Source organism: Dipteris shenzhenensis, chromosome 28 (genome assembly GCF_047967505.1).
Source record: "Dipteris shenzhenensis isolate YYH24624 ecotype China chromosome 28, Dip_SZ_1.0, whole genome shotgun sequence".
Classification (NCBI taxonomy): domain Eukaryota; kingdom Viridiplantae; phylum Streptophyta; class Polypodiopsida; order Gleicheniales; family Dipteridaceae; genus Dipteris; species Dipteris shenzhenensis.
In genome coordinates, this window is record NC_141623.1 from 4,257,925 (window position 1) to 4,330,013 (window position 72,089).

At 38.5% G+C, this 72,089-nt stretch overlaps 1 protein-coding gene across 1 annotated transcript; it reads right to left on the reverse strand.

Moving 5' to 3' along the window:
- Positions 1-19,090: 19,090 nt before the first annotated feature.
- Positions 19,091-49,166, reverse strand: LOC147883063 (uncharacterized). The gene is made up of 11 exons (XM_087399238.1): positions 49,083-49,166; positions 48,917-48,982; positions 48,703-48,771; positions 48,533-48,595; positions 48,383-48,439; positions 48,198-48,284; positions 48,015-48,080; positions 47,819-47,896; positions 47,674-47,736; positions 47,505-47,578; positions 19,091-19,187 (listed from the first exon to the last, which is right to left on the reverse strand). Exons 3-11 carry the CDS (start codon positions 48,763-48,765, stop codon positions 19,091-19,093), a joined length of 648 nt encoding a protein of 215 aa, XP_087255364.1. The 5' UTR covers positions 48,766-48,771; positions 48,917-48,982; positions 49,083-49,166.
- Positions 49,167-72,089: the final 22,923 nt, after the last annotated feature.

Here is a 72,089-nt window from a genome sequence, read left to right on the forward strand (position 1 = left end):
ATGGGCATGCGAAATTCCACATGCATGGTGAATAGGTGCAAAAACATCTCATTAATTGGTCAAGTGACAAATGGGCATGCAACTTTGCATGGTTATTAATTTAACTAATTCTTGTGTCATTTAAATTTTCATTTCCATCAAAGTCATTTCCAATTTGTTCACATGCGTGGTTAGGTGTAAAAAAATCCCATTCATCATCGATAGTCATGGAATGGTTAAGTGGCAAATGGACATGCAACTTTGCAAGGGTCCTAATTTGACTAATATATTTATCCTTGCAATATTTCATGTTGATTGGAGAACCTTTTTGTGGATGGGCATGCAAAATTCCCAATTTGTTCACATGTGTGGTGCATAGGTGCAAAAAAATCATAATCATGGACCATCATGGAATGTGCTAGTGTTAAATGGGCATGGAACATTGCATGAATATTAAATGAACTATTTTTTTTTTTTCACAAAGTTTTATGTTGATTATAGAAAGGTTGGGTGGATGGGCATGCAAAATTTTGTATTTATGCACATGCGTGGTGCAAAAAAATCCCATTCATGGACCACCATGGAATGGTCAAGTGTCAGATGGGCATGAAACTTTTCATGGTTATCATTTTGATTGATTTTCATATCCTTGCAAAGCACCATGTTTTTCAATGACCATTTGGGTGGATGGGCAGGAGAAATTCTCAATTTGTGCACATTAGTGCACATGTGTGGTGCATAGGTGCAACAAAATCCCATTCAATGGAATGGTTACAACAAGTCAGATGGACATGAAACTTTACATGGGTCGTAATTTGACTAACGTTTATACTACACAATGTTTCATGTCTGTTGGAGACCATTTGGGTGGATGTCCATGCAAAATTACCAATTTGTGGACATGCATGGTACATAGGTGCAGAAGAATTGCACAACTATGGTCCATCATGAAATGGTCAAGTGTCCATGGGAATGCAAATTTGCATGGGTATTAATTTGAGTTTTTGTAATGTCCTTGTAGTGTTTCATATACATCAGAGACGGTTTGGGTGGATGTGCATGCAAAATGTTCAATTTCTGCCCCATGTGGCATAAGTGCAAAAAAATCCACATATGGGATGGTCAGTGTTAGATGGGAATACAATTTACACGTGTATTTAATTCACCAATTTTTGTCTCCTCACAACGTTTCATGTCTATCGGAGACTCTTTGGGTGGATGGGCATGCGAAATTCCCAATTTGTGTACATGCATGATCAAAATTATGGACCATTAAAAAAGGGTGGGGCCAACATTTTCCACCCTTTTGGTTGTCGAAAAAAGGATGAGCCTATTTTGCTACCCTTTTTTATGCCCTTTTTTTGCTATAAAAAAGGGCATTCTTGATTGGCCGCCTTTTTTTGGCATTTGTTAAAGTAAAAAAAGGGTGGCCAACATTTTTTGTCCTTTTTTTATTGAAAAGAAAAGGGCATAATTGTTTGGCCGCCCTTCTTTCTACCCTTTTTCAAGGAAAAAAGTTTGGATAAAATTTTGGCCGCCCTTTAAGCCACACAAAATGGTGGCCAATGATTGGCTGCCCTTTAGGACCACCCTCTTTAGGAATTTTTCTTGTAGGGAGGGTAGGGATCAAGTTAGTCTCTCACCTTAGTCTTTATCCATAGTGTTGACATAGAGTGGTTTCTTGAGAGATTTGGGAGTGACCTGTATTTCCTCTCCTTATGTTGTAATTTGGTTGTATGGGGAGGTTTTCTCTCCCCCTCTATTATAAGACCGGCTTTTGTTTAATGGATTGAGTTACATTTCAATGTAAATCCTCCTTCTTCTTACCATATTGTCAATATCTGGCCAAAAGAAGTGAAAAAGTACCTTACACTTTGAAGTTTGCATTGTATGTGTATGTGTATCAACAGGCTGGGACTACGAAAGTTCAGGAACAACCTCCAGCCAGAGGAGATGGGTGGCCATAGAGGATGAGGTAGTCCCGAGCGAAGACGTGCTTCTTCTGCCTAGGTGAAGGTCACTAGCGGAATGAGTGCCCTAAGGCTCAAGAATGGGATCGCCAAAAACAAGAATGTTAGAAGATGGTGGGCAATATGCCCAGCATATCTATGGTACAAATCGTGGAAGATGACCCAGCCATTGTGCCAGATGTTAATGTTGTAACTCGATCAAGCAGATTGATGCAGAACAAATTCGAGAAGAAACCAGCATTACTTTAGTGGCCTGTTGAAGAGGCGGTGCATTGACAAGTGCTCAATTGGGTCCAGGAAGCGGTCCCAACGAAAGATGAGCTGACATCTACCTCGAGAGTAGGGAAAGTCTGCAAAGTGTAGTTTGAGGAAGCACCACATCCCACGGTCATGCAAGAACTAGTCCAATCAGGAGGTCATACCAAGAGTTCCAAGACAATTTTAGAACTAAGCTCCAGAGGAACGACGATGGCGAATGCACAGCCAGAACAGATACTTTCCCAAATAAATGAAGATGGAGTGGAAGACCTTCTGGAGGCACCAATTTAGAGCTCGTTGGGATGATTGCTGTAGTTGGTGCTGCAATTTCATAAGACACTCTTACAAATGTTGATCAGAGTGCCATCGGTACTCGAGGTGGATGCCTTTCATTCCGCATCTGTACCAATTGTGGTAGTACCTCTCATTGACATGCAGATACCAGTCATCTCTATGAGCATAAATTGATAAAGTTTTTCATATGTGCTGGTCGATGGAGGATCGGGGGTTAGCGTCATCACTCTACAAATGTGCAAGGAATTGGACTGGACTCAATGGGATCCTGCACCATTTTTTATCCATATGGTTGATTAGCCAAGAGTACACCCTCTGGGCATGTTGCGAGAAGTATGCATGGAGGTTGTCGAAATTGATTTTATAGTGTCGTTCATCATTCTCAATATGGAGACGCCTCGCCCAAAGTACTTCTTCCTTTTGGGATGCCCCCGGTTGTAGCAGCACAAGTAAAGGTCAAGCAGAACTGGGCCCTTAAAACTCTGTCGGTGTGACAGAGTAGAAACAAGGTCCACATGCCAATGGGGTTGGTCAGTGTGCCCTAGGGGACGGTGTGACCAATCATGGAAGAGACAAGGAATATGGTGGATGGCCTAGAGGATGATGAAGAAGAGGAGTTTCTACGCAACAACCTAGACCTGGTGCCATTGTTTACAGTCGATGTCATGGAAATCTTTGCACATTACCGCTTGCCAGGACCATGGACCGGTCTCTAATATCACAGCCACCACAGATGCAACCAATGGAGGACTTATTGACTATGGATATGGATATGAAAGATGTCCTAGATCAGGAAAGGGAGTTTGAGGAGCGAATGGCATGAGTAACATGTGTGTAGGAAGTTTCTTTGGAGACGGTGTTTCTAGGCACAGATGGGAGTTCCAAGCCCATGAAGATTAACACACTCCTAGAAGAGGAATTCAAAAAGGAGTTGGTGGCATTGCTGACTGTGTTTGCAAATGTGTTTGCTTGGGACTATTCCAATATGCGAGGGTTGGACCCAAAATTTTACCAACACCGCGTTAATTTGAAGGACGCCATGCCCACCAAAATGCACCATTACCGCATGAATTCGCATGTGGTATGCAGGTCAAAACTGAACTGGAGCGGCTAATGCAGGTGGGATTCACTGCACTGATTGAGGACCCAGAGTGGATTTCCCCGATTGTGATTGTGCCTAAGAAAAACATGAAGCTACGGATTTGTGTCAATTACCACAAACTGAATGTCGCTACAGAAATGGCTGAAATGGAAAAGAATAAAAAGGAAAAGGAAGAAATGGAGAAGGCTAAAAAAGAAAAAGAAGAGGAAACAAGGAGAAGGGAAGATAGAAAAGGGCACAAAGGGAAAAATAAGAAAGAAAACACAAAAAGGGAAAGGGTAGAGAAGAGGAAGGCAAAACGAGAGAAGGGCAAATCAAACATTGCAAAGAGAAGAAAGGCAAAGAAGGAAATGCCTCCAAGGGGCAAGACAAGCAGGGCAAAGGAAGCAAAAGAAAATGCAAAAAAGAAAGGTCCAAATGGAAAGGCAGATCCACATCAAGTGCTTTGGTAGTGATCCGATTGCAAAGGTTTTGAAAGAAGTTAAGGCAAAAATCAAAAAGTCAAAGAGTGAAAAGGAAAATGTAGAGAAAACAAGGGCAGAGGTAAAGGCAGATAAGGCAGACATGGAAAGTCCAGAGACTAAAAAGGAGAATACAAAAAAGAAAAGGGCTAACCTAAAGGCAGATAAGGCAAAAATAGAAAAGATAGAAAGTGTTGGACCTTGAGGTAGATCAAACAAAAATTGATTGTGATGTTGTATGATATGGAATGTGCTATGGCCTTGCTTGTATTGGACATACAATTGACTCCCATGTGCCCATGTAGAATTTTGATCTATTTCTTGAATCAAAATTTTGAAATGAGAAAGCTTTTCTACTTATCTTACTCTTCTTCCTCGAATTTTGTGCTCTCAATATGGCTTTGACTGTCTTGATAATAGTATCATCGTCGAGATCATCGTCAGATGACTCATCATCAGATGAATGTCTCTTCCTTTTCTTACCATTGATTTTCTTTTCCAATCTCTCCCTATGCTCACGCTCATCGGCCAACTGTGCTTGAAGTGCGTCTAGCTACTCTTGGAGTGTGGGTGGTTGTGGTTGATGCGCCATGATAATGCGATAAGTACAAATAAAGTAGAATGGACGAAAAATAAAGATATTAAGTGTATGAGAATTAATAAGATAAAATAAAGATGTGATTCAAGTGTATGGTAAGACAACGGATGGCGGAAGATACTAAGTGTATGAAATATAAACCAAAAAGAAATCACTTATCTCGCTCTTTGATCGGAGGTAAAAAGGACTAGAGTGGGAGATATGTGACCGATGATGTCGCTCATAGTCGTCTTTGCACTCGACTGATCTCCAATTAATTGCTCGGTGATTCATGGTTCCAATCGCCTTCTTGATTCGAGCTTCTTCAAATTTTGCCTTGCTCTCTCTTTTTTTTAAAATAATAATGCGCCTTCGTTAGTCAGTGGAGTAAGCTTGCACTTTGTGTTGCAGAACACCAACGAAAGGAAAAACGTCTCTCTTTCTTTTCTTTTTTTTTAAATAAATCTTTTTTGAAGGGCTTTTTGAACCTTAGGGTACCTTTGTTTGAAGTCAAAGGATTTCCTTTGACTTAATACGTTGTCTCTTTTTTTTTTTTTACAAGCCTTCAAATCTTGCGCAATGTGCGATGGCAGAAGCAAAAGAAATGACCGTCTTGATGAGACTGCAGGGCTACAGTGGCTGCTATCTTTGATAGCAAAGTTCTTCTAAGCCTCTACAGAGGTCTCTTTCCCAAGGGCGGCATGAAAAATTTGCTCTTCGAAGCTTAAGGATATTAGTGCAGTCTGTCACGAGCGCGCGAGCCAAGGCTGAGTGTGCTGACGACAAGACCTGCAATAATGATTTGAGTCTGCTTTGATGAGCAGGATCAACAGGTGGTTGTAGGCAGGTGCACAAAGTTGCAGGCCCCAGATGTGAGAGGCTGCTTCAAAATTCGTGAGGCCGTGACAAGGCAAATTGCGGGCTACTTGCGGCATGATCTGAAGCTGTGAGTGGTCTGTGGAGGCATGACACCCAAGGGATCTTAATGGGCACACAAACTAAAAGCGCGATTATTGATGGAAAAGCCGTAGTGCATGCAAAACAATGGACACACAGTGCAAACTTCAGATGAGAGAGCAGAGAGCTAGTTGAGGTGCTGAAGCCTGCAGTGACTCCTAGAGTAAAATAGCACGGGTGACAGCGCGTGCGATAGTCAACTCTCCCTTGGAGACTTGGACACTATGCACTGCACAGCGTGTGCGATCGATGGAAGGCTGTGTAGACTACCTCACCTTCCACCTCTTGGCAAAACATGAGCCTATGGTCCCCTGTGGGCCTTTGAATAGCTTCTTCTCTCACGAGGGATTTTAACTCAATTTTCTTTTCTTCTTCCACAAGAGCATGTCCTGGCTCTAATACTACTAAAACCAACACACAAATTCACCACATAATCAATTAGAGAAGGAAAAGCACAATCACACCATGAGAGTGACAGTAGACTGGGTACAATCTCCCCCCCCTAGATGAGTGGCTCACGCTCCCTCATCTAGAGTATTTATGATATTTCATAAAAGCACCAAGGAGCCAAAATTATCCCTCTCATCCAAAAATGAGGGATTTGCTTTACATAGCCATCTTAGGTCCCAAAATGAATTATGTCCTTATGCTCAACTTGCAATAATAAAACAAATACAAAATTGGCCCATGACCACATAATGCGCTGTGCGACACCTCGATCGATATCCTCGCACTAACTCCAATCCTCGCTATGAGTTCCATCGCCTGTACTCAAGCCACTAATTACATTAGTTATTAACAATCGATTGAACGAATCACCAAATCAACTGATCCCAACATAACCGCGCTCAAAGCACAATAATCAAACACAACACCAATAACACTAGCGACATCAGTATTAACATGGAATCACCCACAATACTAACCATCTAGCATGGCAAAACACAAGCTAGTCAGGTGTCCCCAACTAACCACACAAAGTATCCACTAGGTTCCCCGCCGCATCTGGTGCGCTCCTATGGAGTACTTTGCCATAGTCACACTTGACTAGAGTAATAATATCTAAAGCAAGATATATCAAAAAATATAATTTTCATAACAAGTAAAATGGGTCATTTGGTTAAAGACTGCTATAAAAAGCAGAATGACATCATGACTAGAAAATTGTAGCAAGGCAATTATGCATCGTCTAGTAGACACGGTGATGATAGAAATGAGCATCTATTTATGTGACAAGTGCAGAAGAAAGTAATGATGTGTGGTATGTTGACTCAGGTGCATCAGACCACATGACAAGTCATGTAGAATGGATGCAGGATGCAAGGAAAATGGAAAAACTAGGATTTGTGGAGAGTGGTGATGATACTGCACATCCTATTGTGCACATTGGTAAAATTCCTTTGTCTATGCAGGATGGAAAAAAGAAATACCTGTCTGATGTATTTCATGTCTCGAATATCACCAAGAACTTGGTTTCTATTGGTCAAATGGTCGAGTAGGGCTTGCAGGTCAGATTTAATCCTCATGGATGCTTTGTTGAGAATATGAAAAATAAAGGTCGCTTGATAGCAAAAGGGAAGAAGAAGGGCAGGATGTTTACGTTGGATGTGGACATGCTTGAATTGAGTGCAGCAATGTTTGCACATGGGATCGGTGTAGTTGCAAATATTGATATCTGGCATAAATGCATTGGTCATGTTAATGTGTAGCGACTCAAATTAATGCAGGCCCAAAATATTGTTGTAGGATTGCCTAAATTCAAGGTTGCAAAAATGCATAAGGTATGTGAAGCCTGTCAATTTGGAAAATAGGCAAGGAAACCATTTCCTAGACATGTTCAAGAGAGTAAGAGGCCATTGGAATTAATCCACTTTGATGTGTGGACTACTAAAGTTGTATCTATTGGAGGCTGTCATTATTTTGTCACTTTTATTAATGACTACAATAGAAAAGTTTGGGTGTATTTTATGAAAAAGAAAAGTGGAGTGTTTGGGCATTTCAAAGCTTTTAAAGCTATGGTTGAAAAAGAAACAGGCCTGCAAATAAAATGCCTAAGGTCAGATGGAGGGGGAGAGTACCTCTCAAATGAGTTTGCAAGTTTCTTGCAGGAGCATGGCATAAAGCAGTAATATTCATGCAGTCATACCCCATAGCAAAATGGACTTGCAGAAAGGAAAAACAGGCATATTGGAGAGGTATCTCATGCCATGCTGAACAAAAAAGACTTGCCAGATTATTATTGGGCTGAAGCAATTGCTACAACAGTCTACATAATGAACAGGACTCCCACTGTAGCAATACATGGCATGATGCTAGAGGAGAGGTATACTGGTAGGAAACCAGATATTTCTCATTTGAAAGTTTTTGGTTGCATTGCCTATGTTCATGTGCCAGATGAGTTGAGATCCAAGTTGGATCCAAAAACTGAGAAGTGCATCTTTATTGGTTATTCTCTGCAGTAGAAAGGGTATAGATGCTATAACCCTTCTACTAGTAAGTCTACAATGAGCAGAGATGTTGTTTTTGATGAGGTGAGCAGCTAGTATAAACCAGTAAATGTGATTGATGATGTAGATGCACAAAATGGTAATGCCGCACAGAATTCACAACAGCAATCACAAAATATTAGTGGACCTGTAGTGTCCTCTAGCAGCGGTTCACATACTTTGCAATGGACAGGCAGATTGAGATCAGGAGGATCTCCTCAAAGCAATGTAGATAGTGGTATGCAAGTATCACGAAAAGGAAAAGAGAAAGTAGATCAGCCCATGGTTGATGTGAATGCAAGTCACTCTTACATGGATGGTGAATCCAGTGGCTCAGAACAGAGCCTTGATGATGAGTTGGGTATTCCTTCTATTGTTACACCTAGAGTAAGGAAGACAAGGGATGTTTTGAGAGCACCTGGTAGTGAGCCTATTTTGCGCAGGTCTACCAGAGCTAGGTATCTTGTGGATAAGCTAAAATATAGCCATTCACTATGCCTATATGGTCAAAGTGATACATGAACCAGAACCCACTTCTTTTGAGCAAGCCATGGGAAAAGAAAAATGGGAGAAAGCCATGGATGAAGAAATGAATGCCTGGGAAGCAAATGCTACATGGGAATCGGTGCCTTTGCCTAAAGACAAGAATGCAATTGGCTACAAGTGGGTTTATAAGGTGAAGCATAATGCAGATGGTTCTGTGAACAGATACAAGGCAAGATTATTTATCAAGGGGGTATGCACCACGGATGTTTTTATCAAAGCTATACTTATATATTAATATAAAATCTTGGCAAAAGTTTATTGAGTTACTTTTTTTAGTTTCACAGTATTTGTAGAGCATATTACAATTATATATTTTTTCTTTTGAAAATTAAAAAAAAACTTGTAAATCCTGGCGAAACTATACCTTTTTTCTCATAAAAGTTTCAAATCTTGGCAAAATTTTCAAACCTTTATTTTTATAAGGGCATATAAACTTTTGACACCAATATAAAAGTTTCGGGTCTTAACGAAACTAATAAAAAAAAATCATCCATGGTATGCACAGACATATGGCATTGATTATGAAGAAACATTCAGTCCAGTTGCAAGGATGGCAACCGTAAGAGCAGTCATTGCTATGGCTACATCAAAGGGATGGTCTTTACATTAGATGGATGTAAAGAATGCCTTCTTGCATGGTGATTTGCAAGAAGAGGTCTATATGGAGCAGCCACGAGGTTATGTTCATGCTGTTCATCTTGAATTTGTTTGCAGGTTGAAGAAAGCCTTGTATGGCTTGAAGCAAGCACCTAGAGCATGGTTTGATAAGATAGGACAGTATCTTGTCACTATTGGCTTTCATATTTCCAAGGTAGATTTCTCACTTTATGTGAGAAAAATAGAGAAAGGCATTATGCTGCTTGTCATTTATGTTGATGATTTGATCATCACAGGTGATAATGATAAAGATATCCTTCATGTGAAAATGCTATTGAAGCAAATGTTCGAGATGAAGGATTTGGGAGAGCTGCATTATTTCTTGGGCATTGAGTGATTAGATCCAAAAGTGGGATATGGCTCTTGCAGAGGCAGTATGGATTGGACATGCTGTCCAAATATGGGATGACAGGCTGTAAGCCTATTTCAGTTCCTTTGGAGCAGAATGTGAAGCTGAGCGCAGATGTAGGTGAGCTTTTGGAAGACCCTACTATGTACAGATGCATAGTAGGAGGTTTGATTTATATGACTATTGCCAGGCTAGATTTGAGCTGTGTTGTTGGGTTGGTAAGTCAGTTTATGCAGGCTCCAAGGAAATCGCATTTGGATGCGGCTAGATGCATACTGAGGTATGTGAAGTCCACATTGCAGTATGGACTATTTTATGAGACTGGGGTTCAGATACAATTGCATGGATACACTAATGCTAATTGGGCTGGTAGTATTTCTAACAAACAATCTACAAGTGGATATATGTTCTCTTTTGGGAGTGCTGCAGTCACTTGAAGCAACAAGAAACAGCCTAGACTTGCCTTGTCAAGCACAGAGGCTAAGTACAGGGGTGCATCAATGGCTGCATGTGAGGTAGCTTGGTTGCATAAGCTACTTTATGATATGCATCAGTCTACAAATGGGCCAATTGTCATTTATTGTGACAACATGAGCAATATACACTTGTCAAATAACCCAGTCTATCATGCTAGAACAAAGCACATTGAGGTGCATTATCACTATGTGCAGGAGAAGGTTCTAGTAGATTTTATTGATCAAGTTTATGTCAGCACAGAGGATCAGGTAGCTGACATATTTATGAAGGCATTGGGCATAGAGAAGTTGCGCAAGTTCAGAGACCTGCTTGATGTGCAGGAATTAGGATTGAGCTCAAGGGAGAGTGTTGAGATATTGAGCTCCACTTGTGATATGCCAAGGTGACCGTTATGCATTTATGTCATGGACTTGTTCGCTGTAGATGCGGTTGGTACACTGCCCATGAATAATAGCTGGATGACAGCTATCTTTATGTACTCTAGTTAGTGGCTCAGTTAGTATGCCATCTTAGTTAGCTGATTTTGGTTTGAGACACACATATAGGGTTCACCTATTCTTTTGTACTTAGAGTTCTTTTGGCTTTCACAACTAAGAAGAGGAAAACTATTTTCAGCCTCCACCTTTGTGTATATTCCCCCATTGTGTATGTGAGAAAGCTGCAAGTGAGATTCTTTCCTTCTCTCCCACTCTCTTCACACAAAGCCTTAGGAATAGTGTAGTATGCAGAGTGTTCCATGATTCAGTGAAAGTGCATGAAGTGCAAAGGAGAAGTCGGCACGATTGTAAGAAAATTAAAGGAGCTCATGGTTTGCACAGCATATGGGGCTTTTTAAAAAACCACCTGATCAAAACAAGAAAACTTTCTTGTTTCTGCAGTGTGTGCAGCATAAGGGATCATGATAATTGTGCGAACATTGCAACTGTGAAGACATGGGAGCGAGTTCAAGTTTTCCCTCTACGTTCAGGTGGAGTGACAAACAATGGAGAGACAAACAACGACTCACCACAATTTGGGGAGAGTTTCAATGACCTCACTGACTGTTTGGAAGAGGGGGATAACTTTGTAGTTATTGCTACCTCTGGGGAGAATGGAAGATGACCCATACTTTTTGTTGCAGTGCACAAAACCTAAGCACAAGGTTGAGGAAGCATTTAAGGATGATTGGGAAAAAACCTATGGGAAGTGGGATGTAGTAGTTGGAGCTTTTTGGTACAAAAGACATCCAAGAGAGGCCACAATTATGAACGGTTACATAAGACTTCTCAAACTTTTGTGTACTCTCATCTTGTAAGAGCTATTAAGTTCTAGATGCAACCCGTGCCACAATGAAAAAAGGGCAAGAGTGTCTTCAAATTGGATTTAGACATGCATGAGCACATCTTGGGGTGTCTTGGACTAGTGGACGAGGACAACTAAGATAGTACTAAGAAAATGTGGTCTCATTGCAAGGAAACAATATTCCACTCATCCTGGAAATTGGAAAATGTTTGAGATCGCTTCTTTTAGTAGATCCCAAACTAACCACCGCACTTGTTTTTGTAAATCCCAAATGACAAATCCCATGCTTATTTTTAGTATATCCCAAATAACCACCACGCTTGTTTTAATAAATCCCATTTAACTAATTCACAAATCCTAATGAATGAATTGTAGCCATGCATTTTTTATTTTGCTATTATGGAAAGTATAAAATATTTGTAATTCCACTACAAACACCTTTCTCTGTAATGCAATTTGCTCATGCATAGAAATTGAGGGTAGAAGAAGAATTCACATGATGCATTAAACAATGTGAGAAGATACTTTTAGACTCGGAGGACATGAAACTTAATGAGGCAACAGAATATTAATTTTAAATTTATGTTTCTAAAATGATGTTTCTTCATGTGTGTAGCATATTCTCTATGTGCATGGACCATTGTTGTAAAGAAATAGGGGAATATCTCCATTTGAAATAAGGAAGCATGGAGAAGTCACACTATTGACCCAAGGAAGCCTACATGATCCATTCCAATGTGTTGTACATGAGATTGCGAGATATTACAAGTTGGATGTGAGATTCAATATAGCAGAGCTTTAGCACTATTTCTAAGGACTTACTTGAGGATTCAAAGGCCCCTATTCTTGATGTATTACAGTTAGAAAGAAGAGAGACATGCTATGAAGCTTCTTTGTAATACAATTTGAAATACAAGTATTTGTAATAATGTTCTTCTATCGATAACCAATTTTCTCAATTATCTTTGATATGCCTAGTGCAAAAATTATGGCTATTTTAATTATTTGTTGTTTTTGATATTGCATGTATTTTTATATCATCTTCCACCATGATGTTACATCTACTATTTTAGGTTCAATTTAGGACATTTTGATGTGAATTATAGGTCAAGAAAATGTTTGCCAAGTTTGGCCATTCTAGTGACCATTTTTGACAACTGTTAGAAACACCATATTAGGGAATGTGGAAATTTTCATGTAGTTTGGGAATTCCCAATATGGTTAGGATTTGGCCACATGGTCAAATCTTAAGCCCTTACTTGAAAGTGGAATTTCTCATAAACACTATATTAGGGAGTCTTCCCATGTCCCAATTTCAAATGAAAGGTTAAGATGTAGCCACATGGTCAAATGTTAACAAATTATTCAAGACGTCATGAAAAAAAGGACCAAAATCCTTCACGACATGAAATTTTTATTTAATTTTGAGCTTCCCCTACATCACCTTGCAAAAGACTAATGCATTTCGCATGCTATGAAGGAAATTGACAATTTTGCCATTCCAATGATCATTTCTGGCAAATTTAGAAGGAATTTGACCACGGGGCTGAAGGCAAAGTTGAGCAAGACATTGAGGGATGTCCAAAAATGCCAAAATCTGCCATGGCACGAATTTGGCCATTTGGACACCCTCCAAATGGCCAAATTCGTGCCATGGTGGATTTTGGCATTTTTTAACACCCCATGATGTCCCGATCAACTTTGTCTTCAACACCATGGTCAAATTCCACAAATGGTCATTAAAATGACCAAAATTGTCAAATTCTTTCATCTATCCCTTTAAAACCCATATTTGTTGTAGGTTGTCTTTGTCAATGTAATTTTTTATTGAATCCAAAACATTTTGATCTTCCCCTACATCACCTTGACAAGTTTCATTTCCTTTGTTTATATTGGCTTTGGATGCACCTTGCAGGTTTTCTATGTTAATGTAATTTTGGATTTAATATCCCTATATCACCTTGTAATTTTTTGATGCATTTCATAATTTGCATGTGGAAATATATAATGTAAAGGGGAGCTCAACAATTTTGGTCTTCCACTACATCACCTTGTAAAAATCTTATTTTCTAAGTTTATTTTGCTCGTATAGGTTGGCTATGTTAATGTATTTCTTAAATTAAATTTTTAGCTTCCTCTACATCACCTTGTATGAAGACCTATAGATTTTACAAGAGTAGATGAAGGTAGTTGACAACTTTGGCCATTTTAATGACCATTTTTGGCAAATCTAGAGGGAATTTGGATGTAGCGTAGAAGGTAAAGTAGATTGGCATGTCATGGGGTGTCCATAAATGCCAAAACCCTCCATGGCGCAAATTTGGCCATTTTGACACCCTCCAAATGGCCAAATTCATACCATGGAGGGTTTTGGCATTTTTGGACACCTCATGACATGCCGTTGAACTTTGCCTTCTGCACCGCAGCTAAATTTCTTCTAAATTTGCTAGAAATGGTCATTAAAATGACAAAACTTAGTCCAAAGTATCTTATTGACTTGGAATATTCTTAATATTTTCCATAGAAGTAAATGCAAGGAATATTGAAGAGAATAGTAAAATAGCTATAACTTTTGCATCGTAACTTTGATTGTAGAGCTTTTTAGTTCAAAATCGAGAGCACGAGTTTAAAATCCCTGTATGTTAAAATTCAATATAGAAGACCCTTGAAAATCAGTCACAAGTTAAGGGGGTCATAATTTTGTAACTAATTTGAATACAAATGAAGGAATAGGGACAAGTTTGCATATAAAAGATTCACCTATCTATAGAATAAACTTGGAGGTGGTGTTTTTAATACTCTACAATTCAAAGTGACATTACCTTATATTGTATCAACAACACATTCAAAAGTTTACCATAGGTGAATCAAAAAAATTACTTATAACATGGTATCTTGCAAGAATGTGATAAAAAATATATGTTTGTATATAATCTCTCCATTTAAATATTACAAAGACTCTTCATAGCCTGTACCTGGGAGAATGTTCAAGTGACAGGGTGACAGGGTTATAGGGTAGGAGATAGGTGACGCTCGGGTGTGCATTGTGTACTTTATTTAAGATTTACCAGCGGAGAAGTAAATTTATTGAAAACTCTGAATGTTGTAGCAAGAGTTGTAAAATTTTGGAAAAGACCGACGACCATGTTTTCTAGCTTCTAATTGTACATTTTAATTGTACACGGCATTTAATTTAACATGTGTCCCCTAAACAAGTGCAAAGAGGCCCAAAATGGCTGAAAAAACAAAAGGCAAAATGACTTGCTAGCGGTTTGATGCTATGGATTAAGAAATGGAACCACCTTTGACATGCTTAAGCATAGGCATCATTGCAAGGTAGTGACTCTAAAAGGAATCAATGCAAAATAATAAATAATGTGGGATTTATTCAAAGAGCGTACATGTGTGAATTCAATTTTTTTTAGTGCATTCATTTATGGGTGAACTAAGCTATAAATTTCAACCAATATCAAAGCTTTAAGACCATCTAGAGTACATTTTTCCAAAGAAGTTTGCCTTTCCAACCAAATGAGAAAAACTTAAAGAGCTTGCCCCTACTTGCCTTCAAATGTATGCACATAATTGTACCACAGTATTGGATACCCCCTAAACCATAACAAAGGTTTCCAATCGATTGCCTCCTTTGGTTTGTGGGAAGCTCAAGTAATGCACTTTCAAACACACAATTGCTTCAAGATACATGTGTAGAACAATTATTTGACCTTTTCAAAATTTTTGGGATATCTTACAGAGTCCAAGTTGTATGCTTCATAGGCATTTATAGCATTTGCAATAGTTTATTGATCTTATTCAAGATGCCAATTGTGTAATTTTTTTATCTCAGATTCAAGTTCAGAATGTGTAGATTAGTTTATACACCAAGTTGTCAAATTCCATTGAGAAATGCTTAAGGTATGAATCGAGCAAGTTAGCCATATGCAATATATTCCTTAAGATAGCTTTGTATATGGCCTTCTTAGTAGTGTTAGCAATGTTCCCATAACATTTGTCACTAAAGCTTTACATGTCAAAGGATAAACTTGTCAATTGGGCTTTGGGCTTAGGTTCCTTAGAGCTCATTCCCTCAATACCAAATCCACCATTTCCAATTTCTCTATTAGCTATAAATTGAACTTTCAAACTTTTACACCATAGTTTCAAGAGCTCTTATTAACATCACAAGAATGAAGAGAAACCAGGTATCCTCCATTTTCGGGACATTTCAACAATAAGAGCATAGCTGCAATTATTTGAGAGTAGAGGGCAGTTCACACGTGTCACATATCATAAAATTAAAATGTAACGCAAAGAAAGTGCGCCGAAACGGAACCCTAGAATCGTGGGCACGCACGATGGGGGGGCGTGTGAAACGCCATGCAAAATTTGTCGATCTGCGGTGCCCGATTTCCCCTTTTCTTTTCTTTTCTTCTTCTTCTTCTTCTTGGCAAACCACCACCTCTTCTCTCATCTTCTTCTTGCTCACGTCCGCCATATCTCAAGTTATTTTACGCTGCTTCTACAGCTTTGCCTCTCCAACTTTTCATCCGTTGCTTCGTTCCATACCTCCAGCTTCTGTTCTTCCGACTTGCACCTCAGTAATCTTCAGGCAACATCCCTCTCTCTCTCTCTCTCTCTCTCTCTCTTTGCATTCAGCAAGATAGTTTCTTCAGCTATCTTTCTTCAGGCCTAGTTCCTCTGGACACAAATATGCATGCACTGTCAACTTTCAGTTGATCAATCATCTAGAAACGTTCTCTCTCTCTCTCTCTCTCTCTCATCTCTCTCTCTCTCTCAACACTTCGCACCTTCTTTACAACTTCAGAACTACTCGGTTGCCCTGAAAACCATTCCGCATGCACATCCTCGTTGCCTTCCTTTCGGCCCATCAATCATCAACAAACAGGCGCCTTCTTAGCGCAAGTTTTGACGCAATCTGCCCTGAGTCTCTCTCCCTATCTTTGAATGCCAATCTCGAGCAGGCTCATGGCAGTGCTCGTTAAATTCACATCCTTCCCCACTAAGCTCGATCGAATCAAACCTTCCGCCCAGCAGCATCGCTTCCCCTGTACTTGCCACTTCCTCTGGGCTTTCCTGGTCACTCTCAGCATGCTCGCATACGCCGTGTCCTTGGTCATGTTCTCCAGCGGGTGCTTGCTGCCAAAGAGCACTGCAGTAGCCAGCGCCCTACATTTCGTGTCCATGGCCACGGGGAGAGATCCCATTACGCGAAGGGTAGTGCAGAATGAGCCAGCTGTAGAGCAAACTAGTGCATGGGAGGGAGATGTCCGCGAGCTGGAGGGGCCTTGGAACAGGCTGTGCTTCGGGCGTCCCGCAGATAAACTGAGGATTGCGCTGTTCGTGAAGAAGTGGCCTGTGGGGGGATTGCCAGGGGGCTTAGAGAGGCATGCTCTCACGCTACACAGAGTGCTGGCCGACAGGGGGCACGTCGTGCACGTCTATACCATTTCGGGAGATGGCACTACACCAGAAGATATATCCAAGGATGGAATGACTGTGCATTTCTTCGAAGCCACGCCTCATGGTGGATTCGACTACAGCAAAGCTTGGAATGCCTTCGTCCTCCACAACTCCTCGACGCCCTTTGACATCGTGCATACCGAGAGCGTTGCTCTTCCTCATTGGAAGGCTCGGCATGTCTCCAATCTGGCTGCCTCCTGGCATGGCATCGGTTACGAGACAGTGCACTCTGATATTGTGCAAGAACTCGTGAGGAAACCCGGCGAACCTCGCAGCAGCGAGCTGCAGAGGGCCTTCTCCGAACGCCTCATTCGCGTAACGGAAGAGATCAGGTTCTTCCCCAGCTATCGCCACCATGTGGGAACCAGTGATTACGTCAGCGATGTGCTGCGAACCATCTACGAGCTCTCGGCAGAGAATGTCCACACCATCCTTAACGGCGTGGACGAGCTCAAATTCTTCCCCGATCCCGCCAAGGGGGAGGCCTTTCGAGTTAAGTTTGGCGTGCCTGCCAACGCGAGCCTGGTTCTGGGAGCTGCGGGGAGGCTCGTGAGAGACAAAGGCCACCCCCTCCTCTTTGAAGCTTTCTCTGAGATCGTGAAGAAGCACAGGGACGTGTATCTCCTGGTCGCTGGGCAAGGCCCTTGGGGAGAGCGATACAAGGAGCTAGCTCCCAATGTGTTGATGCTTGGCACCATGACTCCGCAGCAACTTGCAGAGTTCTACAACGCGGTAGACATCTTCGTGAATCCCACTCTGCGAGCACAGGGCCTGGATATCACCCTGCTTGAGGCCATGCAGTGCGGGAAGCCCCTCCTGGCGACGCATTTCTCCAGCATCACCTGGAGTGTCATTGTAAGCGACGATCTTGGTTACACCTTCGCTCCCAACGTTCCCGCTCTCGCCAGAGCTCTTAGAACAGTGATCGCGGATGGTAAAGAAGCGCTTCAGAGGAAGGGCAGAGCTTGCCAGACCTATGCCTCGCTCATGTTCACGGCGACGAAGATGGGCACGTCATACGAGCGCCTCTTCCTGTGCATCAAGAACGAAACGTATTGCCGTTATCCTCTTCCGTCGGACTGTCCCATTCAGCACAACCCATACGTGAGATTGACCGCCTAAGTAAACTGCATTCCGTTGACCAAATCGTCTGCGCAGCTACAACTAATTTCTTCGTACCGCCGGCTACCGGCAACGTCTAGACGCTAGTCTCTAACGCACCCTTGTTAAACGCATCCAAGTTCACCACCCAGTACTGCAGAACAAGCTCTGTACGCATGCTTCCACCTCCTCATACGCGATCGCACAAACGCTTTATCGCTTAACCCCCTCCTCCGTTATATTCATTGGAAAACATAGTATCTTAAGGAGATATGTATAGATGGAAGTTGGTTTATCCTATTCGCTCCTCGACTCTTTCCTATTCATTAATTAAACGATCTGCCCTTCCTTTTCGAATTAACCTAAGCTAATCAACCTCGTTAACCCATGTCTCTCCTAGAGTGCCCTCTCCCCTCCCCTACGAGTGCCCTCTCCCCTGCCCTACGAATACCTCTAGCTCCCCTCCGCCTCCACTCTTCCTCCCTCTCCCAGTGCTTTCTCTCACAACTCACCCTCCCCTCTCTGTCTCTTCCTTGTCACTCTCTCCACCCTCTACTCTCCCTCCTCCCCTTACCCCTCCACCGCCCTCCCCTCTCTCACTCCTCCCACTCCTCTCCCTTCCCCCTACCTTCCATCTCTCCCCCTTCCTCCCCTTCTCTTCCTTGTTCTTCTTGGGAGGCTTTCACAGCCCCCCTTCTTGCCTACAATCTATCGACACCTTCCTCCTTTTATATCTATGTTGAAGCTTCTAGATGCCTGAAGCTTCTAGAAGAGTCTGGACCAGTCTACCCCCCTCACGCAACATTAATCGGCTTACCTTATTAATTGCCTCAAGTTTACCTTAATCACGGATTGCATCCTCCCCCCAATCGAAACAAATTAATTAATAGGGCCCCAAATTCAATTTGGGGGCCCCTATTCGCATCTCCTATGTTTTCAATTAATTTATTAATTGAACTCGGCACCCCCTTTCAAAATTAACCTACGAATTTATGTCACTCCCTCCCCTCTCGTTATCGCCTCTCCCTCATCTCTCCCACCCTCCCGTCTCGTTATTCTTGGGAGGCTTTGAGAGCCCCCCTTCACTCCCTGCTCCCCTCCTCCTTTTATGTATTGTCTAAAGCTTCTGGATGCGGAGGCTTTTGGAACAAGCTTGCGCCACCTCCATTTGCAAGGAGGATTCTAGAAGAAGCCTGCGACCACCAGTCTGCCTCCTTAGCACAACATTCAATCAGCTTACCTTAATTAATCGCCTCTGGCTTACCTTAATCAAACATTGTGCCCTCCCCATGTCGAAACAAATTAATTAATACCTACATATTCGAATTGGGGGGCCCTATTAGATGACATAAATCACATTTCTAATGCATGTTATCCCATACCATTATGAATTACAAAATATTTATAGGCCAAGGATTGAGGATCTGGAGTAGCCTTTGGAACTGTTTCGTCGAGAGCCTTCTCAAGCCTTCACATGTCCAACTCTCTTGATTATTTTATACCACATTTAAATTGCTACTTGAGTATATGTGACACAAAAATATATTCTTTTTCAAAAGCTATGGTTTAGCACTCTTTGTTGCATCTTCACAAAGTAAACTCACTCAAATAGGCATAGTATGACACACCAGTGCTATAGGGCATAAGCATACATCTGAAACCACAACATAGGGCCTGCCATCATATTAGTGGTAAAATGTCAGCAACCAAGAGGGAAATCTAAAATGAGCGACACATGATGTCAAGACTATTGGAACTGTGAGTACATTGCATGAACAACATGGTAGACATAGACATAAGTAGATGCATAAGCATTGATTAAATTCAAATCTATTCAAAGTTAAAATTTGTAGCAAAATTGAGAGTGTCTAGATAGCCCCTTAGATATAAGCCTAAGGGGCTTATGTCATGGAGGGGGAAAGGGTGGAAATAAGGATGGTTATTTTGGATGTTTTTCCTGACATTTTTCCCACAGTGCATGACATAATGATCCAAAAGGAAATCAATAGTAGAGAAATGTCACATAAATAGGTAGGGAAATAGCACCATGAGGTCTAGAGCATGGGGTGCTATTTCCATTGGTCCCACTCTATTTCCCTTGGTGCATTTTTGCATAGCATAACAAAAATGGCTATTCCCCCTCTTTGTCTCCTCCATGATGTAAGGTCCTAAGTGTAGATTACACATAGAATCTCGTAACAATGCTCCAAGGGAGGATTGCAAAGGAGGAGAGCAAGATCCATCTTATTTACAAGGGAAATGCTTAATGTGAGCCAATAGCTTATTAACAAGGGAAATCCATCTTATTCACAATGAGTCACTCTGTATAGAATTCTCATCCAATAGCTTTCCACCATGTAAAGGCATGCCTAGGTAACTACACATTTATACATATGGGAGAGTAAGTCTATAAGAGAATGTGCAAAAAAACTCAATGCACCCATTATATAGTAGATCTATACTACTATCTTTTCTATTCCAATGTTGTAAGATCTCTTGTAAATGAAGTTCTTTATCATATTTGCATAGTAGCAACCCATTCAAGTCTAGCACAATGGCTCGTTTGTGAGAATATTAAAGTTTTTTGCTGCCTACAATAAATACAAACCCACATGGGAATGGCACCAATGCCTTTCTCTACTATGTGGATTCTTAAATTTTATAATTTTCTTCTAATAAGCATTTTATAGTTTCACTTGAATCTTCTATGGACACATCTACCTGAAGTTCCTCTTGAACCACAATATCTGCATTTCGACATCATAGTTTAATGACTCATGTGACTAGTCTCCATATATAAATATATGTCCACTTTCTTCTTCTTAAATATGAAATCATTCACCTACTGTCTAATCTCCTTTTTTCTATGGGGGTCTTCTATATCTACTTTAAATGAGCATATACACTTCTATGAGGGTCTAGTAGATCTATATTTACATGTTCATTAGCATATTGCTCGTCAGGTGATAGGGTAATAGTTATTTGCTGAAAGGGTGTAAGCATGCTAAAGTGGTATATTTTTAACCAATCACTACCAATTTCTACCACTTGAAAAAGATTAAAGTATATAAAAACATCTTATGCATCAAGGCCAAAGATCATGTCATTAGTGGTATTAACATGTCTAATAGATGTATAATTTTCATCTTGTATATGTTTGATGGTGGAAAGTTGTATAATAGCCTATTGTGCTACCAATGTCTCACACCTTTTGAGTCCACCTTAACATCATGCAGATACCAAAAGCTTCTATTTAGCATCCATATGAATAAAAATCTAATCAATGTAATTGAAAGCAAAACGCACAATGATTGCTTAACATCTATATGTTGTTTAACATATATTATTAATCATGTCCTTTATAGGGCTATAGGTAGCCATAGCTATCTACCACATGTATGTTGGGACATTTGTGATCAAGGGATTGTTCTAAGGTGCATGTGTGCATCTAGCAATCACATGTTTGTGTGTGTGTGTGAGTGTGTGTGTGTGTGTGTGTGTGTGTGTGTGTGTGTGTGTGTGTGTGTGTGTGTGTGTGTGTGTGTGTGTGTGTGTGTGTGTGTGTGTGTGTGTGTGTGTGTGTGTGTGTGCGCACGCGCATGCGTGTAGTATAGGGCAGCTGGTACAAGGCAACCTCTTGAGGAGGTTCTTTCCCACTCTGTAGATGAGAGGCTTCTCTCTAACAATCAATAGAACACACATTTTGGTTTTCTCTTATGTTCTCAACTCTTGTCATGATGCATCTCTTCTTTCCCATGACTCCCCAACAATGTACACATTGAGTATAGAGCCCTAATACCAACCCCCTACCTCATAGCCACATATTCCTCCAAAGCCTCTAAACCTCAGAAGGGATACTTTGAAGGTGTTTCCAATCTACCCATACATGTAAATATTAACAAATTGCACATTTGATTATGCGACTAGGACTATTTCAAGCCCCTAATGCCACATGTCATTCAATAGTCAAGGGCATATATTCTCCCTCCATTATTTTCATCAATTACACACATGACACAAGGGGGTTGCCCCATACTGCAATAGTCCCCATGGGTCAAGCACCAAGAACAAACACTAATCACATCAAAGGCCAGCTCACAACATAAGGGTCAGATGAGACACACTGCATGGGGCATGTCAAACCAAAGAGGCCCCAAAGTGGAACCGAGATCAACAAAGTTTGTGCCATGCCAAACAATAGGCAGAGCTAGCCGACAGTGCAGGCAATTGCTTGCCACAAATCTGTAGATAGCTACTAGTGAGAAATCGCCACCGAATAGATCATAAGTAAGAAAAGACAAGCTAGGTCACAAGTTGCAACACCCCACGATAAGCATCCAAGTGTAAAATAGACAACCACCATGCATCATTTGTGTGACAGTTGCCAAAATGCCATAGTCAGGTTCTAGTCCCTTAACTCCTTGGCATGTAATTCTCCAAAGCCTCCAAAAAGATCCTAGGAGGGATACTCTGGAGGTGTTTCCAATCTGTCCACATATTCAAGTATGAGCTAATTGCATAGTTAATTTTGGCATGATTTCAATCCCCGAGTGCCACACCCATTCAAAACTCAAGGGTCTCTTTTATCCCTCCATTATTTCTATCAATTACACCAACACAACGGGGTTGGCCCATACTTCACCATCTTTATCTCGATATCCTTCTTCCTTTGGATTGCCCAATTAGGAAAAAAGGGAGCTCATTTTGGAGCCTTTGGCCAAAATGAAAATAGCTCTCAACCAATGGCAAGAGGGCTAACATTACTTTTAGACAATTTTTATAAAATGTGTGCACAAGAAATAATATTTCATGCATAAATAACTATCGATTACAAAATTCAAAAAATCTTTTTGAGATACTAAACAAGATTCTAAGTCTGACAACGTCTTATTGAAAAAAGATCATGAACTGAAATGTGGTTTCCCTCCCAAACTAGTCTTCCCCTCCCCTCCCCCTCTCTCTCTCTCTTTGTGTATGTGTGTATGCGTGCGTGCGCACGTGTGTGTGTGTGTGTGTGTTCCTCGCTCTCATCTCAAACTAGTCATTCCATCTCTCTCTCTCTCTCTCTCTCTCTCTCTCTCTCTCTCTCTCTCTCTCTCTCCATTGCTTGCTCTTGCATCAATTGGCATGTTGAGGCGTGCTTTCTAAAATGTGCATTCCTTCCTAAACTCACTCCCTCTCTTGTATTTCTTCACTTTCATCCATTGTTGTTCTTAAAGATTTAAGATGTTTTAGCTCTTAATTGGATTGTCTTTTGGCATTTTCTAGTGGCAACACAAGATCACAACTATACATCCTTATACAAAATGCATATTTCGAGCTATCAAGGACCAAGGTTTGTTTTCAACTTGTTTCAACGTGAGCGCTTTCCTTTGCAACTTGTTTTTTAAGTTTACAATTGCTCTAAATAGGTTGCCTTCTTTTGATTTTTAAGATGCTTCGTTTTGGGTTGGATTGTCTTTGACAGACGAAGAAGAAGCTAGTGATGAGGACAACTTGAAACTACTTTGTCTCTCTTGTCATAAATGAGAATAGAACTTTTATTTTAGCTACAGGACTATGAAATGGAGTGTTGATCATAGTGCCGTAGATTAGGATATAGTTTTTGCTCTTTGTATTGTCCATTTGTTTCTTTGAATTTTTTCTTTGAGACTTAGATTGCACTATATTGATATGTTGCTTTAAATTGTCAAGTATTAGATTCCTTAGGATTAGATAAACTTCTTTGAGTATTCAATGGCTCATTACAAAACTTGTAAAAAATGTTGTGTTGATCAAACTGGCAAAGACAAAGATCTAAATGTGAGCCCCTTGCCTTGTTGACCCATGTCTTCTATTTTTTCTATAGAAATTGTCAACCAAATCATTGTTGAAGGTCTCTACTGAGTATATCAAAAGGAAGCTGGGTACTAATGCAACTAGATAGGAGAAGGAAAAGACAGTCTAGCAATAAATTTTTGACATCTTGGAAGGCGAGAGTGAAAGATTTTAGAACCATGGACGGGAAAATTTTGAAATGGGAAATATTCATTCAACATATATACTTGCATAAAGAGCTTGTCTTGTTGGATAATCCAAAGTATCTTCCATAGCATAGACTAAATTGTAAGCGAATTCTTTGAGAGTTTGTATAACATAATTGGATATTTTTTCCCTTTTATTTGTGTCACTCATTTTTTCTTTTTGTTTAGACATATATATGCTTCATATTATCAACAATGGCAACCCTCAGAATGCATTTCAGGATTCATGGATGTGATTCATGGATCTATAGGGGAATTGCAATATGCAGGTAGATCTATAACATAGCTTGCCAATCAAGTATCTATTTTTGTGATCATTATTACCAATTACTGGACAAGGCCAACACACGCGGTGTGTTTCAAAAACTAGGCCTCCCAACATGGCACACCATTGATTGGCCAACTCTTGACGGTAATAGTGACAGCAAGCTATAGAACCAAATTGCTTACAAAAATACAATGTTCCTTATGACTAGGAATTGCAACTAGAATATGCAAAATAAACATTTGCATGCCAATCACAATCTTTGTAGAGCTATTCAACCGCCATTTAATAATGCTCAATTATAAGGCCAATGGCACATAAGATATTTCAAATTCTTGGATGATGGTTGGGATAGGATAACATCCAACTCAATAAACTATGAGGTTGTCTGTAGCTCAATACAAATCAAATACATGATTGCGACTCAATTTTATATTTTCTTTTTATTATAAACACAGTAGGTCCATTGGAAATCAACTTGTTCCCTTAGATCAAGATCTGAACATGTTTGGTACTGACAACAAATTAATTGACATTATGGTTAATGAGAATGGAAACTTCTCAAGTGTTATATCACTCAAACAAAAATGTACACTTGCACAATTGCACCACGACATTCCAAATGGACACTGGAGGAAGTGTTTTAGCAAGATTTGCATTCTTGCCCAACAACAAGAAGGCAATCTTTGGTGAGTTTATTTAATTTAAAATTTATATTTTATTAATTAATTCTAGTGATTTGTTAATGCTTCTTGTTAATAGGTTCTTTGAAGTAGAGAAAGCACAATTCAATCCAGAGATATCCATAACAGGATGGTTCAAATAAATCAAAATTGACAATTACAGGTACTCAAGACTAATTATTATTTTTACATTTAAAAAGATAGGGAAGTACTAAGTTTCAACTTTACTCTGAAAGTTAAATAGAATGTTGTTTCTCTATCCTAATAAGCTATTGCTTTTCAAGCATCCCTTTATGCAACAATTGATTCTATGGAGGTCCTAAGATGGAAGTGATTTTGGGAGCATCTACTAAATAGACACTATCACTAGACTTGGATGCAAGGTGACAGCCAGACATAATGGACTAGTCATTCTTTGTGCACTCTAATGAAGAGCAAGAGCAGTAGAGATCCTATGGGCACATGTATAATCACTTTGTTAATATATTGATAAGTTGTAACTACACTCTTTGGTTGTAATCTTAGCATTTGTAAATGCTTTTGAAATATACATCCATATTCATGAGTCATCTCTCTCTCTCTCTCTCTCTCTCTCTCTCTCACACACACACACACACACACACACACTTACTATCCCTTCCTCCATTGGTTTGGTCACTTGCTCATTAGTTCCCCCCCCCCCAAACCCCTCTTTTGATTTCTCTCCCCAGTATTTTCCTCTTTTCACCCACTCTCCACTCATTTCCCTCGCATTTCCCTTCTTAAATTTACCCCCTTCCCTCTTCTCCCCCCTTTTTCCCTAATTTTTTCCATATTTTTCCTACCATTTTTTCCAATTTTCTTCCTAAAATTGTCTCTTAATTTTAATATATTTTTTGCCTACTTTCCTAATTATTTCGTATTTCTACCTAATTTTCTTTAATTTCTTCTAAACTCTTCCTAATTATTTCCCTATTTATTTTCCTAATTACTTCCTATGTATCCTAGACTTTTTCTAAAATTGCAAACTTTCCGAGATACTCCTAATTTTCCCTTTTCCCTCATTTTGTTCTCTATTCCTAAAATTTTCTTATTTTTTTTCTTTTCTAAACCTTTGTACAACAATTTAATCTACTAAAACCCAACCCCCTTTCCTCCTCATCTCTCCCAACTCCCTACATCCCTCTATTCTCTAGTTAAACTCATCCTAATTTCTAGTTCCCTAACATCATCAAGCTCAAGTAACTAATTTCCCCTAGATTGGTTACTCCTAATTTTCCCCCTAGTTTTTTTACTGCAACAAGTGGCTTTAGGATTCGTACTCCCACCTTCTTCTCGGGCTTCTAAACCAAGAAAAAACACAACTAAGTCCCTAGCCACCCGACTCCTCTCCAACCAACTCCCGTGCCCCTATATATATAGCCTACCTCACTTGCTCTAATTTACCACACAATCTACCTCCCTCGCGGTGCTCCTGCTCTCTAGTTTGTGCGTTGTACCATCGGCACTCGCCCTGCTATAGTTCTTTAAGGGATAGCAGCTCCCACTCGATTGCGCTCTATAGTCTCCTTAACTTTGACTCTCCAAGCCTCCTTATAAATCCTCGACTGCACTACCCGGTCACCTCAGTGATCATTGTGACTCCTTAGATCACAAGTCCCTAGCTCACAACTCCCTACCACAAGGTTGTCTACCCCTACTCTCGAGATCTAGTATGTTGACTGTTCGTTGCTTTAGTCCCTAATTATCGGTGTTTGTGCTACTTAACTACTTTCTTGAGTCGCCTCTACACCCGCGTCCTTTAAATCCTTTTGGCACACCCCACTGATCGGGTATTGCTCTGTACAGCAGACATGAACTCCTCTAAAAGGCTAATTTTATTCATATTTCTAAGGTTCTGTTTCCCTTTTAATCCTTCCCCCCCTCTCTAAAAACCTTATAACACCCCTTCTACTCATTCTAATTCCCCCCAACCCCTCTTTTAATCTTCTCTCCTTACCCCCTATCCTAAATATTTTCCTAATTCAATTTCTCTCCTTAAACCCCCCCTTTTTTATGACTCTTTAATTTGTAGTTAACCCCTTTATTCTTTCTTTACTTATTATCTCCCCTTAACTTTTTTATATATCTTTTTCTTTCTTCTCATCTCTCCTTTATGTCCTTATCCCCTTGTACCCCTTTTCCTTTTTATCTCTTCTTTAAACCTTTCTTAAATCTCTCCTTGTAAAACTTTCTTTTTTCTCCTTAAAACTTTTTATTCCTCTCTTTAAATGCATCTCTCCTTACCCCCCTTTAACTATCTTTAATTTAATCTTTTTATACATAATTTTCTTTATTCCTTCTTTTTCAAAAAACTTTTTACACCACTTTCGAAAAAAATATTTTCACTTCTCCTTAAAGCTTTCATTCCCCCCTTTTTCCCCATTCATTACCTTTGTCCCCATTTTTAATATATTCCCTTTTTTAATTTGTCTTCCTTAAACCAACCCCCCTCTTTTAAATTCCCTCAATCCTTAATCACAACCCTTTTTATCTTTATGTAATTATTATCTCTCCTATTAAATCTTAGTGTAATTAACTGCTCACATCGATTTCCATTTGCTTTATTTCTTATTACTATCCTCATGGTAACTTCAAATAAACTCATAATTTTTAACTAAGCTTGATTAGTTTGTGGTTAAGAGTTTACTTTTAATGTGACCCCGATAACAAGGAGGGGTGTTTATGACACCTGTCTTCCCAACTAAGGTCTAAGCTAGTTCTTACCATGTTTTTCTTGTTGGATGGTGGCAAGTAAGCAGACTCCCCTCTTCAATAAAAGTGATGTTTGTGAGGATTTATCCAAGCTCAACTTCTATACAGTTTCCACAAAGACATGTCTACAAAAGGGCCCACTGCTCGTCTCCTTTACAAACAGGGATTTGCCAACTTGTACAAACTTTTTCGTTAATTTGTCCTATTTCATTGTCTAGCTTCGCTCTTTTGTCTTTTCACTATGCAAAGGGGTGCTGTAAAATCTTCCACACACAGGTCGTTTCCCCTGTAACTCTGGATGGTTGCACATAGTGCATTTAAGTCATTAAGGCCATTTTGGCTTCTTGACTCCCTTCTCTAACTTGTTCTTTATCTGTTTTATTTTTTCTAAAAAACATCCTTCTAATCCCTCTCTTGTGCTTGCAGAATTATTCATCGGATGTCACACTCTGAATCCAAAACTCTCTACAGCCTCCCTTGATTTCGGGTCCGACCTCCCAAACAATACATTTAAGTCATCGTGGCTTTTTTGGCCTTTTGACTCCTTTCATGTCTCTCATGAGCAACACTATTTTATCACACTTACTTTGTTGGTTTTTTTTTCCCTCTTTTAAAAAACTCTTCTAAGTTACTAGATTATTGTCAAAATTGTTCACTTCCTTTACTTGCCTAATATTACTATAACCACAACTCACTCATATATCTGTTAAACCATTTTGCTTCCATAATGTTTAACTACCTCACTCAAGTACTTTTCTTCCATTCCTTTTCCATTACTTTAAATTGCACCTCTCAATACTTCTTATTCTCTTCAGGTAGACAGTAGGTCATCATACTAGGTGATGACCACTGTCTCACCTAGTGTGGTGTATCCTACTGGGGCAAAGGTGGGTACACATAAACTCTCTTCTCAGTAAAGCTATCCATCTTCTTTCATCTAAACAGTTGACCAAAAGAAGAGTCAGCCTCTCCTTAACAGCATCTTCCAGTCCCAACTTCTACTATATGGTGACTCATAAAGACTCTAATTCCAACTCTATAGGCAATAGCACCTATTGGCCAATACTAATAAGATAGAGTCATGTAATGGGTAAATTTGTAAGCTATGCCATAGTCCCACACATTAATGTAACTTCTTACCCTCGTTTGTCATATAAATTACAAGCCTTAGCTAGCACATCATAAGTATGTAAGCATACATTTTGGTTCAAAATAAGGGGTCTTTTCAATACTTTTTTGCCACAATTCTTACATACAAAGTGTACCATGTAAAGGGGGTATTCATACAAAAGGGTGTGCTTTATTCATGAAAAATTCACTGACAAGAGACTTTTAAATTAGGCCTTGAATGCACATGATATAGAGAATTTATATATAATGAACCCCCAAGCTTTTTTATTCTACCTAACCATAGTATTTAGGACATGTTTTGCAACACATGGTAGTAATCATTCATTTAAAAAATGAGTACCACGTTCTAAATTAATTTGATAGGAAAATCAAATCATATAATAATATTCTCATATAAAAGGATAGCTGCTATTCTTTGTATTATCTTCACAAAATGCTTGAGCCTCTCCCACATTAGGGGAGAATTGGGGTCTCAAAAGGGCCTTATAAGGAATTCATTAAGAAATGGATTAAGTTAATTACAAGCGAATCACTATGGTAATCCATGGGCTAAGGGCCCCTTAGCATTTACTCAACTGACATGGTTTGAAATTGATCAACCTTGGCCTTTGGATGGAGATGGGTACTAGGTAGTGGATGAATCAAAGGTCTAGGATGGCTTTAGTGGGCTCCAAGTGGCAAGATATGACAAGGGGAGGGCAAGGCTTGACTTTGTGGAGGCCTCATTAAGAGGAAAAAGGCACATTTTCATGTGCACCCTTGATCTATATCCAAGATCAATGGCCAAGATTGAGGTGCTTGTTTGGAGGGCTAGGATGAAGGTGCATTTTGGATGGTGGAGATGAAGATTAAAGATCAAATGCCCAGATTGAAGCACCTGTTTGGATGGCTCGGATCAAGTGCCATTTGCTCTCACCACCTCCCTTGGATCTAACCTAGATCTATGGACTAGATTGAAGCACCTTTTGCACTCATACCCTCCCTTGGATCCACACCTTAATCTATGGCCCAGATTGTGGAGCGCATTTTACTCTCATCTCCTCCCTTGGATCCACCCCTTGATCCATGGACCAGATTGAAGCACACTTTCCCCTCATCCCCTCCCTTGGATCTACTACCCATTGATCTAATGGATGGGAGTGCTCTACCATAAATTTTAATGTGACCCTTGGATTGGAGATCAGATCAATGGCTAAGAGTGAGAACCATGGGTCCAAACCATGGGTGAGAGGTCTCCCCAACCATAAATGCTCAAAATTTCCTTTTGTATCACACAACATACTAGTGTCCCACACAAAGAAGAACTCTCATTGGTATACCTCAAATCCCTCTCTAGCCCCTTGAAATTAGGAAACACTAATTGGAGGCCCTTTTGAGACCCCATTTCTCCCCTAATGCTTAGTAACATAGTCCATAGCCACTGGTTTAGTGAGTGGACTAATCAGGCCTACAAAGTGAATGCCCCATTTCTTTAATGATTTGAGTGGAATTATGGGGATTGAAGCTTCAAGACATGCTATCAAGAGGCACACACACACACACATCATCATCATGGGGGCAACCATGAATGATATTCAAAGCTTCATGAGACAATACACATCAAGGTGAAATTAAGTCGAGAAAAATAATTTATAAAGCACACCTCCAATGAAAGTGTACAACATAGCCTCCTTTACCAATTTCCTATGTTGAGTTGAAATTAATCCTTCACACTATTATCATTAACTAAAATATTCTACAATGCCAAAGTACCACTCAGTGAACATCATCAACTACAAATAAAGGAGCATCCAAATAATCATTAGGCATGCTTCTTTCTTTGTCTTTAACATCCTTAATGCTTGGTAGGCAGGGATCAACTATATCTAAATGCTTTTTGGGGTTTCAACACCAACCTAAATTGAAGCTCTTGCAATGATAAAAGAAAATGTGTAATCCTTCTTGTAATCCAAGTCAATGAATCACATAGTGTGCCCAAGAGATTGTGCTGCCCCAACAGTGCGATCTCTTCCCCTTCTCCTCGTCACCCACCTCTCCCCTCTTATCTAATTAAATTTGTTTTTAAAAAATTATTTCTCCCCTCCCTCTCCCTCTGCCTTTCTCCCCTCCCTTTCTCTCTCCCATCCCCCTTCCTCCTTTTTTATGTTAAAATTCTTGCTTTCGTGGTAGCACAAGAGATCTCTCCTCCGTTCTTTCCTCTCCCATTTTCCCTTCCCTCTCCTCTCTGTTCCCCTTCCCCTCCCCCCCCCTCTCTCTCTCTCTTTCTCTCTCTCTCTCTCTCTCTCTCTCTCTCCCCCCTCCCGGGCTTTATATATACAACTAAATAGGAAGGGGTTTCTTATAATTTATTCATAAATATATAAATATGCAAAGTGTCATTAAATTTTATATTATATATATATATATAGGAGTCGGGTTTTAAATAAAATTTAATGAAAATAATAATGGGACAAATATAATGTTAATTAAATTTTCAAGGGTAAAAAATAAAATATAAGGGGGGTTATTTTGATAAATTGGGGGGTGTATTATGCATGTGTGAGCAAAATTTATTGAGAAACATTTGTGTGTGTGTGTGTGTCACAAATCAAGGATTAATATAAGTGTGTGTGTGGGGGGGGGGGCATAGGGAGTATGTGCATACATAAATGTGTGTAAGAGTGTAGAAAATGTGTGTGTGTGTGTGTGTGTGTGTGTGTGTGTTCGTGCGTGCATGGCCCAACCCCAACCCAAAGGATAAGACCACATGGTGAGGGGTAAGCCCACCATGTGGAACTGACCCCTCACCTACAAAGCAATTAATATATCAAACCATAAACCAGGAAAGATGTTATTTTTCAAGAAAAGCAAGACATTTTTTGTTATCAAGTATGGATTAAATCCATTTTTCTTAAACAAACCAATTAGTCACATTAAATCAATATACGCCCATGACACCTATGAAGCATTGTAAATAAGGGGTAGCACCTGTGAGACACAAAACTTGTATGCAATATTCTTGGGTGTATTGCCAACTTCATGAATAAATGACACATTAGTGCAAGGAAGTCTATCTTTCTTCCAAAAGGTATGGGTTTCATACCCCCCAATAAAAGGTCTAGAGAGTATAATAGAAGTGTTTAGATAAGTGGTGGAATAAGTATCATAAGTGGGCTTAATAGTGATAATCTCTAAAGCGTAAATACATAGTGGATCAAAGGGTTTTTTGTGAGAGAAACAATCCAAGATAAACTTGTTGTTAACAAATATAAGATCATCCATAAAACGTGCTGAGAGATAGAAGGCTTTAAGTTTCTCCATGTCTTTAAGCCTTGACAATTTGAGAATAAACCATATTTCAATCCAAGCAAGATATAGGTTACACCAAAGTGGAGAACATGAGTATCCCATAGGAATACTTTTAGTTTGAATGTATACAGATATCTCCACCTAGTTTAGTAAAACAATTGTCTAGGGTGAATGCATGCTACGGTGTATGTACTATTGGCAAGAATGTGGTAGTACTAAGTAGTGTGCGATATGGAGAGATTTCTCGAATCAATGTGCAGTAATATATTTATTGATTACAAATTCTCATGCACAAGATATTCTCACATACACATTCTCATGCTCACACATACATTTTCATGCACTGTGTCTTCTCTCAGGTGTTTCACTCTCAAACCTACACTCTATCACTTCCACTTTTTCCTGAACTTCTGATTTCTAGCTTCCACTCTCGAACTTCTAAACTTTTGATTTCCACCTCGATTTTTTTGGTAGGACGTTGACGTGGGTCACTCTCTCGTGAGTACTCTCTCTCTCTCTCTCTCTCTCTCTCTCTCTCTCTCTCTCTCTATTCGTTCTTCTCTTTTTCCCCATTCTCTATTCGTTCTTTGCTTTTCCTCCATTCTCTAAATGATTTCCCCCCATAATTCAATATTCAGACCTACATGCAATTGTCTTTTGCCATTCCTTCTATCGACATGCAAACTTTTTGCTATTATTGTTACTCTCTCTCTCTCTCTCTCTCTCTCTCTCTCTCTCTCTTTGTTATTTTACTCCGTTTCATCTTAGTGTGAGTCCTAGTACTAAAATGTTACTCTCTTTGCAGTAGCTGAAGACCGCCATGTCTCCAAGGAAGCCCAAAGGCATCACATCTTTCGCCTCCAAGAAGCCCGATGTCCTTTCTTCAAGAAGAAACACTCCATCTAGGAAGTCTGCAACTAAAGAGAAGGCAAAGGCTACTGACAGCAAAGTAGCTTCTATTGCGACTCCAACCAAAGAAGCTAAAGACTAAGGACAGTAAACCAATAGTAATTCCGAATGGAGTCAATCTTGGATGGAAATTTTTCCTGAGAGCGAAGCCAGACTCATATTTGGAGTTGGACACCTAGATTCGAGAAATATGGGGAAACAACGACAAAGAGAGCCGGCGTGGCTTTCATATAGGTCGGCTAAAGAAATCATTGCTGAACAATTTTATAAAGATTCACTATAGGATTTACAATTCGAAAACAGACTTGAACAATGAAGTTGGTACAGTGTTGGCACGGGCATTCGCTGCAGATACTCATGGAGTAAATGTGGATTGGGATGACTTTTCCCAACATAGAGATGTGAATTTGTGCTCGGCTAGCTTAGATAACACGTGTATCAAGCACAAATGTGATGTAAGCATGTCTATAGCAAAACGGGAGCTTGTAAGTTTATAGGATCAACGAAAGTTCAACGTGGAGCAAGAAGGTGTATTGCATGAGTGGAAGGGTACAGTGTCAAAGGAGAATGCAAGATTGCATGCAAATTTTGAGGCTACTACTGCAAGTGAGAGCGAAGCTCTCATAAAAGTTGAATCAATTGTACATACACTTAGCTGGGTGCATAGGAAAGTAGACAATTTATTACATGGTAGTATACTGCAGGATGAGTTCTTGAAGAATATAGCAAAACTTGAGGTAGAATTGGATGCAGCAAAAATGCAGCGAATCAGCATTGGAGAGAACTACAAAGCAAGCTCAAGTTTTTTGAGCAATGTACAGCATCTGATTGAGAAGCTCCCAAGTCAGTGTTTTGGAGTTTTGAATCCAGCACCAACTCACCATCCCATAGGCTCTGTAGTAGCGACTATGAACGTGAATATTGAATGGTGAGATTCTTAACTTCCATGTACAAATTGATGTTTTAGCTTTTAGAGTTGGACACTATCTAGACTTTAGTACTATTTAGCATTTAGTAGTATTCATCACTATTTAGCATTCAATAGTACTATTTAGCACTATCTAGCATTGCTAGTACTGTGTGTTTTAGCACTATTTAGCATTTAACACTATTTGACATTTAGTAGTACTTGTCATTTAGTCCTATTCCGCACTATTTAGCATCAAGTACCATTTAGCATTTAGGACTGTTCAACATTTAGTAATATTAGCACTACCTAGAATTTAGTACTATTTAGTATTTAATACTAAAAGCATAAGCATTTAGTACTATTTGGTACTATCTAGCATTGCTAGTACTATGTATTTACTACTAAAAGGATAGCTAAAAAGGCTAAATACTACTAAACATTTAGTACTAGTTAGCATTTAGTACTATTTAGCAATATATAGCATGGCTAATACTGTGTGTTTCAATACTATTTAACATTTAACACTATTTGGCATTTAGTAGTATTTGGCATGTAGTACTATTCAACACTATTTAGCATTTAGTACTAATTAATATTTAGGACTCTTTAACATTTAGTAATAATAGCACCACCTAGCATGTAGTACTATATATCATTTAGTACTAAAAGGATAGCCTAAAAGGCTAAATACTACTAAGCATTTAGTACCATTTAGCACTATCTAGCATTTAGTACGATTTAGTACTATTTAGTATTTAGTACTATTTAGTTTTTAGAACTATAATTTAGTATTTAGTACTATTCATGATTTAGTACTATTCAGCATTCAGTACTATTTAGCATTTAGTACTATTTAGTAGTATCAATAGTATTTAGTAGTATTTAGCACTTAATACTGTTTAGTATCTGTAGTATTTAGTAGTATTTAGTACTATTTAGTATCAGTAGTATTTAGTAGTATTTAGCACTAGTTAGCACTTAGTACTATTTAGTATTAGTAGTATTTAGTAGTATGTAGCGATACTTGGTGGTATTAGTAGTATTCAGCACTATTAGTAGCACTTAGCACTTAGTACTATTTAGTACCAATCACATCTAAACTCTAACACAACCAATGGAAATATGGCCCTTGAAGGGTTCCCTTTAGGGGCAAGGGCTATGTTGGAATATGTCCCTTGGCCCTAAAGGGGACCCCTCAAGGGCCATATTTCCTTCAAGTTTAAATACTACTATTTTTTTAATTATTGTCTACCTTTAAATAATCTATTTGCCTTTTGAAATTGGTTTCAAATAATTGTTCTTTTCCTTACACAAATAGGTAAAGACACCGAAATGCCATGTCCAAAAAAGTTGAAGACTGGTACAAAGCAAGCTGAAGCTATTGAAAATGAGAAATGCGAAAGTCCTAACATTTCAAATGTGTTCATAGACACCAAGAAAGAACAACAGGCAGAGGGCCATGCCTCGTGTGGAAAACAAGACAATGAACAACTATTTGATGGAAGTCGGTTGGAAGATGACAGCTCCTTGGAGGATGTTGGGGATCCAGAATATGACGAGGATGAAATGTTGGACAAAGTAAAAAAGCAGCAGGCAGTGCATAGGGGGACTTGAAAGTTGCAAAGGAGAGAGGTAGGACTGTTTTTTTCTCCTATGTGTTCAAAAGAGGTATTTGTTTTTATAAGTTCTTGTTTTATCTATTTTATTTATTCCTGTTTTATATATTGCATCTATTCATGTATTATATATTGTTCAGCAGATAAAATTTTTCCAATTAAGGAAGCTCAATTGAAGATATCTTACATACTAGAACACTTTAAAAATTTATAATAGATTATATACTACATGCATTGGAATAAAACTAAGCATGTTTAATAATTAAATCATGCTTATTACAAAACCATGGAATATGAAAAGCACAATCATTAAGGCTAATGGAAAACGCAAAACTACAGGATATGAAGAGCACAACCAAGACTAATGGAAGACATGATACAATCAATCATACACTAGAACACCTCCGAAGAGGATAATCAATCATACAATCCATGTCATGGAATAAAATTGAGCATAGTTGATAAAAATTCAATTGCCACAAACATTCAACACCAAACATTGAAAGACATCTTATGCACATTAAATCATGCTTATTACAAAACCACTGGATACAAAAAGCACAACCAAGGCTACTGGAAGACATGATGCAATAGAGAGATTCAAGACATCTTATGTACTAGAACACTTTCGAAGATGATAATCAATCATACAATCCATGTAGTGGAATAAAATTGAGCATAGTTGATAAAATTTAATTGCCACAAACATTCAACACCAAACATTGAAGACATTGTATGCACATTAAATCATTGCTTATTACAAAATCATAGGATATGAAGAGCACAACCAAGGCTAATGGAAGACATGATCCAATGGAGAGATTGAAGACATCTTATACACTAGAACAATTCTAAAGATGGTAATCAATCATACAATCCATGTAGTGGAATAAAACTAAGCATATTGGATTAAAAAATAATTTCCACAAACATTCAACACCAAACATTTAAGACATCGTATGCACATTAAATCATGCTTATTACAAAACCATAGGATATAAAAGCACAATCAAGGCTAATGGAAGACATGATGCAATGGAGACATTGAAGATATCTTATACACTAGAACACTTCCAAAGATGATAATTAATTGTACAATCCATGTAATGGAAAAAAACTGAGCATATTTATCAAAAAGTTAATTTCCACAAACATTCAATGCCAAACATTGAAGACATCGTATGCACTAAAACATTTCTCAAAATGATAGTCAATTGTAGAATATACATGTAATGAAATGAAACTGAGTATTATTGATAAAAAATTAATCAGCACAAAAGCTTCAAGCTGTGTCACAAATTAATTTCTATGCGGCTTTTGTATTCACAACATAATTGCTAGATAGTACCTTCTCCATGTGAGAAGAGTCGACAACTATGTTGTCATGATCTTGCATGTGCATAGATTCACAAAGCATCTCCTTCAAATAGATCAATACAAATATCATCTTAAATAAATTTGAGTAAACACAATATTATCTTAAATAATTTTGAGTATATTTGTTGATACATGCAATATATGTCTCAGGGGGTTCACTTAGTGTAATATATGTAGTTCACGTGCATTCAAGGCTTCTTTTATAAACCCCTATGTAACCTATTTTTTGTATTTACTTATACCCCCTTTGTAAAATTTTGCAAATTTTATAAATCCCATAATGTAAATATATTTTTTTCCTAGAGGAATTTAAATAGTCCTCATGTGAGATACATTATGACTTTTGATGTCACTTTGGAGGAAATATGAGGGACCTAGGATATGAGATATCTAGATCATGTGTACTATTTAAATCTGCATACATTAAGGAGAGGAGCTCACCGCTACAAAAAATAGTGCCCAACAAGCCTGTGTTCAACTCCTAGTGATGCCAAAAGACTGAGGGAAAAAATTTTAAAAACAAATTATGAATCACAATCTAGGTGTTGGCTGATAGATAGGCTCCCAAACAAGCAGCTTGACTATAGTGAGTAGCAACCATTACTATATTAAATATTCAAGATGTCCCAATTCGAGCAAGCCAACCATTGATATTAGATAAATATAATCATTTATGCCCAGTTTGAATAGGCTAACATAACCCTTCTCGAGTCGACTTGCAATCTAGCAACCTATATATGCACACCTCAACCTCAATCATTCCTCATCCATCAGGTTAGTGGATCATCAATTCAAATAGGTAGAAAAGAAGATTGTCAAGTGTCTTAGAGCTTTTGCAAGTGGACCACATATCCATCAAAGAATTGGTAAGTATAATACCTACCAACGGCTTTCAAGGTGAAAAAATGTTTACTGCATTCAAAGAGACTTGTGTTGAACCATTCAAAAGAGCATATTACTCTAATACATAAAAAATAATGCATGAACATTACTAATATCTCTGACATCATGTAAGCACACATTTTCCTCCTAACATAGGGTCAATACCAAACCATCGCATACAAGTATGCTACATCCAAGGTATGAGATCTTAAATTTGGACGATCTAGATCTATAGAGTGCTCCTTGATGGCCTTTTAATTTGCACACAAGCAATCTCAACAACTCTATAAGATAGCAAACACATCAATCAAGCTAGGAGAGCACATTTTCAGCTCGATGTTCATCAAACACTTGGCATATATATATCCATATCCACCAACATTGTGGGCAAGCAAACTCCTCTCTGACAATCTTGGGTCATTCTTAGCTCCTCCTCTGCTACCATGTAAGCTCTTTTTTTTTGTTTTGAAAACCATGGAAAATTTCCTAAAAGGTCATTTTTCATGCCCATGAGCCTTCTAGATCCTAATTTATGATTCAATATCTTGAATTAACATTATAAAAGACATCCTACACTTGAGATAATAGAATAAGTTGATTATTACGTCAATAATTTGAGATCTAAGAAGATTTCTTGTAATTAGCTTGTTAATGAGGTATACTAAATATTCACATCGAATAAAGAAAATTACTTTTTTCTTCTTGTCACACCTCAATCCAACTAGCCTTGGCCCTACATGGTCCCAATAAACACCTTTTCTAGCTCCATTACTAGCAATAATCACATGAAAATAAGTTGTTTCTTTGCTCTAGGTATTTTTCCTCTATTCTAAATTTGTTCTAGCACCTCAATCCAATCACTAGCCTAGGCCCTATATGGTGTTAGTCAAAGTCTTTTCTAGCTCTATTACTGGCCAAAATCCCATGCAAAACAAACTTTGTTTCTTTGCTCCAGGTATTCTACCTCTATTTTGAATCTATTCTAGCTTCTATAACCTCTACCTCCAAGTCCTTGTAGCCTCTTGCAAACCTCCATACCTGCCTGTACACTTGCACTAGCATTCCGTACACTCCTATACAACATCTTGGGATGCTAACGCCATGTTCCAAGCCTCCAATCCACTCCAGAATATGGTGAACTATTGCTAATAGACATGTGGATATTTTGTACATTTTTGTCCACCAAGGAGACCCAACCTTGCCATGTCATTTCCTAGATGTGCTGCCTACATGATACTGTATATGCTGCCCATGTGGCAACCCCTTTTCTTGTCTTTTCAATATTTGTTTTCTGCCCACATGACAACCAATGTGCTTCCCATGTGGCAACCCAATCCTACCCTCATCCACCTCCCCCATGCTCTCCTCATATGGGGGATTACAGGGTGACCATATAATCTCCAATGTCTTTTCAATGGTCTCTAGAACCTATTTGTCAATGGTGTCAACTAGACCACAAGAAAGACAAAGCCTATTGGTTAGCCTAGTTTCACATTAACCTACCTACAATTCTGCATTAGTTGGTAACCAATAGTGGATGCTTGCAAATGTAGCCCATACATTCTCACAATTTTTAGGTACATCATGATTGGTAGCAGGATTCACAAGAGAGTAAACATTTGTTCCCACAATTTCCAAAAACCATAAGAGACATAAAACATGTTTCAATAGCCCACAAATTGGAGGTATTTATACAAAATATAGATCTTTTTCTACAGACCATCTATCAAATGCCTTAAGTGCCTTCACTTTGAAGCTTTGAGACAGCTTATGCAACAATCCATACATAGATACCATATTGTATACATAGCAATCGATCCTATTTCTCATTTTGCACGAATATATCATCAAAATCTGAGTCCATTCTTGGTTTGAATGACCACATTGCTAGTTACCAAGTCCCGTTCTTTAAAAAAATGTAGGAGACACAATTTACATCAAGCACAAAAAATGTTGGAAAGGTAACCTTAAAATCATTCATGTTGCTTTACGAAATAGTGGCGATAGAAACTTTAAACATGCTCCACCCATTAAAATCAGCCCACAAGCTTCACTTCTTCGATTTCATATAGAAACAATAATTATAAGATTAGTTGATCCCAAAAAAACTCAACACCTATGACCTATTGAATCTACATAACATAAGATAACAATATTGAATGATTTAATATGGGGGCTCATGAGTTAGGAGTTGACCCATTACCGCAACATCTGTTGCTACAACTTACTTGGGGCCAAGTATATAAATGGATTAGGCTCCCCACTCTCTCATGTTCCTTGTGCTGATCATTGATCAACCATTGGGCAATAAGTATGGCCCCATGGTAGGCCTCTTTGTAGCACCATAGTCAACATTAACTGTGGCTTGACAGTCAGCCCATGATGTTGACAAGGGTGGCCCATCTATTAGAGGTCAACATCTCATGATGTCAAGGGTCTTAAAACAAGTTATTTTCATGTCCTTGCAAAGTGTAAGGTGCATCGAATGCCAGATGTGACACCGGGGGACACCAAACTTTGTAAGGGTCTTAGAAAAATTGGTTTTAATGTCCTTCCAAAGTATTAGTTGGACCGGATGTCATATGTGCCACCAAGAGCAAGAATGCACATATTTGCACGTGGATGCTACGCGAGATACGAAGGAAAAATGTGCAACGAACACCGACATCCATATATCCCACTGTTAGATCAGCACCAAACTTTGCAAGGGTATTAAAACAAGTTGTTTTAATTTCCTTGCAAAGTGTAAGGTACATCGAATGCTGGATGTGCCAGTGGGAAACAAGAATGCTCATATTCGCATGTGGATGCTATGAATATGAAAGAAACAAGTGCAACGGACACCGAGATCCATATACCACAACATTGGATCAGCAACAAATTTTGCGAGGGTCTTAAAACAAGTTGTCTTAATGTCCTTGCAAAGTGTAAGGTGCATTCGATGCCGGATGTGAGACCGAGGAACAAGAATGCCCATATTTGCATGTAGATGCTATGTATGTGAAGGAAAAATGCACAATGGACATCCGCATCTGTATATTCCTCCGTCGGATCAGCACAAAAATTTTCAAGGGTCTTCAAAAAATTTGTTTTAATGTCCTTCCCAAGTATCAAGTGGATCAAATGCCGTATAGGGAGCAAGAATGCGAATATTCACACGTGGATGCTATGTCATATGAAGTAAAAATATGCAATGGACATTGACATTCATATATTCCATCGCCGGATCAGAACTAAACTTTGCAAGGGTCTTAAAATAATTTTTTAAAATGTCTTTTCAAAGTGTAAGGTGTATTAGATGCCGGATGTGCCACCGGGGAACAAGAATGCTCATATTCGCATGTGGATGCTATGTATTTGAAGGAAACAAGTGCAACGGACACTGAGATCCGTATACCACACCATCGGATCAAAAACAAACTTTGCAAGGGTCTTAAAATTTTTTTTTTTAATCTCCTTGAAAAGTGTAAGGTGAATTGGATGCCGGATGTGACATCGGGGAATTAAAATGCCCATATTTGCATGTGGATGCTATGTATGTGGAGGGAAAATGCACAATGGACATCCGCATCCATATATCCCACTGTCAGATCAGCTCCAAACTTTGCAAGGTCTTTTTTTTTTAAATTTAATGTCCTTGCAAAGTGTAAGGTGCATCGGATGCCGGATGTGCCATCGGGGAACAAGAATTCTCATATTTGCATGTGGATGCTATGTATATGAAGGAAACAAGCACAACGGATACCGAGATTTGTATACCACACCATCAAATCAGCACCAAACTTTGTAAGGGTCTTAAAACAAGTTTTTTTCATGTCCTTGCAAAGTATAAGGTGCATTGGATGCCAAATGTGACACCAGGGAACAAGAATGCCCATAGTTGCATGTGGATGCTATGTATGTGAAGGAAAAATGCACAATGGACATCCGCATCCGTATATCCCACCGTCACATCTACTCGAAACTTTGTAAGGGTCTTAATTTTGTTTTAAAAAATATATTCCAAAGTATAACATGGAATGGATGCCGTATGTGGCACCGGGTAGCAAGAATGCACATATTTGCACGTGGATGCTACACGATATGAAGGAAAAATGTGCAACGGACACCAAGATCTCTAAACCACAACATCGGATCAGCACCAAGCTTTGCAAGGGTCTTAAAAAATGTTGTTTTAATGTCCTTGCAATGTGTGAGGTTCATTAGATGCTAGATGTGACACCAGGGAACAAGAATGCCCATATTTGCATATGGATGCTATGTACCAAGAAGGAAAATTGCGCAATGGACATCCGCATCCATATATCCCACCATCACATCAGCACCAAACTTTGCAAGGGTCTTGAAAAAATTTGTTTTAATGTCTTTTCCAAAGTATCAGGTGGATTGGATGCCGTATGTGACACTGGGGAACAAGAATGCACGTATTCGCATGTGGATGCTACGCGATATGAAGGAAAAATGTGCAACGAACACCGACATCTATATATTCCACCGTCAAACTTTTCAAGGGTCTTAAAACAAGTTGTTTCAATGTCCTTTCAAAGTGTAAGGTGCATCGGATGTTGGATGTGGCACCGGGGAACAAGAATGCTCATATTCACATGTGGATGCTATGTATATGAAGGAAACAAGTGCAACGGACGCCAAGATCCGTATCCCACACCATCAGATCAGCAACAAACTTTGCAAGGGTTTTAAAACAAGTTGTTTTAATGTCCTTCCAAAGTGTAAGGTGTATTGGATGTTGGATGTGACATCGTGGAATTAGAATGCCCATATTTGCATGTGGATGCTATGTATGTGAAGGAAAAATATACAATGGACATCCGCATCCGTATATCCCACCGTCGAATTAGATCCAAACTTTGCAAGGGTCTTTAAAAAATTATTTTTAATGTTTTTCCAAAGTATCACTTGCATCGAATGCCGTTTGTTCCACCCATGAGCAAGAATATACATATTCACACGTGGATGTTGTGCAATATGAATAAAAAGTGTGCAACGAACACTGACATCTGTATATCCCACCCTTGTATTAGAATAAAGCTTTTCAAGTGTCTTGAAATAGGTTGTTTTAATGTCCTTTCAAAGTATAAGGTGCATCGAATGCCGGATGTTACACCGGGGAACAAAAATGCCCATATTTGCATGTGGATGCTATGTCTGTGAAGGAAAAATGCACAACACACATCTGCATCTGTATTTCCCATCTTCGGATCAAAACCAAACTTTGCAAGGGTCTTGGAAATTTTGGTTTTAATGTCCTTGCAAAGTATCAAGTTGATCAAATGCTGTATGTGCCTCCAGGGAATAAGAAGGCAGATATTCACACGATATGAAGGAAAAATGTGCAATAGACACCAATATCCGTGTATCCCATCGTTGAATCAGAACTAGGATCAGAACCAAACTTTGTAAGGGACTTTAAACAAGTTGCTTTAATGTCCTTGCAAAGTGTAAGGTGCATCAGATGCTGGATGTGACACCGAGGAGCAAGAATGCCCATATTTGCATATGGATGCTATGTATGTGAAGGAAGAATGTGCACTGGAAATGTGCCTCCGAATATCCCATTGTTGGATAAGCACCAAACTTTGCAAGGGTCTTAAAACAAGTGTTTTTAATGTCCTTGCCAAGGATTAGGTGCATGTGGTACTATATGTGCTACTAAGAAGGCAGTTTGTCCACATCCACATGCAAATCTTATGTATGTCAAGGAAAATTACACAACAGACAAGGACATCCATATGTCCCACCATCGGATCAACACTAACATTTACACAATTCTCAAACTAAATTTTGTTTATGTCCTTGCAAACTCTCAAGTTCATCGAATGTCGGATATGCCACCGAGGAACAAGAATGCCCATATTCACATGTGGATGCTACATGATAAGAAGGAAAAATGCACAAGGGACATCGACATCCGTATATCCCACCATCGGATCAGCACCAAACTTTGCAAGGGTCTTAAAAAAAGTTTTTTTAATGTCCTTGCAAAGTGTAAGGTGCATTAGATGTTGGATGTGACATCGGGGAACAAGAATGCTCATATTCACATGTGGATGCTATGTATATGAAGGAAAAATAAGCAACAGACACCGACATCCGTATACCGCACTGTTGAATCAGCACCAAAATTTGCACAGGACTTAAAACAAGTGGTTTTAATGTCCTTGCAAAGAGTTAGTTGCATCTGGTACTGTTTGTGCTCTAGGGAAGGCAATTTGCCCCATTCCACACGTATATCCCACCATCAAATCAGCACCAAACTTTGCAAGGGTCTTAAAAAAAGTTTTTTTAATGTCCTTGCAAAGTGTAAGGTGCATTAGATGTTGGATGTGACATCGGGGAACAAGAATGCTCATATTCGCATGTGGATGCTATGTATATGAAGGAAAAATAAGCAACAGACACCGACATCCGTATACCGCACTGTTGAATTAGCACCAAAATTTGCACGGGACTTAAAACAAGTGGTTTTAATGTCCTTGCAAAGAGTCAGTTGCATCTGGTACTGTTTGTGCTCTAGGGAAGGCAATTTGCCCCATTCCACATGTGGATTTGAATACGTATGTGAAGGAAAAATACACATTGGACAAGGACATCGATCCATATGTCCCACCATCGGATTGGCCCTACATTCTGCACAAGTCTTAAACTAATTGGTTTTAATGTTTTGCAAAGTCTTAGGTGCATCGAATACCGAATGTGCCACCGAGGAACAAGAATGCCCATTTTAGCATGTGGATGCTATGTTTTAATGCCCTTGCAAAGGATTAGCTGCATGAGAGTTTAGGGTTTTAGGGTTTAGGGTTTAGGGTTTAGTTTTTAGGATTTAGGATTTAGGGTTTAGGGTTAAGCGTTTAGGGTTTACTTGCAAAGGATGTAATTGCATGAGGGTTTAGTTTTTAGGATCTAGGGTTTAGGGTTTAAAAATTAGGGTTTAGGGTTTGGGGTTTAGGGTTTAGGATTTAGGGTTAAGGGTTTAACATTTAGGGTTTAGGGATAAGGTTTTGGGTTTTGGAATTATGGTTTAGGGTTTAAGGTTTGGGATTTAGGGTTTAGGGTTTAGGAATTATGGTTTTAGGGTTTGAGATCTAGGGTTTAGGGTTTAGGGTTCAAGGTTCAGGTTTAGGGTTGAAGGTTTAGGGTTTGAATGTTAATTGCATTGTATTGTTAATTGACATTTTCATTTAAATATTAAATTACATTGCACACTGTATTTTTATCATTGCACATTATATTCTATTTTCATCATTATACATTTGGCAATTCGAGTATTGTCCTTAGAATTAAATCGATCTGATTTTAAATTCTCTAAATGTTTGTTAGATGTATATAATAAATAAAGTAGTATTTAAAAGATAGAATGAAGATAATTATCATGTAATTTAATTAATATAAGATTCTTATGTATATTGTAAAATATTCTAGTTCAAAAACATTTCATGATCATTTTGAAAATTATAAAAGCTCTTTAACATTTAGAATGTAATGTTTTTGCTTATTTCATAGATAATAAACAATTCATTTCCTCTAGTAGACTGCAACAACTATAATATTAATGACTTATTATACCATGCATAGGAGAAGATACATTCTCAGATGCTAATTTCCTAGATAAAGACTAATATATATAGAATCCAATTCACATTTGCTTTTTTATGTGCCATGTTGTCTAATTAATCTCTTACATAAAAGAACTTTTCCTTATATATATATATAGGAATAATATAACACACTCTTCTAACTTCCTAGGTGACCATGCCTTTTCCTAGATAGAGGTATATATCTTAACTAGAGAATGAGATTTCCTATATAGGAATGCAACACATACGTCTTATTTCTTAGGTGAAAACCTCTTTTTCCTAGATGGAGGTATTGATTTGCTATATAGAAATATCGATTTTCTATATAGAAATGTAACACACTCATCTAATTTCCTAGATGACAACCTCTTTTCCTAGATAGAGGTATGCATTTTATATTTTTCCTAGATAGAGGTATCAATTTCTTATATAGAAATGTAACACACTCATCTAATTTCCTAGATGACAACCTCTTATCCTAGATAAAGGTATGTATTTTATCTAGGGAAGGAGTTTTCTCAGATATACATACCAAAATGCCTAGTTATATCTAGGAAATTTCCTCCTTTTTCCTAGTTTGTGAGGTTTTTCCTATATAGTGAACGGCTAGAAGTTCCTTGTGATAACCATGGCCAAGTGGTGCACAAGTAGAATGAAATACAGGCTAGTGCTTATCCCATAATGCAAAGCTGTACCCACACTTGCTCTATAGACATGGAACTCGCATTATCACGAAAGCTAAAGTGTTATGTGCCCGTGTTCTAGTGCCAACACTACATCAACCGGCATCAACATAAATGAACTAATCATGTAATTGAGAAGGCATAGTAGACTTGTAAATAGCCAATCATATAACCGAGGTGTCCTAATAGCTAGAACATTCAAATGCGCACTCATAACTTGCCCGCGATGCCCACAGCTACAAGATAAACTGTGCTTCACATGTTATAGTTAAAATTTTGAAAATCCCGTTAATTTTGAGAACATACATAGTGGGACAAAGAAAGACAAAGTTGACCAAGAGCTGCAACAGCTTAGAGGCTCCACAGCACTTTCAAATGTAGAATACACGATGCCAAATATATGTTCAAAACGGTTAAGGCATGAAGCCAGGTACGTGGAGAAGAGGAACACAAGGAACTTTGAGACGTTCTCTGTATAGGCAAAGAAGAGGATTCTCTATATCATTTAGTAGTTTGAAATGAACATAACTAGTAAGAGTGCAAACTAGAGAAAATGGAACACTTCTTAGTTACCTTATCTAGGGAATCAATCAAAAATTCCCTATGCAAGTCAATGCAGGGAATCATTAGAGAATTTCACCATATAGGAAAATGATCCTAGATAGCGAAATTCATTAGTAATTCCCTACATAGTCTAACTAGGAAATGTTCCATTTTCCCTAGTTTGCACACTTCCTAGTTATAGTCTAGTAAATGATATAGAGAATCCTCTTTTTCTTTGTAAGACAAACTGGGAAATGCCCCATTTTTCATAGTTTGCAAACTTCCTGGTTATGAACTAGTAAACAATATTGAGAATCTTCTATTTCCCTATATAGGGAGAACGCGAAATAAGTGATTTTGTCTAAATTATATCATTTAAGAAATGAAGCACTCATGTTTCACATTTTTATACGTAGCAATTTGAACTTTTAAAGTACCTAGAGCAATAAGCAATTGTTACTATAATTACCTTAACTCACATTATCCACACTAAGATTCAACAAAACCATCAAAAAGATTATGGAGTTCTCTTTAATATTTCTACAAATAATAAGAAGGTAAAAAGTCCATTCGTTATTACAATATTCAAAAGAAAAAGCAAAAAAATTCTACTATAAGAAATATAAGACAACCAAAGAGAGCTAAAAGAGCTCTACATAACATCTCTGAAGACTTATTTGAATCAAGCTAAATGTCATATCAAAATCTCTATATCTCCTAAACTAAGCACATCAGATTTTTCCATGAATCTAACTTTTTGACTTTCAATAATCCAATGCACAATGTCCCTTATCATAATGTTACTGGCTGGTTTCTTGATGTTTGTAGAGTACTGTTTGAAGCTACTGTCCATCTTTTTAAGCTTCACATATGTACTTTTTAAGGAAAAGTACATATCATGAATTGTGTGGACTCCCATGTATTTCAAAAGTATCGTCTCCATATTTTCCTCTGAAATGTCATTCACCTGAGGGCATAATAACAAAACAAGTGACAATATATTAACAAATTCGAAGCAAATGATTTAAATAATCAAGCCTAATGTAAAAGGCTGTTACATACTCTTTTATACTCGCTTGAAATCGTAGTCTCCTCCATGTCTGTACCTTGAATATCTTTTAAGTTCTAATTCAAATAAAAAATTGAGATTAAAATCAAGGTATAAAGACTTCAAATCATAGAAAATAAATTCTGAATATAAGAATACCTTGCATCTCTTTCCTTGGGATTTATCACTTTTTTGCACGGTCTTCTGTTCTAAGTGATCTCTCATTTTTTCACTCACCTATGAATGATAAACAACAAGTAGTGTTAATGCCATTGGAAAGAATTATGTAAAGAATACAAGCATACAAAGTACTTGCTTTACTTTTAAAGGGTATTGCATAAATGAAAACTTTTACCTTTCTCTTTCGTTCACTTTTTCTAGACATTTCATTCGTAGAATCAATCACATTTGATATTGGATCCTAAAAATATGACAAAATTAAATTAAAACTTGTCTAAAAAGAAGATGCTGATCACAATTGAATCAAAGAAAATAGCTTCAATCATAAGCATATCTAAAAGATAAAGGCAATTCATACCTTATCTTCATTTGTAGTGATGTCACCATGAAGCATCTTAGAAAATGTCATCTCATTCATATCAGCATTCGTTTTACCATAAGAATCCTGACATAAAATATTCAAGATAGATGAATTGTGAATAACTGAATGGTTAATAATAGTTTTTCAAAATAGAAGACAACTCATGATTGAAACTTACACACCTGATCAGAGTGATAATACTTAAACCCTTCGAATCTCTTTGCCATGAACTTATCTATCTACACAAAAGAACATATGATTTTATTAAAGAAAACATTTTGTATTCTTTATAAAATTAGAAAGATATCTTTTATTGGAAATGCTTTAACAACCTCAGATGTTGGACATCCTTGTCCATTAAATTCTCCTCCAATAGAAACTGAATTTCCAATAGACTGCCAATGAATTAAATAATCCAAGTAAGATGTCACATAAATTACACGAAAAAGTATAATTTTTTACTAAAAGTAGAGAACCATTCAAGGTATTAATATAAACATACCTTCTCTGAAATTGGATTACGTGGAGACTCGTCAATACAAGGAGTAGTTGCTTGAGGCTCCATATATCTCTAAAAAGTTTCAAATAGACATACAAAATTTTATTAATCTCTTATAGATCATTTTGAAATCCAAAGGAATGAGAACTTAGTTCAATTGGTATACGATATTCTTAATTTTTCTTGAAAAAACATATCTTTCAAATGCGTCAACAACCTGAGATGTTGAATATCCTTGTTCATGAAATTCCTCTCTAATAGAAATAGAATCTCCAATAGACTGCTAAAGAGTTAAATAATCCAAGTAAGAAGTGGCACAAATTATGCAAATAAATACAAATTTTTACTTCATGCTAGAGAACCATTAAATGTATTGAACATACCTTCTTTGAAATTGAATTATGTGGAGACTTGTCAATACAAGGACTAGTTGCTTCAAGCTCCTGATTTCTTTGAACTTTGCTCGTTTCATCCTTTGAAACACAATAGAATACATTGACTAGATCATATCTATATTACAAATATACAGTTTTATAAAATATCACATAATTGAAAGGCCAACTCACATTATTTACAAAGGTCCTCTTCTTCGAGTATTTCCTGCTAGAGTGCTTTGAGGAGATCCACCACTTGTATATATCTTCCTCTCTCCAGCTATATTCAACTCCACTAAACTTTAGAGGCACTATATCATGATGATGCTCATGAATGATGCCTTTAATATGTTGTTGTTCTTCCTTTTTATGCCGTAGATCTATAACAGTCTCTATTCCCTCGAACCGCCTTCGTACATGATGGTAGTTTTCTAACAATAGAGAATGCTGGTCTCTAAAGCACTTTTCTAGGAGCTCTTTCCCATATAGCTTGTTCTTATCCCTACAGATCATTTTGGGTGGTTTAAACACCTCATCATATGTAGGTGTAAAACTTGCCCCTGAGATTGGAGGAACAAAAACTTGAGATTTATTTTGCAAAGAGAGATGCTCCTTGTTCTCTTTGAAGGACACATCCTTTGATTCATCTCCCATAGGCATTTTCCCTATATAAAAAACATACATGCCGTATATTCAGCCCCCTCTCTCATATCTAAATGCAAAAACATACATGCCATAAATTCAGCCCCCCCTCTTACATCCAAATGCAAAAACATAAATGCCAGAAATTCAGCCACCTTCTTTCTCTAAGTGCATAACATACGTGCCATAAAGTCAGCCACATGCATTCTCCAAATGGATCTACACGCATGCCATAAATTAAACCCCCTTCTCCCATAAATTCAGCACCCTCTCTTACATCCAAATGCGTAAAGATACATGCCATAAATTCAGCCTCTTGCTCCCATAAATTCAGCCCCCTCCCTTACATCCAAAGACAAAAACATACATGATAAATTCAGCCACCTAGATTCTCCAAGTGCATAACATACATGCTTACAAATCAGCCCTTTGTTTCTGTAAATGCAATGAATACAGCCCATAAATTCATAAAATTGTTCTCTTCACCCAAAAATTTAGCCTTCTCCCTTAAAGCCAAATGCGTAAATTCAGCCTTCTCCCTTAAATCCAAATGCATAAATTCAGCCCCCTCCCTTACATCCAAAAGCATAAACATACATGCCATAAATTCAGCCTCCTTCTCCCATATATTCAGCCCCCTTCTCCCATATATTCAACCCCTTCCCTTACATCCAAAGGCAAAAACATACATGCTATAAATTCAGCCACCTTTTTTCTCCAAATGCATAACATACATGCTTACAAAATCAGCCCGTTCTTTCTCTAAATGCAGTGAATACATGCCATGCATTCATTAACCATGCAGCACCTTCTGTATATGTTCAACCCCTTCTTTCTCCAAATGCATAACATAAATCCAACAAAAAAATGACATACCTTTAATTGAACTAACCATGGAATCCATGAGTCCAAGGAAACTTGCATCTTCACTCATCATTTTCTTTAGTAGCGCCGCCATGTCCATGTTGTTGCTAGCCATCTTGATCATGCACAACATAAGCATAAAAGAGTTTAGTTATTGTTAGTATGAAATAAAAACACACAAAATAGAAATAGATGTAAAAGGAAATCAAATACAAATACGTACCAAATCCGTTTTCTAATTCCTTGAATGATGTTAACTTCATGTATCGTAGCTACATGCCTAAGATTGCCACATGATAGGAACTATCTTGGCTTTGCCCTGAACTACCATGTTCTTTGTCTTGATAACTTTCCACGTCTCATTGACAGACACATAAAACCACCAATCCTTCCATTCGTTGTCTTCCATCGAGACCTTCCATTTCTTTTCCTCTGCGTGAACCAGCTTTAGCCATGCTACTTTAACTTGATTTAGCCTGTGATCTACATCTCTGACAACGACATACTTGAGATCATTTGGTGAACATATTGTATCTGCAAGATAAGACTTCAATAAAACAATATCATTCTCCTCTAGTCAAGGAGGAATACATCCAATGCAACTAGGCTGGATTAAACGTGTTCTCAATCCTAAATCTTTTGTCTCATATGCAATGATACCACCTCCATGCTGTAGAGGAATAAACTTATGCAATAAAGAACTAATTGGCCTTATACAATTCCAGGTGTATGGCAAATATGCATTTTGTAGGGGATGCGTCAATTTTACGAGCAAAAACCTATGAGCAAGTTTATACGAGCGTGTTTTTCAAGAGATTTTAAAAATAGTATTTCTTTAGGAAACATGGTTTTTACACTTTTATTTTCATTAGAACTAGATCCCTTTATCATAAAAATATACAAACTAGTCACTCATTCATTTTTACATAACATAAATCTTCTTATTCATAGACATCCCTTTGTACCCTTGTTATTACCTTAAAAAAGTATTAAAAAATAATTCATTTAAGAAACGTCCCTCATAATCACTCTCAACATAATAATATTATACATAAATAATTACTTATTAAACACATTTATATCATATGGCAATATCTTTCAAGTGTTTTTATAGTATTAATAATAATATATTTATGGACATGTTTCTACAGAAGTTTAAATTACTGTAAATAAGTATTAACTTGGGCTTATATATCACTCTCATAAAATACATGTAATATTTAATACTATATATGCAAGGTTTTCCAAAATATAACCCCATAGATGTGCTCAAATGGGGTTTTCCGATCAATTTGAGTGGCTGAATGACTATATTTGGACATTGGATGTGAAAGTTATGTCACTTTTAAAAGTGCTGTCCAAGGTAGTTTCGCCAGCGAAACTACCTTGAAAGACCTTGTTCAAAGGGGTTTCGCTGGCGAAACTACCTTGATGGCTTGCTTCAATGAGTTTTCTTTGGAGAAACCCTTTCATGAAGATAGGGTGAGAGAGGTTTTTCAATGTCACCCACTATTAAGTAAAAAGTTGTAAGAAGGATCATAAGGGAATTTTCATAGAGAAGTCTACTCTACATGTAGGTTTCTTCAAAAGCCATCCCATTATGTTCTCACCATTCCCAAAGATTCACATAAATATTCGTGTATAAAATAGGCATTCCTATAATACTTTTCATATTTCTAAGTGAAACTATGTTTTCTTCTGATCCATTTTTGTCATATTTTTGCATAGTTGGAAGCTTTTTTTTTCCTTCGCTCGGACGCTCGGAAGATTTCGCTCGGAAAATGCTCGTCCCCTTTTGTAGGACACTCATGCCAGTGGTGCCATCAACATCTAATCTTTCATATCCTCTTTCAACAACAATGCATTGCCTATAGTAGTGTGCTCCAAAGAATAGTTGCATGTCACCATTATGCTGAAAGGAAAAAAACGATGCTATACACGCTTTCCAGTGTCCCACACTAGAGACTAATGTTGTATCCTCTTCAGACTTTACGATAACCTTATCTTCAATCTTATAAACCTCACCCTTAAACATAATTTTCTTATATTTTGTTACTCTCTCAATCCCGAATTGAAGATTTTGCTCTACATACCTTCTTTCCTCACTTGTTGCGTATCTAACTTTTGGCTTCTTTCTTGCTATTACAATACCCTTTTGGCCAATGACTCTTTGGCAAGGATAGTCTTTCGCATGCAATGTAGCTAAACTCCATAAATGTTTCGCTTTTTCAATGGATGATACATGTATCAATCCTAGTGAATGCCATTGAGGACAGCCATAACATCCATGTTTATCCACTAAATATCCATCTGGGGCTGAAAGAACTCCATGAAACTCTTTCAACATCCTTTGATGAGGAAACAACCTATCAGCATCTTCTTGAATATGTAGAAAGACCCATGTGAAAAATCTCCTTCGATGATAGTTTGCATATGAGATCTCATTGTCCTTATTGTTTGTTTTGATGCTAGCATATGTTGAGACCATATGCTCATATATGTAGCACCAAAACCCATCGTGGCTGCCATGTTGCAAAATATCATCCAGAAATTCTCCGAAACCTGCAACATGCTCTAATGGAGCTGAGTTTCTTCCAATCCACTCTTCTGAGGCCCAAATCATAGAATTTCTTAGGAATATCTTGGACCTCACTCAGGACATAAGGAAGACACCATTGTACAAACTTGTGTTTCCTCTGCCTTCTAACTCTCAAAATACTTGCTAGGAAACCTTGGCCATCGACCATATCGGATGGAATAAGGTGTGGCCAATGTCATTCTATGAGAATATGTTTTCAAAGTACATGAGCTCTTTAATGAGAGATATCGACAATAGAGTGAAGAAAGAAATCAATGAAGCATGCTAGTATGTGCATACAATCGTACACAAGATCAAGAGATAAGTCGAACCCATAAAGATCATATAATCTCCATAAACATGATCTACCTAAAAGACCAGCCTCTTTAAGAATGTCTTCATGTTGTGTTTGAGTGCTTGCTCGCTCTGCAAGAAGCAAGTCTCTCAACATATCTTTTGTAGACCTCTTCGATGGAGCATATCTAAATTGGAATCTATTTTGGTCATAAAGGTATCGACTCGATCCTTCACACTCTAAAGTAGCTATAGGTTTGTCCCTACGACAAAAAGCTTGGCCACCATCTTTAAAAGCTCCAATCTTACATTGAGCTGGATGGTCGCCAGTCACCATCATAAGCATAGCACGTGCTTTGAAGGTTTGGGAAAAAGAGCTATCACACCCAAAAATTAAAGGCATTGGATAATTCAATTCCATCTATGAACAAACTTTCTAATTCATCTATCAAAGGTTTCATAAAAACATGAAAGAGTTTGCTTGAGCTTCCTATAATTTTTTTGCAACTAAATGGAATGAACAAGACTGGTATTGCTCCAATTATGGACTTCTTTCCACAATTGAGAACCTTTATCTCGATGATGCCACAATTCTTCTGGGTTGTTCTTGATGTCTGGAACCCATCCCAGTGCAATAAGAGAGCAAAATTGTGTGGATCTTCCTGTATATGTAAACAAAGACACATTTAGAGTACAACATTACGTGGATTTCTCTAACATAAATTAATTAGAGACCATTTATAGTATATATGTAAAAAATTTACCTTACAGAGTCTTTGTGGACCTTGTATCAAAGCTCAACAAGCCTTGCAAACAAATTTGTAAATTTTCTCACGTTCTTTCCAACCCTCCAAAAGTGCTTCCGATTTAAGTGAAGATGGCCATGCTGTATAAGCTTGTTTACAATACCCCTTCTCACATACCAATGGCAACTCAAACTCCGATTCTGGATCCCAAAACTCTTTCACACTTTTACATTTACTGCCATCTCAGAACTCATCAATTCTAATATTTCATTAGAATTGTTTGATACCAACCATTTGTCTTTATTTCGCCACATTTCTAATAATTCGTGGCATAAAGATCTACTTTTAGTAAGTAGTTTCAATTGTTCACCGATCGAAATGTGGTCAAAACATAACATTTCCTTTCTAGGCACTGCACATTTCTCACACTTCTCACAACATGTTAAACAATCGCGCTTTAATTTTCTCTTTCCAGTGACATTTCTATTGCATTGGCATTCAACAATGTTACCACTATAAGCGTCCTCTTTGCTTGGTAGATAGAGTATTGGAGCATGTATGGAATCCTCTTTTCCTTGACATATTCTATATCTCTTTGATTCAACCATTCCAAGCCTTGTCAACATAGTAGTTAATTGCTCCCAACATGTGGGAACAGTTATTCCATTTAGACTTCCATCCCATGTTTCTGGAAGTTGGACCAATAGTTTACTCAAACTCGATCTTTTTGCGCCTTCATGTGTTGTAGACCTAGGACCACCCATATCTCCAAATAGAATTTTAAGCATACTATCTTGAAACTCCACTGAAGCTTGATGTCCATCCCAAAGAGCTTGCAACTCAATCAATCTTTCTATTATTTTATCAGTGAGAGATAAATGGCTATCCTTTCCTAAAGCATCCATGTTATCCTCTTCATCATCCAACCTATCCTGTTCATGCATATCAGTATATTCATCGTTTCCTTTCATCTGATGCATAGGCTCATTGTTGTCCTCTTCTTTAGGTCCACAAGAGCTAAAGTGTGGAGCATGCAAACCAAGATTTTCTGCAATAGTTTCAAATCGCTCATCGACTTGCATATGCCTTGCATAAGTTGATGGAGCGACCAAACGGCCACCATAGCAATAAGTTTCACATCTACACCATACCCGCCTCTGTCGATTAGATGATTCAATGAGTTCTTCATTCACTGCAGTATCATTGTCAATAGAGTTCTCTTCATTCACATTCCTCAAAATTGATGCGTGTAAGTTTCCAATGGAGTCTTGTTGCAAATGCACATAATACGTCCTCCGGCTCACATCTTGATAGCCAAGAGGCGAATGCCTACACCTATAATTGCATCTACATCTTCGTAGGCTATCATCTGTTGCCATCTGGAATAAGGCATATGAAATCATGAATAAAACACCCTAGAGAACAAACACTTACATAAGCTCAACAAAGTCCATCACAAGCATAGAGACATAGCATTTATAAACATGTATAAACACATTTAAAATAAAAACACATAGTAGGGTCCTAAGTGTGGGCAACTAGTGCCAGTCGTATAGATGGCCTCCCAATAGATAGCATCAAAGCAGCCCCACCCATGGTAAAACCATAGGTAAGCCGTTGTAGGCGATACAAATGCACACCCTAGCAACGACTCCATGGATAAAGAAGGACTATACCCGTGAGATTTTGTCACTTCTGGTACTTAGCTCCCACACATAGGACCATAGATACATGTCTAGCATATCATAAGTGCATAGCATATCATAACATAAAAATGAAACTGCCATACCATAAGCAAATAAAAGAAATATTACCATACCATATAGACAAGGCATAAACCCAATGAAACATAGAAAGCATAGACTATAGAAACACCAATAGAAACAAAGGCATAGACTATAGCATAAATAGCATAGAAGCATAAACCTAGGCATTCATCAATGGCAAAGGCAGCATCCATAAACATTTAAAGAGTAGATCCATAAAGCATTTTCTATAAAACATGCATATAGAATTAGGCATATAGGCATTCACATAGGCATATAGACATAGACTAATAGGCATATAGACATAGAAGCATAGGCATAGACTAAAGAAGCATAGACTAATAGGCATATAGATATAGAAGCATGGACTAAAGAAGCATAGGCAAATAGGCATTCACATTAAGCATAGAAATAGGCATTCACATAAAGCATAAATTTAATAGGCATTCACATAAAGCATAGCGATAGGCATTAAGCATAAAGAAGGAATCCATAAACATTTAAAAAGTAGATCCATAAAGCATAAAGCATAAAACATGCATATAGAATTAGGCATAGACTAAAGCATATAGAATTAGGCATATAGACTAAAGTAGATCCATAAAGCATAAAGCATAAAACATGCATATAGAATTAGGCATAGAATTAGGCATAGACTAAAGCATATAGACATAGGAGCATAGACTAAAGCATATAGTCATAGAAGCACGTAGGCATAAAAGCATTCACATAAAGCATAAACTTAATAGGCATAGAAGCATAGACTAAAGAAGCATAGACTGATAGGCATATAGACATAGAAGCATAGACTAAAGCATATAGACATAGAAGCATAGACTAAAGCATATAGACATAGACTAATAGGCATATAGACATAGAAGCATAGACTAAAGCATATAGACATAGAAGCAGGTAGGCATTCACATAAAGCATAGAAATAGGCATTCACTTAAAGCATAAACTTAATAGGCATTCACATAGAGCATAGCGATAAGCATTAAGCATAAAGAAGGCATCCATAAACATTTAAAGAGTAGATCCATAGAGCATAATGCATAAAACGTGCATATCGAATTAGGCATATAGGCATTCACATAGGCATATAGACATATAGAAGCATGGACTAAAGAAGCATAGGCAAATAGGCATTCACATAAAGCATAAACTTAATAGGCATTCACATAAAGCATAGCAATAGGCATTAAGCATAAAGAAGGCATCCATAAACATTTAAAGAGTAGATCCATAAAGCATGAAGCATAAAACATGCATATAGAATTAGGCATATAGGCATTCACATAGGCATATAGACATATAGAAGCATAGACATAGGCATACATAAACGTAGATGCATAGACATAGACATTCACATAAAGCATTCATTAAAATGGCATAGAAGCATAGATTAAAGAAGCATAGGCAAATAGGCATTCACATAAAGCATAGAAATAGGCATTCACATAAAGCATAAACTTAATAGGCATTCACATAAAGCATATACTAGCATTCACATAAAGCATGTACTAGCATTCACATAAAGCATGTAGAGACATAAGCAAGCGCAGACCAGCACATATAGGAACATAGGCAAGCATAGGCAAGTGCAAAGTATAGGCATAGGCATGCATAGAAGCATAAGGCATTAATAGGCAAGCATAAAGCAAGGCATGCAATGGCATTCATTAAATAGAAACATAGATATATAGAAGCCTATAGAAATATAGAAACATAAAGCAAAGATATAGAAGCATATAGAAGCATAGGCAAATAGGCATTCACATAAAGCATAAACTTAATAGGCATGGCAAATAGGCATTCACATAAAGCATATAGACAGACATATAGAAGCATAGGCAAATAGGCATCAAGCATAAAGTAGGCATATAAATATAGAAGAATAAAAATGTACAAGCATATTATATAAATATAGAAGCATAAACATAGGCAAACCATGCATGCTAGGCATATACAAATTTACGGCAACAATTTTGACACGATTTGTTGCATGAAGAGATAGGGTTACTCTAGGATAGAGAATGGGGGTTAATGCTGGAACATTCCTTGGTAAAAAGATGGAATTAGTACCTGGGAATTGCTGACCATGGTGAGATGATCGAGAGTTTGACCTGCGAATGCACAGTACCCTACTGCCTCGAGCTCGATCCTCCAAGTACTCTTGTCGCAATCGATCCTCTTGGGAGCTGCAGCTGGTCATGGAGTCATGGGCAATGGGCTCTAGATCTCGAGGTGCTTCGAATTCTGGATCCCCTTTATGATAAGTTCATGTATAGTGGCTTCTGTGCAAACCCAAGAGTCAAATCATTTGATGAGTTCATGTTAGTGGTTTTTGTGCAACGCAAAGAGTTGTATCATTTGATGGACCCAGATTTCCCATGCATAGACTCACCAAGCTAGGAATCATCCCATAAGTTCATGAATCCCAACTTCCTTGCATGCATCCATCATACTGGGATCATTTGATGAGTTTATGGGATCATCCATCCCCAAAACATTGCAAAGTATCTCGAAGTGGCATTACAAGTTTCAAATGTAGTACCATAACATATCGAGCAAAAGCATCTCATTGTGCACTTGCCCAAGCTGCTACTACAGCCCTGTGCGAATGACCAATAGGTTCAACTATTCAATGTGATACATCCTCATCATGTGGTCTGTCAAAGCAATCTTAATGTTATTGCACATTCCCATCTACGAGTAGCGTATTGTGCAAAATGCAACATGCCACTATACTCAATGCGACCAACTTGGGCTTAGAATTTAGGAACTTCTTATTGAGATACTGCCAATCAACCAAATGCATGCTCCAAAACAACGTACGTGGAAAATAGATAGAAGTTAAACTTGCATTGGAGGTCCATGCTAGGGGTCTCATACAGACTGATGAACCATGGTGTAAGTGCATATACACCATCTCCAAGGATGTACTCTCGAATGCAAAAAGCACCATCAACAAAACCAGAACTTTGTAGGGATATGGAAACTACTCAAGACCTATGAAAAGTTTATTACCAATAATATAATTGGTGGATGATGGGAGGTATAATTGTTGATGATTGTTACATAATTTTTGTTCGCATAATAGGATTCACATGAAAATTTGGGATATTCTTCCTTCCTAGCCACACATTCGGTATTTGATAAACATTGGAACTTTGCAAGGAGATGGAACTTTGCAAGTAAATGCAAAATTGGTGCATCATTTTAGTTACTACCCCCTCGTGGAGACATGTGTCAAAATTTTCCTTCCACATATATGTATAATAAAGGTACAAGTTAAACAATGAAGAGGTTCCAAACTAAAGTGATTCACTATTCCCTCTAGAAATGCAATGATTACATCGAATTGTAACAACTAGTTTGGAATTCTTAAATCATCCTTTGGCCTCTCACTGAAAGACTGAGGGCATATACTTTGAAAAATAAACTTATATTATAAAATTCTAGTAGTATTTGATAAAAGAATTTAATTACTGCTCAGGGATTAGCTTTTATCTCTGATATAGTAAGCATACACAATTGCAATAAAGTATAGAATTGCTATGATAGACATCCAATGAGAAACATTAATCCCTAAGCATAACAATAAGGCACATAACATAGTACAATAATTAACAAATGTTAAACTTGACTAGGAATCCATGAACTTTGACTTGTGATACAAAGGAAGGCCATGCTTTTATGATTTATAAAATAATTCCACTAGATCATATACTACAGTTTCTTTGGTCTTTGAAAAATAATATATGTGCACTCCAAGAATGGTAAATGATCATATCATGATGGCAATGGGAATACTTTCCCTTTGGTAGTTCAAATCTAAACAATGCATATCTAAGAATGCATTTCTATTGTCTTGATAGATTTATCTTGTGCCAATTGCATGTGGTAACATTTATTGGTACTATTACATCACCTAAAGCATGTTTTTGGATCTTATTCGACATTTTCAATATTTGTTTCTTCAATTCATATATACTTTCTTCAACCATCATTTTTTTATGAAAACTATGTGTGTTTAGTGGAGGTATTTTACCATTGTTGGACATTCTACAATTCTTGCACTACAAAAGTAGAATGTATATGAGTAGAATACAAAGATGTAGAGGGAAAATGGGAGTGAAGCACCTTATGCTAGTCTAGATGGTTTCCTTTTGGATTGATAATATAGCAAGAAACATACAGGTCTTTTTGGATTTAGTTTTAAATGTTTTTTGGATAAACGGCATCAAAAAGTTAATGGAGTGATGATGCATTAGCATCACAACATAATACTCCAAAATGTATAATGTGTATGAGCTGAATACAAGAATGTAAGGGAACAACACAATGGGAGGGAAGAAGATTATGTTCATATTAGATGAAAGACTTTTATATGGTCAACAAGTCACTCAACCTAGCAGTTTATTTTGGATGTATTCACAAATGTACATAGACGTTCAAAGTACCAAAATACGAATGTAGTTGACATGACAACATAATAGCTTTGCATACCTAAGTGAAAAGATGTACACTACAGGAAATCAACATCTCATTCGTAATTAATTTAATAAACTTCATATATTTATTGGTAAACAATATTTATCTTATGTTAGAGAGCATTTATTTTGAGTTATAATTTTATTATTGGGAGCATGAGATAGTTGATTTTTATACCAAAACAATACATTTGACATCACGCATTTTGTATTTCAAGGCTCAAGGAATTATTTACCCTGTATTGGTAAATATTTCCCTTGAGATATACTTTTACCCTAGAAAACGTGAGACAAAATTGTGATTTGTGAACTTAACATTGTGCATATACTTCTAATTAGAACATTAATTTGGAATTACATAGCATATTATAATTGTCTATGTGTTTGACAATTTAGATTTTATTATATTTTTCACTTACAAAATGGAGAAACCTTCATTTCAAATTCTCATGAAATTTTTTGGAAGAAAAATAAGCGCATGTACTTCTCATTGTCACTTTTATTTTGACTACATATAGAAGAAATATAATGTTCTAATATTAAAGATAATATAATTAGCCTACAACATATATCTTATTAAAATTACAATGATACACACTTGTTAAGTATATGCTCATTTTTTATATAAAAATATTTTTATATATGGAATATTTAACATTCTTGCTTAGTACACAAAAAACTCCTCCTATGTAGTTAATTGCAATCACCATATACAAAAGATACATTCTTTCTAATTTCCAATATAGGAAACACTTAATTTATCATATTAAATTACATATTTCCTAGGAAAAACCATATTTCCTATATAGAAAATAGAAAATTCATTTGAGTCTCCATATAGGATGTCACATTTACTAGATAGCATTGACTGATCTATATAGGAAATATAATTTGCTATGAAAAAAAGACGTCATTTCCTAGATAGAAAACATAGAATCCACTTGATTCTCCATATTACAAGTCAAATTTCCTAGATAGCATTGGTTGTCTATATAGGAAAAAGAATTTCCTAGATTAAGAGGAGAAAATCCATCTTTCTACCTAGGAAATATGCTCAACTTTCCTAGTTCAACACCAAATTCCTATATAGACATTAGTCAAAAGGTCCTTGTGGGACAGCAAGCAGCGAGGCACATATGACCGATCAGTGCTCGAGAGGGTATGAACAACAATGACAGAACGAGAGAATCCCCACGTCAAGCTAAACTGACAAAAGTAGTCTATGGGCCAGCAGAACCTTGCATGGAGCAGGAGCAGTGAATTAAGGACGAAGGGAGAAGAGGACCTTTGCATGGATAGGCAACATGAGGAGAAACATGGAAGACCAAAGCGAGCACACAACTCGCATGAAGATCTTTTGGATGATGACCACAGAGAGGTAAGCGATAGTAGGGTATATTAATGAAAATAATGCACATAGACACGATTAGAGCATTGTATAAACGCTAAAAAACAAAGCAACACAGTGGCTGAAAGCTTGCCGATCGAAGGGAGCCTGAGAGGACAACAGTGGGAACTGCTATAGCACACCACGCAAACTTGTAAACTATTCCACACCATGTAAGAAGCGACATAAAGCTAGTCGGATGTCACGTTGCAAGAAATGCCAACCGAGTATATAGTCGAGTGAGACTTTAAGTCACAAGTTCCATCATATAGAAGGAGATATATTGACAGAATTCATTGCTCAATGCTAGAGGGCTACCACTCGATACCGAGAGCATGAATAAGTCTAGGCTAATTAGCAAACCATGAAACCTTTGCACCCCCAAATGAAGTGTTAAGGCTACTACATGCGAGCAGTTGTCCGCAATTCAAACTAGTGAGGAAGAAGCGTGCCACAAGCAATCCAAGAATGAGTGTGACCAGCTTAATGTGAGGTCACAGGAAATAATAGAGTAGTGCAAACCATATATGTTATGTAGCAAATGGTGAGTCAGGTGGAACCAACCACCTTGAATACAGTAGACGTGGCCAACCACATTACGGGCCCTACGTAAATGCCTCAGAGTATCAAAGCTACCATTCTCATAAGGGGGTTTGTGAATCACACAAAAAACTACTTACAAGGAGCATACAAGTCACATTTACGTAGATAAAAGAAAGAGTATAAAGTGAAGGACAAATTGATGTAATGGATCATACCAAGGTCTACGGTTGTCAGTGATCATGTGATTGAGTGTGAACACATCATGTGATTGAGTGTGTGAACACATGTGTGTGCAGGTGTGCTTGAGTTAGGTGTGACTAATGATGTGTCAGTTAGTAGGTGTGAATGAGTGAATCTAGGAGTGTGGTGTGTGATTGAGAGATTCATGGAGATGATTGTGGATCTAGATGCTCACTATTGAGCTCACATATGATGTAATCTATGGATGTACCTAGTGTCTATATAATGACACCCTCTCAATGAATAAACCAGCTTCATTGTTTCTCTTTTTGCCTCTATCTTGTCACCATGCTTCTCCAACATGTGGTATTAGAGCCATAATTCCCTCCTTGAGCCTCCTTGAATCACGTCATCATCTTCTTCCTCACACTCTCTTCTCTATTTTTTCCCTCTTTTGAGCAGAATTTCCAAGTGCTTGTTCTCCCTCTATAGGCAACCATTTCCAGAATGCTTTGAGGTGGAGATACCTTGTGATAGGGCAAATCTACAGCTTCAAGCAAGTAGAGGATAGTTGTGTCTACTACCCATGCCACCACTCTAATAGTCCACGCCATTTTGCCAATTGCGAACTGCTGGAGACAAATCTCTCTAATTCCTCTTAGCGAAGGCTGGGCAACACCAAGAGCTATCTACAGCTTCAAGCAATTAGAGGATAGTTGTGTCTACTACCCATGCCACCACTCTAATAGTCCACACCATTTTGCCAATTGCGAACTGCTGGAGACAAATCTCTCTAATTCCTCTTAGGGAAGGCTGGGCAACACCAAGAGCTATCTACAGTTCAAATATGAAGGCAAATGCTCTAGTATTTGAGGCACAATGATGAAAAAACCAGTCAACTTTTGAGCTTCTGGCTATGGTGACCTTGCGTGACATTTTGCCTCTACTCCCTTGTGGACATTCTCTGGTAATAGAGCTTTCTTTCCATGCTAAAAGCCCTTTGAATCCAACTCTAGCAATGTGAATTTGATCCTCCAATTCTTGACTATTCGATTTGGGGGTCTCTCTCAAATCTCCTCCATGGCTGAAGCATTGCAAGTGGTTAGATGCTCAAAAGTTTTAGTATTTTACTATTTTTGCTTGGCATTGATGGGTGTTGGTCATACGAGTAGATGGATGAAGTATTTAATGCTACAAAGTTGGTCGATCACTATGTAAATCATGTTTTTCAAGACATATGCTTGGATGAAAGGTTATATTGGTCACAAGGATGCATCATTCATGATATTTCAGAATAGCTTAGTGATGTATGCAACCCCTTTGCATTTCTATGTGAATCATCTCTCAATCATCTATTGATTATGCTTATGCTTTCGGAGACTAGATGTGAAGCTAGTTGATGTAACTATGGAGAAAGAATCCGGTAGGTTGTGACAAACAAGAGTGTCACCAACCCAAAAGGACTGATAGCAATGTGAGAGGTATGCTACAGTAGAACTTCAATCTTTGTCGAATGATGTGGGGTCAAAGAAGAATGCATACTTGGTGTGGACATGGTGATCCAAGGGCTGAAAATCTAGTGCCAAAGGTATAGGTATGATACTCTGCTATGTTGAAAAAGATGCCTACACAAATAACAAGGAAAATTGTCCAAGCTATATATATGCTCAACTATCATGTGCTGAATTCAGGTCGTTTGATATGTGCATGGCTAAACATTTGTTGGCATAAGATGTAGCATCTATCAAAGGCTTATCAAGAAGGAGCTGACAGTATAAAGGCCTAAAAGCCTAAAAGATCATTGAACATACATAAGATGTCCCTGAGGTGAATGAGGTGTTGAATGCTGATGGAGGGACTGATCTGAAGTCCTAGATCAAACCACTAATCTGCATCAAGCAAGGACTGTATAATATAGCCATTAGTGCATGCTAAAACACTGAGGTTCGCCAAGTTGCACTATGGGGCTGAACCTGATGATGTTCACTGCACTGGGGTAGGACTATTCTGATGCACAAATATACACATGCTGAGGAATGATCTGCTTATCGGAAGAGGTGGTGATCACTAGATCTAAGGGTGGTGCAATGCAGCATGACTGAGCCGATGATGGAATGTCTTGAAGACTAATGTGTTGATTTGAACTATTCATGGAGCCTGTGTCCAAGGTATGCTCTGTGTCACAAGTGAAATCATCAGTGATGGATGCTCAAATGAAATCACTTGAAGAGCCGGTTGTGACTGTGGCATATATCTCTGCATGGTGCTAGAGATGTGAATGCCTCATACTTAGGACTTACCTATTGTAAATCTGCATGATCATACATGAACTCATAATGTGTATCTACGTCTAATGTGTTAGTAGATGGAGTTAGATCCATGCATGAAAGTGATGGTTGTACATCACCTGAATCATATTTTGCTGATATAGATGGGATGCCTCATGCTTAGGGCTTACTGTCAAATGTGCCTCATGCTGAGGGCTTATGAAGAAATGTGCAATGTGCATGATCAAAAACTATGGGCTGATCCAAGCTAGCATCCACATCCAAACTCTCAATTCCAATAAGGGTCAAGTCATTGTAATAAATTGATACATACCCTATGGCAATAAATGGTCAAAGAAGGTTCTCTTTCCACTCACGGATCTCATCCAGAGTCATGACTAGTATATCATCAACTGTGTGATGTAAATAACTCCATGTTGGAGGCCGTCTAGTGCTCTATGCAAGAGGCTTACCCATGTATCGATGAGAGTGTCTACACATGCGAACACTGTATGAGAGCGAGCACTATGGGGCTTATGCTCAAGCTATCATTGGGGGCTTATGCTAAACTGTCAAAACCAAGTCATGGTGGAAGGGCTGTGTGTGTGCCAAAGATCAAGCCTATAGTAAAGTGATGATAACTATGTGTCAAGAGTAGCCAAGAGGCAGTACAAGGCTGATGTATGTGTGTAGGGACCACTGCTAGAAAATAATTAGTAAAAATGACTATACATACATGGCATATGTGCATGAAAGAAGAATGCAATAATCCCAAATCCGAGGAAGATTCAAACTGACATGGTGAAATGCCAAATGCCAAAAGAACTGAGCTGGTATCAAATGTGTGAATGTGTATACCAATGATAGAACCAAGGGGACTGACGCTAGTGGGAACTAATCAAGTAATATGGAAATGGCTTACTTGGCTTGGCGGAGTTTAATCTCCTCTATGGATGTGCTAGTCTACAGTACAACTAGACTACACATCAAAGCTTAATGTAGCAAAAGAATTTTATTTCGTTCATTTTATGTACTAGATGTCTATAATCGATCAAGATGTGGTTTTAATGAAGAGGATTGGTGATGCAAACTTGTGGAAAACTCAAAAAATAGATCTAAGGTGCTCATCAAGTAGAGCATGATCTATCGATCATTTTTTTCTTTTTTCAACTCCTCCAAATTCCACTTGGATCAAATTTTATGGGCATATTGAAATTTGTGCCAAAGTCAACATGCTAATTACAAAAATGTGCCTATATGGCACTGTGTGCTGACGTGTCACATGGATGCACAAGTAGAAATGCACTGTGCCTATGAAGAGGCAAGTGTGCCTTAGTAGGGGCTATGCCACATGGCACTGATGATGTGGCATCTTGATTGGGTAGACGATGTCGCATTGCCTATGTGGCCAATCACATGGCACTTAGGGATGATGTGGAAAAAGATGATGTGGAAGTAGTGATGTATCACTAGGGTCGGTGCTGATGGAGTATTTACAAGAAGCATCTTCCTTTCGAATGCATCCCATGTTTGATACTGTAACCCATTGTCACTACAAGTGGGATGCCAATAGACATGATCTAGACAAGGAACATGCTCTTTGCAATTGGCCCTAATTAATAGATACTCCAAGATTAAATGGAAAATCCAAGAAAAATTTACTAGAGCCACAATGAATCACGATACATAAGAAATGTGAGGTAGCCATGACAAAGCCCTCAAGAAAGTGCCAAATATAGTGAAGCTATAGTAGTAATCCTAGAGGTGTCCCTCACCATTGATGACCATCTACACACACTTAGTTTCAATCTGAATCAACATATAGATGCTCAAACAACTAGTCGCCTCTATTCAACAATCCATATCTCTTAAAGGGAGGTATGTGTGTGTGTTTGACAAAATGGTTGATATTGGAATCTTTAAAACTAATCAAACAATCTATTGTGTTTGCGGATTACAAGGAAAAGATAGACAACAAGCTCGACCCACCTATCACCGATGGCATCATTACCACACTCATTATAAAAGAAATTGCATCACAACATCACCCATAGACTCAACCATAACTTGAGGATAGATAATCAAATTGATCTAGGGGATTTGTTACCTTTGTAGCAACAAGGGCTAGAAGCACAATTAGAGCAACAAAGATTCTATGTGTATAGTAGGTGATAAAGATCTGCTTGCAATATCTTAAGCTTGAAAGACAATATGATGAATCTAAAATCTTCTCTAGCAAAGATTCAATCATATTTGCAAAATCAGAATCTCCAAAAAGTGTAGAGACTGTTACACAAGAGGTCTCCTTCAAAAGAGGTCCCACCCTTAAGGTTCCTACAAAAAGTGTAGAAACTCTTATCCAAGAGGTCTCCTACATAAGAGGTCCTACTCTTTAAGTTCCTACAAAAAGTGAAGAGACTCTTACCCAAGAGGTCTCCTACAAATGAAATCCCACCAAGTAGTCTCCTACGCATTGTGTAGAGACCATGATGTATAATCTTTCTCAATGGAATGAATGGTAGGACTCTTTGGGGTTCAGTGTTTAAGTTTACTTATGTTTTCATGCAAGTGATCTCCATTGCATCCATGCTCCCATACAATACTGTGTTCTAGCATGCCCTTAGCCTTGCACTCCCTATCCTTGTATTCCTTGCTCCCATGTCCTCCTCCTCCTCCTTTCTCTGCCTCCTCCCTCCTCCTCCCTCTTCCTCCTCCTCCTCCCTTCTCCTCCTGCTTCTCCTTCTCTTCCTCCTCCCTCCTCCTCCTCCTTAGGACCCTTGATCATCCTCGTCAACCCTTTACCCCTTGAAGTCATGAAGGATACTAGCTCTCCACTCCTCAACCTTGAACTCCCCCTAAATCCTACAACCCTTTCAAAACCCTAGAACTCCTAGTTGTCCCTCTCAACCCTATCCTCCTTTTTTTAAACCTTACAAACCCCTTCTAAACCCTTGAACTCCCGTGGAGGTGAGAGCCTCCATCCCTTATTGTGATCACACACTCTTTCTTAACTACAAGTGCATGAGAGCTTCTTTCCACACTTTAGCCTATACCTCTCATTGGAATATGACCTAAGGACTAATGCTATTCTTGTGAGCATGCTATAGTGAGCAGTGACACGATTGTAGGTGACAAACACCCTCAAAACCTGGACTTGGGAGAGATAGTGACAATAGGGTATCACATCTACTTTGATAGGTAATTCACTTCCATATATCTTTTGGATAATTTACGTGATGAGGGTACATGGAGGTACAATTACATATGTCTTCAATAGGTAACATTTTCCTAATAAATATATGTTGCATATGCATAAGGAACCTAGAGGTACTTCTAAGTTTGCATTTTAGTTAAAATGGGTCTTGTTGCATGCACTTGGATGGATAAAAAGACTATATTGTTTTCCTCCAATGTTTTTAGAATGAAGAGAGGTGTGTTCAAAGACAGATCCAAAAATGTAACAAGGTTCTAGCTCCTTGTCCAAAGATTGCAATGCGATATAATAAATGCAAAGCACATTATAACACTTTTGATACCAAGGTCCTTGGAAATGGATATAGCTTGGAGACTACCATACATGGATGGAAGTGGTGACAGGAATTGTTTTGGGGCTTGATGGATTCTATATTAAAAAATGCTTGGATAATCATTACAAAAAAAATGGACTAAAAAAGGGGCCCTATAAGAGAGCCCTTGGGCTAGTGACATGGAAGCATAAGGTGAATAAAATAGAGTAAAATATTGGATAGTGGAGGGAAATATAATATTGGGAAATGGCCTCACTTTTCTATTTCTTTATTCAAAGGCCCAAAGTTTGATGTAGTCCTCCCACTTGCTACCTCCACTCTCTGATCACATTTTCGAATAGTAACCAAACTAAAAAACCTATTTTCTCAACCAAACTTGCACTATTTGTCCTAAAACCAAATCCTCCCATCCAACTACCACGCTCCTCTATTTCTCTCATTTCTCTCCCTCTCCCTCATTTTTGAACTCCATTTTGAAATTTTCTTCTTCCAATCCTTTTTTCAAATCTCTTCCTTTCTTTTGAGTGGGAACCTCATTTCTCTGTTCTCCCTATCATGGGATGGAATCGTAAGAAAATAATACAACCTCTATGCTCAACAGATAACAAGATCTCGTACGCAAGAGAGAAAACAAGATAGTATGGAGAATCAAAAATGATTACTGTAGAACTGATACAATAGATGGTGTTGCCTCCCAACCGTGCGCTCCTGTGAAAAAGGCTTCGATGGCATGCTGGAAATAGTAAAAGACGGAGGCTGAATGCTAAAGAATAAGGGTTGCTATAGCCAATGATGAAATGGGCTTCACAGGCTTGCTCTTATATAGCCACCAATCCTAGTCAGTTACGCTCAATTAGGTGGCCGACCCAGTCCGCCCAAAATAGTCGACTGGGGATCGATCCCAAAATAGGCCACTGACCATACGATAGAACCGGTGCACAAAACAAAGCGACTAACCTACGGACTCCGTTCGGCCCACAGCCATCCAGGATCATTTGAGGCTCCAAATGGGCCCCACAACCCGAGAGTGGGCTGCCCCAATAAATGCTCCATCTACCCTCAGTGCGGTCAGTCAAGGGATGCCTTCCCGCACTTGTATGTAGCCTAGTTGGCGGTGTGCCAACTCTATCTAAAGCCGTCTAGCCATCAGGCCACACATGGCCCCCATCTAGTGTCCAAACCAGGACCTACCGGATAACTGAGCTACTCAAATGCCTTCTCCTCATATGGGGGGCTTACAAGTAGAGTTAGCTGGTTCACGCGTAGTTACACGAGAGTGGAGCATTGATATCTAACACCCCCCTCAATGTCCACCTGCAAGTGAACTTACTTTTTCGACCTAATGCCAAGACGATGAAGATGCCTCTCTAGCAAGTCTCTTCCAAGAGCCTTCGTGAAGAGGTCCGTAGCATTCTCTGTAGTCGGACAGTACACCAAGTCGACCTCTCCATCCATGATGAGCTCGCATACAAAGTGATATTGAATCTCAATGTGTTTTGTGCGAGCGTGGAACACCGGGTTCTTTGCAATCACCATGCAACTCTGATTGTCACATGATAACTGCATAGGCTTGTTTTGCACTGCACCCATGTCCCCCAAAATCCTCCTCAACCACACTACCTCGCAAGAAACAAAGCATGCAGATTTGTACTCGGCCTCGGTAAAAGAAAGAGAAACTGTGGGTTGCTTCTTGTTGACCCATGACACAACTCCAGATCCAAGTGAGAAACAGTACCCTGTCACTGATCTCCTGCTGTCCATGTCTCTTGCCCAATCCGAGTCACTGAATCCAGTCAAGATGTTGCCCTTGGTATAGGTGATGCCATAATCAAGTGTGCCTTTGATGTATTTCAGCACCCATATCCTTGCCCTCCAATGGTTCTCCCGGGGCTTATTGGAAAACCTGCTTAGTACACCAATCTCAAAACCGATGTCCGGCCGTGTGTTGCACAAGTAAATCAAGCTGCCCACAAGCCTTTTGTACTTTGCTTCGTCCACCGGTGGTGATGAATCCTCGTTTGAGAGCTTCGCGTCAACCTCCATAGGGGTACCAACTGTCTTGCACTCAGCCATGCCAGATGCCTTCAGTATCGCTCCAGCATACTTCAGCTATGAAATGAAGATTTGTTTCGGCTCCTGCCAAACTTCAATCCCCAAACCAAAATGCATCAGTTCGAGATCTGTCATTTCAAACTCTCTTTCTAGCAAATGCTTCATCTGCAAGATCTTCTCTTCATGGTTCCCTATTATGACAAGGTCGTCCACATAAAGGACCACGATCATACACCTGCCTCCTTCTCTGAAGATATACAAATTTGCATCAGATGGGCTCCTCCTGAACCCATTTTACAGAAAGTAGGCATCAATTCACTGGTACCACGCTCGTGGGCCTATTTCAGCCCATAAAGTGCCTTCTTCAGTTTGCATACTTTACCTTCTGAACTGGGGATCTCAAAACCTGGTGGTTGTTCCACGTATACCTCCTCCTTGAGATCTCCATTCAGAAAGGTAGATTTCACATCCATCTGAAACACGGGCCAACTTCCTTGGGTAGCTAAAGCCAAAACACTACGAATTGTGGTTAGTCGAGCTGTGGGAGCAAAAGTATCTTGATAATCAAAACCATGTACTATGCAAATCCTTTTGCCACGAGCCGAGCCTTGTACTTATCCAACATGCCATTGGACTTATACTTAGTCTTGTACACCCACTTGGTTCCGATTACCTTGCGTTTTGGTGGTCGATCCACAAGGTCCCAAGTGTTGTTCTTCATTATGGAGCCATACTCCGACTGCATAGCCTCCATCCACCTATCATCACCCTGTGCCTCTTCAAGACACTTGGGTTCATCAGCACGGATCATTCTATCATCAAAGCATAGTTGACCAAGTGTTCCTGTGCCCTTCTTTGCTCCTCTAATCTCTTGGACCACCGGTGTTCGGATGGTTCCTCCTCAATGGCTGGAGGTTCTCTGCCGTCCAAAAGTTGCTTTACCCACTTCGAGAATGGCCGTTGTCGTTGTGGTTCTGCAGGCTCTTCTTCATCTTCTTTGTCTTTAATCCTTCCAAGCACCGTTGGGGGGGTTCGGTCTGCTGTTGGTGGCGGTACTGGATGGATCAACTGGTCCTAGTTGTCTAGGAAGGAAGCATCCTCCTCCAATTGATGCGGCTGTTCTGAGAAGACCACATCGTGACTTACAATTAGCTTCTTAGTAATAGGGTTATAGAGATGGTAACCCTTCGCCTCTTCACTGTAGCCTAAGAAAATATACTTTCGGCTCTTCGGTTCCCATTTGGTCCTAGTAGCATCAGGGACATGCACAAAACAGTCACATCCAAAAACTCTAAAATGTGTAGCTGAAGGTTTCTTACCAAAAAAGGCTCGCAGTGGAGTCATCCCGTTCACAGCCTTCGTGTAACTATGATTGAGGATGTAAACTGCAGTGTTACATGCTTCAGCCCAGAAAGTTTTTGGGAAAACTTTCCCTTTCATCATACTCTGGCCCATTTCATAGATGACGTGCATCTTGCGTTCTGCTACTCCATTTTGATGTGATGTATGTGGCGGGGGTTTCTGCCTCTTGATCCCGTGACTTTTGCAGTAACTTTCGATGATGTGAACTCTCCATCTCTGTCTGATCTCAGCTTCTTCACCTTCCTCCTCAATTCTTTCTCGACCATTACATGCCATTCCTTGAACCTAATGAAAGCCTCATCTTTCATCTTC

Coding starts and splice junctions, on each gene's coding strand:
- LOC147883063 (XM_087399238.1), bottom strand. CDS start 48,765: ATGGAGCCTCAAGCAACTACTCCTTGTATTGACGAGTCTCCACGTAAT. Junction 47,897..48,014: donor AAAGTGAACGAAAGAGAAAG/GTAAAAGTTTTC, acceptor TATCATTCATAG/GTGAGTGAAAAAATGAGAGA. Junction 47,579..47,673: donor TTTCAAGCGAGTATAAAAGA/GTATGTAACAGC, acceptor TTATGCCCTCAG/GTGAATGACATTTCAGAGGA.